The 66,320-nt window shown below is 43.1% G+C and overlaps 1 protein-coding gene across 3 annotated transcripts; it reads right to left on the reverse strand.

The window, feature by feature from the left end:
• Positions 1-33,766: 33,766 nt before the first annotated feature.
• On the reverse strand, positions 33,767-60,520 carry SOCS5 (suppressor of cytokine signaling 5). 3 transcript variants are annotated; one of them, XM_032184938.1, is made up of 4 exons: positions 60,460-60,520; positions 55,021-55,121; positions 39,186-39,278; positions 33,767-36,783 (listed from the first exon to the last, which is right to left on the reverse strand). In XM_032184938.1, the coding sequence occupies exon 4, from the start codon at positions 36,769-36,771 to the stop codon at positions 35,161-35,163; it is 1,611 nt and encodes a 536-aa protein (XP_032040829.1). In that variant the 5' UTR covers positions 36,772-36,783; positions 39,186-39,278; positions 55,021-55,121; positions 60,460-60,520; the 3' UTR covers positions 33,767-35,160. The 3 variants fall into 3 exon arrangements, with proteins under 3 accessions (XP_032040829.1, XP_032040830.1, XP_032040831.1); XM_032184939.1 differs by lacking the exon at positions 60,460-60,520 and adding an exon at positions 56,276-56,361; XM_032184940.1 differs by lacking the exon at positions 55,021-55,121.
• Between the last annotated feature and the right edge of the window lie 5,800 nt (positions 60,521-66,320).

The raw sequence follows: 66,320 nt of genomic DNA on the forward strand, positions 1-66,320 counted from the left end.
GAAGAAAATTAAAAGGGAGAGCATGTACAAAATGAAGAGAAACTTGACACATTAAATTAGAAGCATGAGAGAAATGAGATTTAAAGGAAATAATAGGATTCAGAAATTAACATCATTTTTTCCTTAAGTCCAGGGGGGAAAAAAAAATCCTTCCTTATCTTCCTCAGAGATTAATCCCAGTTCTGACAAACTTCACATATAGAAGATAGGCATCTGTGTGTGTATACATATATAAATATGTCGTGAATATGTGCTTCTAAAACATGATCCAAAGCCACTGAATTAGATGGAACAATTCCCATTTGGCTTTAGTGGATTTTGGACCAGGTCCTCAAAATGTTCAGTTTTGAAAAAAGAAAGGGACAATCAAATGCCAGATTAATTCTTGTTCTGAAAAATCAAAGTTGAGTTACCAACAACAACAAAAAGCAACAAACAGCTTTTAATCTTCCAACCATGTAAATGCCTTCAATTAGCTAACATTGATTTCCCTTTGCCTGTACTGAGAATTTTTATGTCCCAAAATGAAGCAGTAAAAACACTTCCATGATAACCATAAAAATCACTGGAGGGAAAATAAAGTTTTCTGTTTCATTACCTTTTCTGTGTGGTAATCAATTACAAAGGAAGAGCAGTGCAGGTTCAATTAAGTAACTAAATAAAAAGGAATTAAAAGCCACAGGGGATCTTTATTTTACTTATGTTAAAGTGGGGTCCGACTCCAGGCCTCATTGACTTGGTTGTAGTATATAATGGGGTTTAATTTCTGTGAACCGGTCTGTCAGCATTAGCTGATCATAATTAGGAAAATGGGGTTAGAGAAAACAGAGCTACTGAAAATAGCTTTTCCCAAGTGTAGCTTTCCCTCCAAATGGGATTATCCTGAGCACTCAGCACATTGCAATATATAAATGAACCTTTTGGCAAAACAAAGGTGCCTCCTTTGAAACATGGGACACAATTCAGGAAAACACTGGGTGCTCTGTCCCAGTTCAGCAAGTGTGTGAGCGCATGCTTACCTTTAAATGCTTGTTTAGGTCTTCCATTGACTCAAGGATTAGCATGTGCTGAAAAAAGCCCTCGGTGTCTTGCAGAACAGCAAGTTCCTATTAAGTGGCGAGAGATTCATTTAAAAAGGAAATATGATTATTTTTTTTAGAACTCAAAAAAATAGCTGTGGATTTGGTTTTGGGTTTCTTATTTTGAAATCTTGGCTCTTACTTTAGTCAAACAATTATCATGACTTTATTATAGGCAGTTAGCTTCACGTGGGCAAAAATAAGACTCCTGGAGACATACACAATATAAGACCTGTTCAGATAGATGAATGGAAAATTTAAGAGGGACTGGCACGTAGGGGATGCTTTGCCAATGAATAGTGTGGCTCTCGGATTCATGTTTACACAGATGCCAGTGCATACACACCTGCAGAAATAATCACAGGAAAAATGGGGATTCCACTGACACCCACAGCAAAAGCCTGAGAGCCTGCAATGAAGCCATGGTTTCATCCATGACCTGTACATACATTGGCTGGGACTTACCACCTCTAACTCCAGCCACTGGTTCCAGGCTACACCAGCCATGTGTGTGTGTGTTTATGGGGAGTACCTGGAGAAGGAGCCACTCCACCAACCATGGTGGGGTGGGCTGTCCCTCTGGCAGCACGTGCCAAACCAAAGGCACCAAAATGCCTCTTGGTTTCCCCTCGGATCTCAAACATCTCTATCCCTCTGCAGTTCATCACCAATCCCTTCAGCGGGGCTCCGTGCTCCGGCAGCCAGGCCTTGCTCCCTGCACATCCACCAGCTGAGGAAGGCCCGAGGGCAGGAAAGCACCAGCATCCCTCTTAGGCAGCTGGCAGTCCACCAAGCATTCCACCTAGCCATTTAAAGCCAGAGGGAGGCACGTCCCATCATGTTTCAGAAGGAGCAGGCACACCTTACGTCTCACCAAGAGCTGCCCCTCCAAAGGGCACGGATTTAAAAGCACTCTCACAAATCTGCTTGCAGAAAGATAACTCAGTGTTTCTCATAAATCAGGCCACTTGATTTAACTGCCAAGATATTCAACAAAATTCTTTTTTAGGCTGCTCATTTTTCATTGCTTCAGGCTACGTTTAACCAAATAATCTTACCATAAATCTGGGCTCCCACTGCCATTCATTATGAAGTGAGCCTTGTTTAGAAGTTCTTAGAATCGGTACATTCCTCCTGAATGACAATCCTCAAACGTCTTTCATTTCAAAAGGAGCAAAATGGAAATCGGTTCTTCTCCAAGTTTACCAGAAGGGCAGCCAAGCGCTGATGTTATACAGTAAGATCTCAAACTGGGAACTAGGCAGCTATTTTAATCAGTGGACTTATTTCACGTCTGTCAAGGACAGTATATTTAGAACTGGACAAGCTGTTTCTTCACTGCACCCATAATCTTAAAAAAATGACCCAAGCACAACATTTCTCAGATGGGTTCTTTTGCACTTTGGCAAACCCCCATGAAAGAGCATTTAGATAACACTCCAGCTATCAGCAGGGCCAGGATTTAAAAAGTGCAAAGAAGCATCCCCAAAGCGTAGAGCCGGAGCCGTTGTTGCTGTTTAACCAATCATAGCTATTTAATCAAGTCTTCTGGGCACCGTCAGATCATTTGAGTGAATCACTCAGGTCAAGGCACGAAAATAAAACAAGTTCCTTTATCACCTCTTATCTGCCCAGAGTAGAGCGTATGTGAAAGTGATGTAAGTGATGACCTCTGTGAAACTGAAACAGCAAACGGCGGAGGAAAGATCTCCTGCTGCACTGAAGCAGAGCTTTTCTAAGGTACCACTTCCCAGCCAACCCATGCAGCAGTGCAGTCAACTGCCGGTGTTTCCAGGAGAGCCTAGCACCCTGTTTGGGCATCAAAACCAGCAGCAGGATTGTGGAAAGAAGTTGGCTCCAAGCTAGCCGCCCTTACCGCAGCACAAAGATGAGATTTGAAAACAGGAGCCTCAGTGAAGGCCTGCAGTTCTAGCAGTGACAATAAGGAAAGCCCTCCCATAGCTCACTGCTTGGCCAGAAACACTAAACAACTGGAGTTAGCCACCAGAAACAAACTGCTGGTATAGCACTTGATTGCAAGAAGTTTTCTTTTTAATCATTTTTTTTGGTATAATAAGGCAGTTCAAAGATGAAGGCATCACTGGGGCACATGTTCCAACCATGTCAACCTGTGTAAGCCCCCGATCACCCTCACCCAGCCTGTCATACACCTTGCATCACCAGCAGGAGCAGTGGGCTACAGAAAAAGAAGTTGCCTTAGCTATGGTCACCACAGGTCACCATGGCCCATGCACTGCATTCAGCTCACCTGCTGCAGCTTGGACCACAATGCAGGCTTCGAAAGTCAAGGTAAAAAGGCGGGTACTTACCACTGTATCTTCTTTGTCCCCTCAGCAGTAGGTGGGGAGCTTGGATTTGGGACCTCCTGCAGTCAAAATGCAGTCTCAGAGCCCTTTGGACTTGCATCCTGTTGATGGCAAGGCAGTGAGATGCAAGGGCCATGCTCTGCATCCATGTCAGCAGACTGTCTGTCCTTTAGGGGACTTCTCAGCATGCCTTTACAAGTATATGAGTAACAAGAAAACACTGGAAGAAAAAAAACACTAAGTTGTGAGTTTGGGTCTCTGATATGCTAGTGAACGAAGCACTTAGCAAGGCTGAAATGAAATTACCTGTTGCCCACACAGCACCACAGACTGGGGACTGCTCCAGACTCTCTCCCCACAGCCCTTCAGGGTGCCCCACACCAGCCATAGCACAGGGACCACCATGGAGGGACCCCCAAATAGACAGAAAATTCAGGAGAACTCAAAAGAAAAACCAACCAACTGTGCCTCCTGCTCTCATCACAAGCTACCATATGCTCTTTTCAGAATCTTGTGAGAGATTTTTCTTTATCACCAGTGCCATACCCCACAGTGCTTTTTGCCCTCCTTGCCTGCATGAGTCACAGCTCTGTAATAACAGGCACTGCTCACCAGGGCCAGACCCTCTCTGTACAAAAGCCCAGCAGAGTGACGCCACATTTTACTGCTGTTGTAAACTGCAGCTTCAAGGTCAAGAGCCGAGGTCCAAACCCATTCCTCCTACACCCACCAAACCTGAAGTTGTTTTAAAAACAGTATTTCACTGGGAAAAAAAAAAAAAAAAAAAAAAAAAAAAAAAAAAAAAAAAAAAAAAAGCTATAACACTGATAAGACTTGCAAGCTAGCAGAATACCATTTCCTCCATTAATGCCTGTAGAGTTCTAGCATTCTTGCCATAATTTGCATGCAGATGTACCGTAGGTACTGAGAAAGAGATCGGAGACTCAGAAGAAGCAGGAAATGACCACTTTCTAGGGTACAGAGTCAGCTTGTTTTGTACAAACCGTCTGGCTTACTAAAACAGACTTGTCTTAGACTTGCCAGCCAAGCGATATGAGCTACTGATGTACGTCTGGAAAATATTTATGATAAAAATTATGGTTGCAGGAAGAATAGCAAGTAAGTAGCTGATCCAGCTGGCATGCAAATTGGGCACAATGTTTATCAGCACAAATATGTTCATCAGCACTACCACCTAGTCCTTCTGGAGAGCAGCAGGTACTCGGAGATCTTCATGACCCTTGAGTTTCCTACAGCCCCCGATCATAAATATTATTCTCATCTTATGTAACACAGGAGAAGGTGTTTGACCATCTGTTGTACAGCTTGACACAGCAGCATCAGGGCTCTTGCCCTGACCCACGCTGAGGTGGAAAATGGGGCACTTGAAGCCTTTGACTTCAACTGGTAGGTATCAGACAGACTCACTGTGCAACCAGACCAACTCATGTGTCCTTAGGAAACCAGGCTAGTAGCAGCCTGGTAAGGATCCATAGTCTTGCCTGGCTATTAAATAAGATAATCTAGGAATCACTATATTGGAGCACACCTTAATGCTGCTAAAGGAGGAGAAACCAGCTCCCAGCCATCCAGCCCATATTACTGGGTAAAAGTTGAAGACAACACCTGGTGAGATCTAAAAAAAACAGGATCTGCTTCAACATTTGACCTCTCCAGGAGTGTCCTGAGACCCACTCTGCCAGTGAAACCCAGCAGAGCACAGTGCACTTCCAGGGCATCTGTGCTCTCTTGCTAGCCTAGGAGACCCCAGCCACACTAGTTTTTCATTGTAGGTTTTCCAGCTCCACGGTGATCCTACATTACACTGTTTTAAAAGGGCCAGATCACCATGTATCATATCACCAAAAACTACAAATTGTCTCTAAATCCATAAATGCCGTGCTCAATTTCTTGATGGGCAAGGTCTGTCATTGTGACCTGGTTCCTTGCAACCCCCCAACCCCATTTCTGTAATATAAGAGAAAGAAACACTCCCTATCTGATTTCATACAAACCTTATTTCTTTGTTTCAGCACAGCTTGGACAGCTTCGGGATCCAAGACCGGCTTTGTGCCCATCCTGCTCAGGCTTTCTAGAAATGACTTTGTTCCAACATGGGTCATTCAGACTGTGGGATAACTGGAAATTTCAGTGTTTATTAGTTTTCATTTTCAGCACTGAGTGCATTTTCAATGTTGACTCACAGAAGTGATTTTTAAAGGAATAATTGCTTCCAGATGTCATGCATATTTTGCTCTGAAGGAATACTGCAATCTTTGTTAAGGTTACAGAGCTAGAAAGACTGTTTTCCCCTATCTGAGTGGCTCTTTTGAGAGGAATTGGGAACCCTCCTTGCTCCATGTAGAACCTACAAATGTAGGTAGGAGTTAGGACTAAGACCTCTGACATAGACACTTATTTGGTATGACACACTCTGTAAAGAAGAAACATGGAGCATGCACCCACAATACAACTTTTGGTTTGCTCTATAGTGAGAATATTGTGTTGGGGTGTTTTAGTACAGCCCATGAAAGGCATCGAAAATAGGTCTTCCTAGAAGACCTAGATCTCTGATTTTAAAGGAACACCCTCATACTAGATGCAAACACACTTCTGCTAATGCCAAGTCCTCCTCAACTTCAGTGTGAAAAGAATGGGAAAGGATAGAAATCCTCAAAAAGGAGGCAAAGGGAAAAAAATCTGCCACTGGAGACATGCTCAGTTTTCATTGGTTTCAATTCCACTTTTTCTTTAGAGAGCTTATTTCTGGTCTCTTTCTCTCTCACTATTAAAGCATATGCACACATACCAGGGTAAGGGAAAGAATGCACATAAAATAATTCAAAGATAAGGTCAGAGCACAGAAATACAGTTTTATCCCTGCTGGGAATCTGTAGTTAAATTATCCAAACACTGAGAGCATGCTCTAAGTTATCCCTGAGCACTTTCATAGCAGCATTTGGGGGTGATGTGCTTACAAGAACAGTGCTGCTGTACTATGCATTACTTAATGAAGGCTCCTGATTCCGTTATCCTAAATTTCCAGTTCCAGAAGGCATTATGTCTATAAACATAACTGCTTGTTGAAAGACAGATGTGTTCTACCCACCTGGCACAAAATAAGCGTGAGGAGGATTTCATGCAAGGCCCATTAAGCTGGAGGAAGGACGGAAGGAGATCACCTGCTCCAGAACACGTTGAAAAGGCCTCATTTGGACACAGGCACAGAGCAGCTGAAACACTCATACAGAGAGGAAAATGACAGATGAAGACAGAATATTTGCAGTTTCTTGTTTGTGAGGTCCTGCAGGTTTGTTTCAAAAGAAAATTGTAGGGTAACCAACTAAAGTTGTTGCAAATTACTGGAAAATGCTAATCAGCAGTAGGTAAGTGACACCTTTGAGGAAAAAAACATTTTATAACTTGATAGCAGAGAATTTTAATAAGATTTAAATGCTCCATTTCAACCTTTCTGCAATGGAACAATCCTTTTTCTATCTTGAGAACATTTAAAAAACATTCTGTGAAATACAGTAAAATCCACTACGTATCGTTAGATCAGCAAGATTTATGAAGCTTTTTGTTTTTTTCCATCCTGTATCAAGAAAAAAAATGAAATTGCAAACCTTCCCACAAAACGAAAAATTAAATGATCTCACTGCTTTACAACTAAGAGTGGGCGGTGTTGAAAACTACTGTCCTAATAACACAGGACAAGACTGACGGCACTAAAAAAAGGGCTAGAAAAAATACAGCTAGAAATAAACTGTCCTCTGCATCAGAACGCTCCATAATAGGTAGGAAAATATGTCTCTTTTCCTACAGAAATAGATTATATGGAACACGATCATTTTGTATACAACACCTACTTCAGAAAGGCCCAAGAAGCTGTAATACTCAAAATTAGAATACAAAACCAAACTTGTGTCCATGTTCAGCTAAACTCTGAATTTCATTCTACTACTACTAGTAAGTACACGTTAAAATGTTTTGAAGAATAGAATGGAACACAGGTTTAATATAAACGGTTAACTGGTAAGCCCTGAAAACATCCACGAAAATTTAAGTCTGTGTGTAAAGATCTCTTGAGCAGGGCTGATTTTCTGAACCAAATTAATTGTAGTCAAAGCCGTAACACATACAAAAAACTGAAGTCCCCCCAAAACTTAGCATATCGTTGTGAGCAGGCAGCAACCACGAGATCTGCACCCCTAAGCACACTTGGTATTTTGCCCTCTGAGCTCTAAATAACTAAATTATTAATGTGAGAGAGATTATAAGTTAAGCTTTCAACCAGTTGATTATATCAAAGAATTACTACAGATGGTGATGGAGCCATCTATCATCACAAACTGCCTGATGGGTCTCATGACATTCTCCTATGTTCAGCTCTTCATATCTTCACCAAGACACAGATAACTTTCTTAAACCACATCTGAAGCCCTTAGGTATCTCTTTACAATCTGCTGAGACCTCAGCAATCACCAAAATGAGGTTCCAAAACGTAATGTTTTGCCCAGGTTGAAGGAGTCCCCTGTCTCACCTGTTTTGTTGAAAAGTTCTATTGCCTCCAAAGCACTAAGTCTCAGCACTGTAACCTGGTAGAGGCTACCACAGTGAGGAATGTACTTTCTGGCGTCCCCACAAACTCTCCCAAACTTGATCAGGCCATGAATCTGACAAAAAATAATTACACTTCACACATATCCAACAGGCCCTTAGGTCAAAGTGCAGGGCTAGAGCCTCTGAAGTCCAGCTACACCAACATGCTGCACAGCTCCTCTCTCTGTAGGGCACAGCCACAGACTACCCTGTAATGCACTGAGTTTATGCAGGACATAATTTAATCTGATTCTTTTCATCCCTATATTCCCTAACACTTGAGTGCTCAACTTCATGATCTTCAAGTTCATTAAATTTGACTTGGACATCGTATGAAGTACATCAAGCCACCCACCGAGCCTTCACACAAAAGTATTAGAAAAAAATCACCAGGCTACCAAAGCACTCCTTTAAATATCTTCATTTTAACTGAAAGCAGCATAAATAGCCTCAAAGAGAACTTTGAAGAAATAGGAGTTTCCAAAGGAGCTAGACATTAGGACAGCCTGTGTTGACCATAGCTCATCTCGTGTAAGAGGTACTTGCTCCACGCTGGAGATGTGCATAGGTCCTGCAAACACAAGCGGTGCCGGGAGAGCCTGGGCTGTGGCTCAGTACTGGGGAAACGTGCTGCTTTTGCACTTTCTAAATACTACTCTTTACTCGTTATTTGAAGCTGCACTAACAGGCATTTCTGCAGCAGCTGGCAGAGGTACTGCGTAAAGACCCAATTCAAACTAATGGTTAGGTTCATTTTAGAAATGTGTCTTCACTTTAAAATAGGACCAAGTCTTGACAGCGCCAAAGTCTTGCAACATGACTAATTTCAAATGGCAGAAATCCTATGAGATCTGATATTTTGCAAGATTTCCCATCTACATGCCTTCCAGCTTGAGAAGCAATTCAGAACCACAGCTATAGGCACGCATCCAGCTACAAAGATATGACATGGACTAATCTCTATTTTAAACCCTTCTTCTCCTCCATTTGGTAGCTCCATTATGAAACGTACTTTTTTGGCTTTGAAGCTTCTGACTCTACCACTGTGTGTTTGGAGTTGGTTTCTCTTGGTTCAGCTGGGAATTAAATACTTTATGACCTTACCTGGCAATTAGCTTTCCTTGCTCATCTAGTTTCCCTGAAGAGCAAGGGATTAGCAGGGCTGGCAGCTGGTAGAGAGGAGAGGTCACTCCCGCTGGTGGAAAAATCCCTCTGGGGCCTCCCTCTCTCCAGCTGTGACCTTCAGAGTCCTATTCTTACTGTACCAGATCTCAGAAATGCTCTAAACTTGCACTTGCTAAGACTTCTGTGGTTTGAGCACTGCAAGACGACCAGATTGAACCATTAACGTCGCCAGCACTCAAACACCTTTTAAAATGAACAACATATTCCAGATCAAGACTGATGAATATCTTAAAATATCCTTTGATACAGTATAATAGCAGCTTGTTTAAACAGAGTTAGTTTGGTGTGGAGATTAGATCTTTTTTTATACGATGCTGGACACAACAGGACTTCAAAATCCGTGTAAACCTCTAAGCTCTTCTGCATCCAGTAGATTAAATTGCAGATGATTGTAACAGTCCCAAGGATGTGTCAATGATTCAGTGCACCATGCTCTGAGCAAACAAGCCTGGGGCATGATACATTCCAGTGGTCTGACAACATCCCCAAGCCGTGCAGTGAGCAGCCACACCGTTCATTTCCTGAGGACATGGTCTCTGACCGCTGCAAGATCCTTCACAGATTCCTCTCCATGTAGGGACCACTCCTCCCAGCACCTCTCATGACAGATGGTTGAGAGACCAAGAGGGAGCCCTGGTTTTTGTGCAACGTGATCTTTTGTACACTGAACTACCAGCACTGCCTAGTAAGTTTGGCTTCCCTGAGCTATTTGGCAGCCCCTCCAAAACCTGCATCAGGGAGAAAAGCTCCCAACACTGTGCAGCTGCCAAAATCAGTGTCCAACCAGTGGTGGTCCCACAGCCTTGACCCCCAAGCAGCACCTGTCACAATGAGAGGCAGTGGGTGGGAAGCAGGTCTATGACCCCACGAGAGAAGGCTTCATCACCAGATCAGACAACAGGATAAGCATCAGCCTTATTTCTGATATTTCCTTGGATTTTGTGTCTTGGAACTTGCCACTGAACCTACTCAATGTGCTAGTCTGCACATGCAATTTGTAAGACTATTTGCAGTTTCTTGCTGCTGGAGAACGAACACGATGTATTTGTGTCCTGGTGCACATACATAATTAAAGACAGCAGAAGCACTTTTGACCAACGGCTGCTGCAGCCTGTCCTAGGGCTGATTTCCAACCCTTCCCAGGACAGTTGCACAAGCTGTTAACATAAAAAAAAAAAAAATACCTCTGCTGATTTGTGTTTCGTAAGATGCCAGCTGCCACTGGGGCAGCACACATGTGGTCCAACACAGGGGGCAGAGACCCAGTGCCAACCTGTCTGGAGGACCAGGTCTGCTGGGTGCCAGCGCCCACACCAGTGGCTCAGGAAGGCAGAATGATGTGGACACTCACTGCTCTGTCCCCAGGGAGGAAGCAGGAGGCACAACGGAGAGGATCCCAAGCTGCAAGCCGCAGGGGCGATGAGGAAGGCCCAGCAAGGCCAGGCTGGAGGTGACCCCGCAAGGCCAATGGCCTTGGCCACCTCCGCCTGCAGAGGACATGGATGGGCTGGCTGCTGCTGTCCTCCCCAAACCACCTTTGTTAGTGAGCGCTCTGCACCTTCCCCTCCCAGTATCGCAGCATGTGACAGCAGGAGCATTGATTGGCACCTGAGGGAAACACTTGGCCCTGCTCCAAGGGGTGAGTCTCAGTGAGATGGTTGTTAGAGAGAGCCAGCGGTGGCAGCCCAGCATCAAACAGTCCTGTCCCCCCCCCCCCCCCCAGCCAACATTGCACTTTTCCTCCTCTTGTTTTCCTGTCCTCTATATCAATCCATTACTTCCATCTGCTTCAAACCAAATGTGCCAAATAAAAATGGAGATTTTCTTCTTCTTCTTTTTTTTTTTTTTTTCTAGAGCAAATTAGGCAGCTGGAGGTTACATCTCTTTTGAAAATTGACAACCCATTACCAGGCATAATGCAAAGCAGTTGGCTGCACACACAGTCATGCAATGTTTTGCTAGGCTGATGCAGCAAAATCAAGGAACTTGTGCCTTGTGCCCAGCTGCAAATGCCGGCAAGGCTCCAGAACGCCACCAATTTTACAACGGCTGTCACACCAGAGGAGCTTATCCTCCCAGACAGTGGAAGTGCACAATTAGGTCACATTAAGCACTGAGAAAATACCACAGCGGTTCCACACGACAACTGAAAGCGAGCAACAATGGGAAACAGCTCCTGGCTGGCAGGAGCACTCTGGGCATCGGTACATATTTTCTGTTAAGCACTTGCACGTGAAGGATGTGGGTGCAGGATGGGAGCAATCACCCAGGCAGAGGGAGGCATGATGCTTTCCCACCAGGCAGTGAAGCAAGACAGCCAAGCACAGCGCCTGGGTAGCTTCATCCCCAGCGAGTCGCTGCTACCCTGGCATGCACAGAAGTAGAGGAGCCAGATCCCTGCCCCTCACTGCTCATTTTGATACATCCCCTGGTTCCTCCAGGAGGGCTTACTTCAGGGTCAGAATGAACACACCGAGGAGCAATGCTCACAGCTGGGGCTTCAGTCTTAGGTAGGGTTCTTCTGTCCATACAGCACCAAGCACAGTAACTGGAGCTCCCAGTCCTACCACAGGAGGAAGAGCATTTGAAGTCTCTTTATCGTTGCACCTACTTTCTACAAAGCCTGTCTTTGGCCAGAGGTGGAATAGCAAGGAGAACACAGCCCATTCTGCTCACAGAAAGCCTCTTGTGTCCTATCAGCATCACCTAATTATGCTTGGTTGATTTCAGCTTTGGAAAGCTGAAATGAAAGGTGGTCATTGTGTTGGCTCTTAGTGTAGTCACAGGTAACAGGCAGCCTCTTGCACAATGTTTGGTGCTCACCACAAAGCTATCATGCTGAAAAGTTTCTACTCCACTGCCACACCAGTGCTAGTTATTAGAAACATAAATAGAAGGGTTTTGTGCAGGACCTCAAAAACAGGGCAACTCTGTGTGGAGGGAGAGCGCAAGGAAAAACTACAGACACCTTCAACACTGTGGAAAATGCTGGCCTGTGTATTTAACTCCTGCGCACCAAAAAAGTTACTTGTGGGGGTTGCAGATTAGAAAAGCATGTTTAATTTTGCCTGGGATCAAACACATCACCATTCTGCAGCAGCAAGCAACACACCTCTGAGATGTCAACACGAGCAGCGCAGCTCTCTCCGCACCTGAACTAACGACACGATTCTTGAAGAAACGGGAAAACGGAAACTTTTCACCACGTTATTTCCAGTGGAAATACTAGTTGTTGTGATCAACGCTCCTGTTGCAACATCGCCTGTATGGGTGTGTCTTCACAGAGCATCTCGTGTGTCTTCACGGAGCATCTCAGCTCCGCTCGCACACCTCCGGGCCAGCAGATGAAAAGCCTGCAGCGCACCCCAAGAGAAGGCAGCGGACATGCGGTCGCGGAGCGGAGCCGGCGAAGGGGTGGCGGCGGGGCCGGGCAGCCGCGGGAGGCGCCGCGGGGCCGGGCTGGCAGCGCCGCCGCGCTCCCTCTGGCGGCCGCGCCGCGCTTATTCCGGCAGGGAGCCCGAGACCCACCCATCCCTCCCAACCTTGGGCTGGGAGAGGCTGGAGACAATGAAGAGCGAGTATCTGACACCTGCTAGCATCAGAGGAAGAGCGCTGAGTGTTGTTGCACGGCTACATTCACTTCTCCTTACCGTGACTCATTCCTAACTCACCATGCCGTCGTTTAGCCTCAGCCTGCTTTGGGTTTCCTGCAGTAATTTGATTTGCATGCTCTGGGTTTCTGATCAGATCCCATCCGCTGCAAGCGCTGTGTTGTCTTAGCACCACACCGTAAGTAAAGACTGGAAAGCCTCCAGCCAACAGACACCCAAGAAAAAAAAATAAAGGTTTCTTTGTTGTTCATGCAGTTTTCTCGAGCTGCTTGAACAAAAGTTATTGGTGGCTATTTTTTAAATGAAAGAAGTAGTGAGAAAATAACTTTGTGGCATATTGGGCTAGCAGATTGTTCAGACATTGTACAGTGACAATAAAGCCTTTAGGATTCGTTGACTGACATATATAATGAATGTAGCTGTCAAACTTTTGTGCAGCAATTTTATTTTGCATTGACGAGCTATTTCACTGGGCAGGGTTTTGCATAAGAAGAATAATTCACGTTGTTGTGTTGCTACTATTTACAGAGCACAGAGGACAGTGGAATCATTACAATATAAATATTAATATTCAAATTTCTTTTGGAATACATAATTTTGTATGCAACGTATACTACGCATACATCTTGGTACAGGGAAAGAGGCATTGTTCTGCAGAGAGAAGGGGGGCCTGGAGCTGCTGGGGTTTGTTGTTCATTCACTGATTCATTATGTGGCCTTTGAAAAGGCACTTAGTCATTCTGCAGTTTAATTTTTCTCTCTGTAGAAAGGGGAACAATGCATCAACACAAACTGTTCCATGGTTTTTGCACTCACTGTTATCTGTTGGAGTTGTTGAAGTCACAGAGACAGCTCAGGGTCAAGGGGCTTGTCTGAGCAGTCCTCATGCACAGGAAGCCCAGAGGCAGGGAACAGCTCTGCTCTTCTGAAATGTCCTCTTTTTCCTACCAAGGCAGCGGCAGGGTAAATTTGGACTACCTAGCACAGCAGTTGCTTGTGCCTGTTACCTTACTTTTGTTATGAACAATGACTTGCCATGGGCAGAATATACACTGAAATCACTAGCCTTGAAGAGAACAGAAAACAACCAAGCAGGCAAAGCAGAACATAAAGGAGAAAAAAGAAAAAAAAAAAAAAAAAAAAAAAAAAAAAAGAGTATAAGCAAGGATGAATCTCACAGTGCATTCACTATGCAGTCAAGCCTATAAGCAGGTTGTATATCTACGGGTAGGAAATCACAAAGACATCTCCTGTTCCCTGGAGGAAGGTAAGCAACTTCTGAAATTGCCTTCATAGACTATTATTAGAACCACACCGAGGCTGAAGTAGCCTTTGCCCAAAGCCACATCATGCAAACACTGTGTACATAAAAAGAAACACTCACAGGTCTGCAGTTAATAAAAATGTTGGGCCCATGCTCTGGTACCAGTGTCGTTTGAGAAAGCTGCTGAACAAGTGACGTTCTGGAAAGGACTTGCAAAGAACAAGCTTGGAAAAGGCACAATAATCCAGCTTGAGGGCTGAGGTCAGTAAGCACACATTATTATATGTATTTATTTATTTGTTTTTAAGAGTGTAACTGTTTTTGTTTCTTACTTTACTTATTTATTCATTTCCCTTTTAAAGGGAAATATCAAGAAATTCTAGAGATGGGAACTTCATCTCTGCTCCCAAAATAACAGTACTTTTCTTTTGACCAGAAAAGCCAATTTGGCAAAGGGTGTCAGAGCAGTTCACAGTCTGTTTATGTACCAAAGCTCTGTATACAACTAAGAAGGAAAACAGGCACTGTATGAAACTGTACCTCCAGTCCTCAAAATGAAGAAAGGAGCCAGAGCATAGAGGAGAGAAGTGGGAAGGAGCCTTCTTACCCACCCCACAGCCCTGTAAGACTTTAACAGAAAGATAAAGGGTAGATTTGAGCAATTCAAGGCAGCTGGAAGAGAACTGATGCTCGTGGGTTGCCATCTTCATTATTTAAGATGAAGTTAACAACTGCACAGTGCACAAGGTGCACACATACAGGGATGTTCCTGCTTGCTATGAGCTGACAGTTTCTTAAAAGTGACATTTGTGGTTGGAGTTGGTTTTCTGACAGGCAGTGCTGCCTCCCCCCCCCCGACTGTTATGGTGCTCAGCTTTTCCCGGTGTCTACAACAGAGAATGGCACATTCCTGGGCTTTGCCAAATCTTTAGCACTAAGAATTGGATTCCAAACAGTTCAGCATCTGCTTTAGCCAAAACAGCTCAGCCATTTCCAGGAATATTATTATGGGAAAATATATTGCTTGGCACACGTTAAATAAATCCAGACAACCTTTTATATGAGGATCTCTAGCTTCAGAAGGGAAATTTTGAAATCTGGCAGAGAGGAGGCCTTTGTGGCAGAAATGTGTCTATCCATGTTAAAATCTACCCACATTTGGCCAGATTACGGAACAAGTTAAAACTGCAGGCAAGGGCTCAGTAAAGGCATTTGAAAACAGCAGTTGTCTGTTACGTCTGCTGTGGGCAAAAAGACCCTTACTTCCTGCACAGCTGCAGGAACATGGCTTGATCTGAGCTGTGGAGGAGGAAGAAGGACGCAGCCCTATCGCATCAAGAGGGACAATTAAAGACCAAGGAGCTTGGGAGCAAGAAAGAGACACAGCCCGATGCCTTGTCAAGAGGAACAGCTGGCAGAGAAGACACCAAAAGAGAGAGGTTTCTTCGTTACACAGCCCAGGTTCAACCTCAGCATAATGAGCAGCAAACAGGCAAGGGGCCGCTGCAGGAAACAAGCTGTGACCACATAAGTCAAGACACTTGTAATACTTATGTACACAGCTGGGAGAATTAATGTCAGGCAGAAAATTTAATTGGTGGCACCTCCGAATTTTGAAGGCTTGAATGTGCAACCTCAGTAAAACTCTGGAAATGGAGATTGCATGCAGTATAGCAAGACTTTCTGGAGGAAACACAAACATAGTCCATAATTCTGCAAAATTTCATTCACTGAAAGCCTTGCACTCAGCATCTCACTGACATTGCTACAAAACCAAGGCCAACCTCTTTAAAAGCACAGACAACAGCATCTGTTCAAAGTGATGTAGTTGTGACTGCAGTAGTTCATTATTCAGACACTTCTTCCTGTATCATGGAAATACAATTTGAGGAGTGGCAGATAAATGCTCTTGCGTGTAGAAGGAAAATATCAGTATTTAAACTGTATCTATAGTCTGAACTGACTGCTGGTCTATGAGAAGGTATGCTTGCAAGGCCCCCATTCATCTCATACAAACGGGTTAAGAGGATTTGAGGATTTACAATGAAAGTACTCGACCATTTGGTAACATTGCAGCATTTCATTAATTCTTCAGTCTTGGCTCCTGGAAAAAGGACAAAGACAATCCACCTCCATCTGAATAGGCGTGTTAAATAGAGTTTATCTAGACCATGCTGTTCCTTCATCACCGCCCCCAGGGAACTGCAGCCCCAGGCAATGGTTTCAAGACAAACAAAAAGATACGTGCAAGAAACATGAAGCAGCCACGGGATGAAACAATCGCACCTTTCACAAAAGGGTGTCTTTTCCATAGTCTTCAGCAGACCATAGGGTCCTTCCTGTGGGACCTTAGAAGTTGTTCTTCTTGTACAGAGAGCTGGCACATTAGTGTCATGCTAGAGGACAGGTTCAGTTCCTTAACTGCTGCTGGGAAAAAATTACCATCCCTTTAACCAAAAAAAAAAAGGTCAGGAGTAGCTACGAAGGAGGAATCAAAGGAAAAGTTAACATACCTCAAGCCCTTTCTCCAGGATACATCCACTGTTCCCTTTTCTCATCCCCAAAGCGTCAGCAACTTCAGTCCCCTGATGCATAAACACACTGGAGGTGCAGCACCTGGTGAAAGCCAGGCACGGAGCAGGCAGGCTCAGCAGTGCTGCTGTTCCTGTGGGAGAGCAGAGCCATTCCTCCTGCAGAAGGCCAGGACTCCACGCTGTCTGCAAAAGACACTCAACAAACATTTTTGCTTTGCAATATTCCTACTTGGTTAATGATTTACCCTAAGCAACCAAGCAGAGAATAAAGGCAAGGAATAGGAAAGTTCTCTTTCCAGATATTTGTTGCATTAAGGAGAAAGGGCTAAATGAGGAGCCAATGAGAGGAAGAAACTTCACACCCTAAAGTGCTGCAGTGAAGCCTTCCCAGGAGCACGAACCAAGTTTGTGTGTCACAAAGCAGGAGAGGCCGGAACTAAGGAGTCAACCCAGCAATATGTGGACCTTGCATTATGTTTTTCATTAGCAGAACCCAGATGCTTTACACTGTCATTCTTACAAATGCAGAGGAAGACTGAGGCATAGAAAGCACTGTTGATAGATTTCCAATGGTCAACTGAAGAGCTATGATCACAGCTAAGACCTGTCCTAGCCCCAGGCTTGGGGAGACTGCAAAATCCTTCTTTCGTTTTCTACCTCTGAAAACTGTCTACATGGTTAAGGCAATGTGGCTAGACATTTCTCAGCAGATTTTAAGAAAGTAACATGTTTGTTATTTACATGTTTTTGCCCATGAGACAACTTTGATATGCTTTGTGAAACATGTGCTCTTACAGAAATCTGAGGAGGAAAACCACATAGCCAAGCATTCGGTGAAACATCTTTCTGTTTGCAGCAGGCAACTTTAACAAGCTGGTTTTAATGGGATGAGGATTTAGTAGATATTTTTACATGCTGGCAGCAGTTTTTGCTAGACAGAATTTTATTATATCATTCATTGTATAGATTGCTAATCTACTAGAATAAATCATTTGAGACTCAGCAAAGACTGTTCTGATGGTACAGAAGTCCTGTGGTTTCCCAGATGCAATTTGGGGAGACAATGGCATGAGGTCAAGCCAGTCCTGAGCAAAAGGTCTCCCCAGAGTTTAATTCTTCTGGGTCACATACACCTCCCCATTTGGCTGTTTGAAGAACAGCTTTAGCTTTCCTGTGCCTCCACAGAGGATTGCACAGAATGACCGTGCTCTCATTCCCTTTTGATTTAAGAGTTGCATAAGCACATAAGTGATTCCACGTTCAATAACTAAAATTAAAATTCCCTCTGCCCGTCGTCTCCTGCAGGAATGTGACTATTCTGCTTGAGAAACCACATCCTGTTCTGCATGATATTCAGATGGCTTTCTGTCAAAAGACAGAACCCAAGTTCAACAACCTTCCAGGACTGCTGCTGATCTCTTGGAGTCCACAGCAAACATTTCTGTGCAGTCTCGACAGCTGGGTCAGATCTGACGAGCTATAGAATTTCACATCAACCAGGACTGACTTTTTAACCAGAGCAGATGCAAGGGTGTGTTTATGGGCCAGATAGACTCAGGATCCCCTAGGAAAAAGATTTTCTTTTTCATACTCAGAACTTCTGTCCAGATGTACAAGGATTGTCCATGTATGCTTCTGTATGTACAGCAGGGGTTGGAACCATCATGCAGTAAATCCACTCAGGCTTATGAGCCAGCTGGGAATCCAATGCACACACCATAGTGCATATATTCTGCTTCTACAGAGGATATTGTAACTCTTCTGGAAAGTCTTACTCCACACACAGTTCAAGGCTGCATGGCAACTTTGCGTAAGTCTGATCCTCAGGGAAAGTGAGGCTTACTGAGCAGGTAACAATTCCCACACAAGTAATCAAGAACCTCCCAAAGCATCAGATAATCCACGGAGCACCTGGACCATACTCCTAAATCAGGCAAGAGAGATTTGGCATTTCTTGGACGAGGTCCTGTACTTGCAAACTCAAACAGGTATTAGTACAAATAGTAGCAAACTGGAGTACATTAGCTGACTTGACAGCTTGAAATACTTTCAAAAGTTTTCCCTCCTACTCCCATGCCTTAGCATGTAAGAAAATCAGGGTGAAGTGCCTGACTTCTGCCTTTGGCCAGCTGGTTTGCACAGACCTAAAGCTTTGCAGCTGAGCACCTCCACAAGTGCAATCAGTTGGCAGGGACAGGCAGGCAGGGTGGGCAGTCATGTTGGCACCACAACGATGGATCCCTGGGCCCCACCACACTTCACTTAGAGGGCGTATCATGGATATTTTGACTTGAAGGTGATCTTCATCCCACCTGATGAGGCCAGCAACAGACTGAGGGTCAGGCTCACTTTCCAAGAGTGTGTAAACATCTGCCAGGAATGAGGCAAACGGGGTTTTGCTGTAGAAAAGGAGTCTGACTTTGAGGTCTGCCCTAGCTATCAGTAGGAGACAGAGCTTTCGATGCACAGGCTGCGGCATCACTTCACAAGCAGCTTCAGTCAAACATGTCTATTTATGGTGGCAAGTTAAAGGTGCTATGACTCAGGTGCCAGAAGAGGGATCTCTAATAATACCTTCCAACTATATGTAATATGTAAATATAATCTGTGGGCAGGAAATGAATGAAATAATAAGGCGTTTATTATAATTATTTTAAAGGAACTTTTAAAATATTTAAGTACTTAAAATTTATTTACAGGATGGCAAAAGCTACTGGGAAGAGAGCTGGCGCTGGGTAACATTTTTCCCTAGGTTTCTTACTGGCCACCTGGCAACATGAGATAAACTCTATTTTTCTGCCTCAGTTTCTTTATTTTTACAGCTACACCAGGCAATACTTGGCTGCTAAATAAACTGACTTGACTTGATGGAAAGGAATTTACAAAACCTGCTGTAACTTATAACAATATAATACAGGGATGTTTAAACTGTGGTTTCTCCTGACAAAGCAGACAAATTTCTAGTTTGGTGTTTATAGCACATTAACCTGCATGGAAAAATGCTGGAGTGACAGCAGAGAAGTGCAACTCTGCACCAGCACACATGGCTCCAGACATGAGCAGGGCTGAGCAGAGAGCCAGGAGCACCGTGGGCACTCCCTGACCCCTGCATGCCCTCAGGAGAAGGTCCGGGGTGACAACAGCCATTGCATGGCTTGGGTATCTGCTCGGCTGAGATCGATGCCTATGCCCATCACTGGCCAAGCCAAAGCTCCTTGGGGACATCCCGCTCTCCTCTCCCCTGCTCTTGCCTGTGAGCAAGCAACATAGGACAGCAAACACCAGAAAATCCATCCAAAACAGCCGCAGCATGGCTGCTTAACAGAAGGGGAATTCCCAATAATGGAGCAGAGGACATTCAGGGGTGTTGGAGGGTGGTCTCTTTTAAGAAGGGTTTGAAACTAAGGGATGTTTTTGGACAGTGACTCATGGTGCCCAGTGCACAGCTGGAGTAGGACTGCACATACGATTACAGTTATTAAATTCAGTCATCTATAAACAACTGCCACTTCAAAGTGGGATCTCAGAAACCACACTTATTTCCCGTTCAAACTGTAGAAGAAAAATGTGGTATTTTTTTGATGCCAGCATGCAGCAGTGTTTGCAACAGCTGTACATGTTCAGCTGAAAGGGAAATGATGTTTTCTGAAAAATTTCACCTCCGATACTAAAAATATGATCAGCACAAGAAGATCCATCAGACACGAGATATATGCATTACAGAGACAACTTTCAGGCCCTTGCTCTCAGGGCAAGCTTTGGACCACTGATGTAGTCATACACCAGCGCACCATCTAGCAAAACCCAGAGTCACCTGCCCCCTCCTTTCTCAGTTAAGGAGAGAACAAAACTCACTGATAGAACTATAACTTTCTAAAGAACAAAATAGCTGGGGAAAGTAAAGCATGTGAGCAAAACATCTGTTGAGGTAAATTCTCAAATGGAACCAAGAGAACCTTTGACAGCAGCTGTGGCTTCAAATTCCTAAAACAAAGAGAAGCAAAGTGAAGCAGTCTCATACCTGGCTCCTTTCCAGACATGCATCTGGATAACTCCTTGGAGGGGGCTGGCATGAAAGCTTCAGTGCAGGTTTTCCACTCAGAGGCCTTCCAGCAGGCACACTGCTGAGAAAAATGTCCTGTACCTACCTTGTGGACTGGACAGAGTCATCAACCAAGAAGAGGCATCAAGTGAGAGGCTTAAGAAACAATCCGACACAATGTGCTTGGGCCTGCTAAGCTTAGGTGTTTCTTGTCCAGTTGGCAACTGCACCTACACTTTGGGTTTTAGCATTTCTAAATAGCTGGTCAAACTGAGATAGGGCAAGGAGGAATAGTTTGAAATAACAGTTGTGCCTGTATCATGCTCTCCAGGTTGCTCTGTGTAAAAATGATCCCTTTTGGAAGGCTTACTACTATTTCTACTGGCCTAAAAACCTGGCTAGGTACAACAGCTACTGAGCTGGACCTTTTACCCCATTAAATTATTTCAGGATCTGATTTTGTTTTGTAGGAGTAACACAAAACAGGTAAACAAAATTTGAAACTTTGAGAAATGTTATTCCAAGGTACTCACAGGAGGTTTTACAGCGAGTCTCTGAACATTTTGGCAACAGATTGATTTTGATGGAGCAATACACTCTGCACTCATTTAGCAGTCCCCTGTTTCTGTTTGGATTTCTCAAAGTCGTTTGGGCTTGTGGGGATTTGAATTCTCTCTGGGTTCTGAGGGGAGGGAAAAAAAGAAAAAAAAAGCACTTTTCTCAGCATTGAGCTCATAGCTCATTTAGCCACCATAACAGGGACAACAGCATTCCTACAACAGCATTACATCTCTGCTTATCTCCACACTTAGTAGAAAACTTTCTCCTCTGCATCAAATCATTCAGCGTATCTTAAAGTATAAAGTATATTTTAGCTAAACCACCCAGGTTCTGCCCTTCAAGTTATCAAGACTGAAGATAAATGTAATTTTTATGTGATGAATTCAGTATTTTCAGGTCTTGCTGGCTTCAGAAGAGACTTTAAAATTTGAAAATAATGCAAATTGCTGTAAAAATAAAAATAAAACTGTGAAGTCTGAAAAAAAACACAGTTGTGGGGGTTTGTGTATGTAGAAGCAATCAAGGTTAGATCAGTCTGACTTCGTTCATTATCGCAGATCTCAAAATTTCAACATAAAGACGGCAAATATTTAGACTGTTATCTCTAGTAGCTGTGATAATAAAAATGATTTGGTTAATTCATTTTTTTCCCTTTGTATTTTACTATACAAGCCACTATGATACATTAGTTTTAATATGTTTCTTTACAGATTAGACTTTTCAAGTGTTGCCATTAAGAGATATTATTGTTTCACATGATAAATAGGATTTAGAAACAGTAAATTTCATCACAAATGAGAAGTCTTGTTACAAATGGAAATGTGGGTATGTCGCAATTTACAGTGCAAAGCACTAATGTAACAGCTGCTAATTTATAGTTTAAAAACACAGTATCGGAAAGTTTTCTCTTATGTATCCATTTAACGTTTTTAGGCAAAGTAAATTCTATGTAGAGCTTAACTAAACAGATGTAAAACAAATCCCAGCAAGCATCACCACCAGAACAGCAAGTCTAGCCAGTTTAAATTTCAGCAGATCACGATATGAAAAAAAAAAAAAAAAAAAGAGTGAATTACTTACACTGTCTGTCTCCACAGCATCTTCAAAAAAGTTCATTTTTAAATACATCTACATTTTTAGTCATAACTATACACATAAAGCACAGACAAGAGACATGCAAGGCCTCGTTCACAGGATAGCATGTGGGCGAGCTGCCATGGTGAATGTCTTCGTGACCTGTGGTAATCATCTTCATGAGGCCAGCAAGCCTTTCTGTCACACAAGCAATGGCTGGGATCACGATCAAAACTCCTTGGGGCATGTTCTGAGGGAGGCATTTACACATATCACAAGTACCTAAAACATCAGGCACGGCATTACTAGCTGGGCAAGGGAAGGGATTGTCCTGCTCTGCTCTGCACTGGCGCGGCCTCACCTTGAGTACTGTGTGCAGTTCAGGGCTCCACAGTATCAAAGGACATAGAACTATTAGAAAGTGTCCAGAAGAGGGCTACAAAGATGGCAAAGGGTCTGGAGGGGAAAATGTGTGAGGAGCAGCTGAGGCCCTTCGGTTTGCTCAGCCCTGAGCAGAGCAGGCTGAGGGGAGGCCTCATGGCGGCCTGCAGCTCCCTCAGGAGGGGAGCGGAGGGGCAGGCGCTGAGCTCTGCTCTCTGGGGACAGCGACAGGACCCAAGGGGACAGCATGGAGCTGGGACAGGGGAGGGTCAGGCTGGGGGTTAGGGAAAGGGTCTGCACCCAGGGGGTGCTCGGGCACTGGGACAGGCTCCCCAGGGAAGTGGTCACACACCGAGCCTGCTGGAGCTCAAGAAGGGTTTGGATAACACTCTCAGACATAGGGTTTAATTTTTGGGTGGTTCTGTGTGGAGCCAGGAGTTGAACTTGATGACCTTTGTGGGTCCCTCCCAACTCAGGATGTCCTATGATTCCCCACCCTCCATTTGCTGGAAGACAACAGACCGAACCTTTGGCCATCTCAATACAATAACAGTATCAGTTGAGCATGAGGTTTTTGTTGTGGCCAGGTACAACTCTTATTGATTAACATGCTCCAGTATGACTGCCATGTATCATTTGTTCAACTATAAAAGCCTATGAAAGACCTGAGAGAAATGGGTAACACCTGCACCCAATCCTGATTGATTTGCTGAAGGCAAAGAGGTAGCTGACTCAGTCAGCAATGTGATAATATTACAGAGGATGAACACAAGGCAATGTGACAGGCCATCAAATATTCCTGGGTTCCAAGCCAAATGTGGTGAGCAAAGAATAATGGAGGCTCAGGCTTTCCTCCAGCAAATGCAAAACAATAAATTTCTTATTTGGATAAGAAATAATATATAAAATATAAAATAACTTAATGTTAACAGGAGACAAAGCACGACTGTGTTCCAGTGAGACTGTGTGACCACACAGGGGGGGCTGGGAACAGTACTTCTGTTCTGTGGGACATTTTGAGGAAGGAGGTGAGCATGCACCATCTGTAGTCACGTTGCCCACATCATGACATCTATGCAAACAATGTACAAATTCACAGGTTGAAAGGTGCAATAATTTTACAGGCTAGATGATTAGGGAACAGGGGCTGCTGGGTGCACCCCAGGACGTAACCAGTGAACACTCTACAGCCTCAGACAGGCAGTGCTGCATAAGGCAGACCACTGTTTCTGAGTCTAGCTACTCAAATTCCCAGAATAAACCAGAACACCCTCTCAAAGATCCTTCCTAGTTTCCCATTGTAAACTCATACTAGTTTCTTACCTCAAACAACAGCATTTAATTACTGTAGAAAGAACCAATTAAGTTGTTACAATACACAGAAATAATTAAAACCTACAGCTGCAAATTCCATATTTCTAGAGCTAGAAGATACTGTACAGATAGCTGCAGGTGACATGCAGACCCAGTTGTGATTGGCACTTCCAGAATATCACACTGTTTACAAGAAGCTCCCACCTTGCCATTTATACCCACCGCTGAACCATCACACAGATGCCTTCACTATTCCTGTGACCATTTACATGCCCAGCAGCATGCACTTCGCTCACCATGCATCTGGAGCAGGTGCAGTGCATGTATTGCCTCCTCATTGAAGTCACTCTGATTGAATGTATTTTCAGAGCAGGTCACAGAAGCAAGGTTTTGCCAGGAGCAATGTCCAATTCTACTGACTATTCACATGGTAGACAGCCTCACTACCCCTTAGAGCTGCACAAATGATGTGTCTAATGTGTATTTTGCAGCCCTTAGAAGAGCAGTGAGAAGGGTACTGTTCTGCTGAAACCACATTGTACCCGGCAACCTCCACAATAGTACTCTTCTTGGTAAAGGTACAACCACAGTTCAGATACATGCCTTCCTCACTCAGTCACATCTGAGTTTTCCAGCTTTGGTGGTGGCATTTTAACCACATTTGGTATTTCCATCCTCTTATTTTCATTATAGATGGTGTCCCAACCAACTCTTTGTTACCGCAGCCTTTAGATAAAATTGCAGAGCCCTAGGCAGCTGCTGTCAAAGGATCTTCCAGACAGTGTCACAGTGATCAAACAGAAAACAAAAGGTTACTCAATATCCAAGATACAATGTGAGGATTCAGGTAAAAACAACTGCAGTTTTACTAACAAACAAGAAAGAACAGTAATTAGCACAAAGAAACTTACCTCCGCCCAGATAGAAAAGTAAAGGAAAAGCAAAAACTAATTTTGTCAAGATGGAGACAGTACAGGGTGGGTCAGCTGTAAGGGTGTATATTGCTCACTCTTTTCATTTATTTGACAGCCATCAGGAGGCCTGCCATGGCCTCAAAGATCTGATCTTCACAGATGTCTAAACCAGTTTAAATATCCCCTGAGGAAATAGATTTTAAAGTAACATACAGAGGGAAAGGAAAAGAGAACGAAAAGGAATGTTTCTAAATCCTGAAGGTTTCCAGTCATCACAGGATGAAGGTAAGAATCAGCATTTGAGAAGCAAACATGGCTATACACAAATTTTTATCACACTAAAACACTAGACAGCATGCCAAAACAAAATGGGAGGAATATGTCCCTGGGGAAAAGTGATGACTAAACTTCAAGTGGATAATCCAATTACTTGGTTTTGCACACTGTGGCATTCATTACTACTGTTAATTATGATATCTCACCACAGAAAAGCAAAGCCGTGAATTTACAATGAGAACTATACAACTCATAGACTGAGCACAACGAAGGGGGCTTTGAGTGGAGATGGTGGCTGAAGATCTGTGAGCAGATCTGAAATGCAATGTCAATCACTGCTTGATCAGTGTTACTGATTGGCAAATTGCTCAGTTAGACAAAACCTGTTGCAGCAAAACTAGGGTCTAGGGCAAGCTCTGGAGGGCACCAATGTCTACTAAGTATGTAGTCCAGTAAGTGATGACCTGCTGGAAAGTGACTTCCAAGGCATCTACCAAGAGCAGCAGCCAAGTGGTGTTTCAGGGCACTACTTAACTTTTCTGGGCAACTGTATCTCTGGAGCTGGTGCCAGTCTTAAATTCATGGGAGAGATACCAGACACTTGAGAAATTCAGGAGATCTTAAAGTGAAACAGATACCAGTCCTGGAAATGGTTCTTTCGAAGCTTGTGCTGGAATTATTTGCCAGTACCCTTTCCTTTTGCCTCCAAAGTAAAATAACCTAGCTAAGGTGACCAGGCGTAAGGATTGACACCGTAAAGCATGGAATCAAGATGAAACTAAAGTCTTCGGGAAGAAAAGGCAAAAAAGCTGAAACTGTGGATGCTTCTTAGAAGCTCTTGGCTTAAAAACCCCAGTCACAGAATGCTTCCCATATGCTTTTACTTGATTTTTAATTAATTTATTTTTTTTTATTAATTACAAACACCATTTACAAACACTGGCAAGATTCATTTGACGGTCAAAGATGGCTGTGATGTTAAGAATAGCTTAAACCACAGCCATAGTGCAAAGCCATGCCTGCAGGGATGAGAAAGCAAATTTTCAGCTAAAAGACAAGTTTGATAACACCAACTTGACTGGACAGTTAGAAGAACAAAGGATGAAGGCATCCTCCAACCAAGAGCACACAGCGCGTATGCCAGCCAGGGGAGCAGGGAAGGAGAGCACCTTTACAAATACTGCTAGGGCAGAAGGACTTGGCTTCGCGATCAGGCACAAGCATGTCCATAGTGTGGTTATACAAGCAATCGTTTGAAGGAGAAGTCTGGCTTTTTTCTTCTTGGCACATAATGAAACTGAAGACAAACGGTGTATAAATAAAACGGCGTGCTTCAGTAGTACAGAATGATAACAATCTCAGCAATTCATTGGCTCATGCCAGGAAATTCTCCTCGCACACAGCTTGCAGGTTATCAGCTTTATCAGATTGGATACAAAAAATAAAATGACAGAAGTGAGGAGTCAAATATAGTGTCTCAACAACAAAGCTTGCAAGGAGAAAACAACACTTCTCATGGGAAAAAAATCATTTGACAAAGGGCTAGGTTAAGAAATAAAGGGCATAAGGCACACAGAACCCTACATACCTGTGTATCACATACATCAAGTCCATAGCAGTCAGCTACCACTTGATCAGAAACATTCAATCAAATATTGAGTAGCCACACGTCAACCTCAGGTCTACCGCTCAGTGAAGGAAAGGTGTCAGAGACTCCCAAATTGCACAGATCAGTTCTATTATGCTGCTCATCACTGGAGCTCCAGGTCTTTCACAAATGGATCAAGTATCACTATCATTCTTCCTCTGTTAAAGGGAAACCTGAGACAGTGAGCAGCAACATGTCCCACTTACCCCACATCTAGGAAGTCTGACCCTTGGCAGCCCTTTGTGACCTTACAAAGATCTGTCTCCCACTCTTACAAATGAGATGAATTTACATATTCCATCTAACGTAAGAGATGAGAGCTACAAGTAAAACTATTCTGAAAATTAGAGAACCTATATATAGTACTTACTATCCACTTCAGTTAAGAAGAGACTACAGAAGTCCTACTACAGGTTTTTAACCTTGACTTCCCAGATTTCATGGGACATCTGGTGGGACAGCAAAGTGAGAACAATCACAAACAGGTCTTGTCAGCACTGTTTCGCCCACGCCTATCCCATTAACTTCTGGGAAGCTCAGATGTGGAGTCATTTTAACACTTTTCACATCGCCAGCTGCTTCAGACATGAAGCAATACCACAATCCCTTTTTTTTTTATGAACTCATTTGTCCCGGTCCTCTGGGTTCAGTGGCAGTAACGCTGCATCAGGAATCTCTACCGTGCAGATTTGGGTGTCCAAGTAAATGTGGACAACTGGAAGGCCCAGGAATATCCCATATAGGTACACGTTCTCTTCCACACAACTAATGCACATAGCCATGTTCATTCTAGGACCTTTCCAATATTTACTGTATGTCTCTATATCCTGTTCTACGTACTTACGGACCTCTTGTTCACTGCACAGCCACAACATGAACAGCTTTCTGAAGTGGACTCCCTCCTCTAGGGAAAATGATGCACAGAACTGATTACAGAAATCTTTCCTTCAGATTACCTGGTGTTTCAACCCCTTTTGAAATGTTTTCGTAAATTTCCAATACAGAACTTAAATATTTTGAGTGTTCAAATAATCATTAGTATTAAGAATAACAATCTCTGCAATAAGTCTAACAGAATCATAGCCTCATGTTTTAAACATGCCATTACAAGAGCTAAGTTAATCTCTCTAACTTTCATTTATTAATCAGCAGTGGATTTATTTCAGCAGAGGTTAAGACAATTAACCTTCCGCATGTTTCAGAGAAGCTAAAACCACAGACAACCTCTACTTAAAACAGCTGAAAACACAGTTTTGTTTTTGGGCTTTTGTTTTCTATGAGTTCATTAGTGATGATCAACTAACATAGGTAAAGGAGCCTAGAAAAGATGTATTTTCAGGAGCAATTGCTAGAAAAATACAATAAAAACTTGAGAAAGCTGAAAAAGTTGCACAGAAAAACTGATCATACTTTCAGGGAATGTCACATTGCCCATGTGCCCATTTACAACTCCTCACAAAGAGGATTTTGCTCGGTTTTCACCATCAGTCCCAAAGGCAAACCTCCCCCATTTTGCAGGAAAACAGCTTAGTTTGTGCTAGCTAGGGTTGTACGCACACATGTGCATCCCAAAATCATGTATACACCACCCATAACTGGGGGGGACACAACAATGACACAGACAGACACTGAGATCTGAGAGAAAGCTCACTAAATTAAGATCTTGCTGGGATAAAACTTCTAAAGAGGATAATTATTGGTCTCTCAATCTCTTCGCTCATTTATTTCAGAAGCTACAGAAACAGACTGATATAAACATGAGTTACTGATTATTTCAATCTAACAACTACTTATCCCTTTGACTGTACAGCAACTAAGTATTTGTAGAAATATCTATTCACAGCATAGATTTAAAAGGATTTCTTTAAAACCACAACTTCTTGCTCCCAAACAAACATAGAAGGAAACCAATACGGTAGTTTATACCCCGTTTATTAAGACAGAGCCATCTATTACTTCATACACTGGTTGGGTAGCCATAAATCACATTATTTTCTCACTATTAAGATGCAAGACAGTTCGGCAACCGGTTCACAAAGACAAGCTGGGCAGGATGGAGAAACATTTAAGTTGCAGTGGGATAAAAGCCACCAAAGCCAGCAGGGCCTAGAAGAGCGCCGTCACATGAGGCGCTGGCATGGGGCGAGTGGCACCGCTGGCGCAGGGCGGCTGGGCGATGCCTGGCATGCTCTCGAGCCAACTCCTCGAGTGCCCCGCAGGCCTGCCAGGGCCCCTGCAACTGGAATGTCGGAAAAAGGTCCAGGGACCGTCTGGGTGCCGCGTTTTTGGACGCCCACCAACGACTGCATCACCGAAGCTACAGATTTCTGTGCGGGGATCGCATAGTTTTGTAAGAATGAAGGCTTCTGGTAAGAAAGTTTATAGTGCAATCTGAATTAATTTGTGCCCACAGTGTCATTATTCATTCTCCCAAAACAGTTTAAATATAATCATGTAAGAATTTGCTATCTCCATAAAGATATTACAAAGTAGTGCTTAAACAGTTAGTGACTACACATACTCGTTCTTAATAAATCTCTCATCGTGCTTTTTTGCAAAACTACAATATGAAAGCAAGGAGTGATAAAGCAGCAAAGTACTCTTCTATCTTTCAAAAGCTATTAAAATTCTCAGGACTCTAAAAATATACCTTATCGCACAGGAAGCACACACAATGCTCAGTTTAACAGCTCCTCAAAGAACAAAACCTCATTCTGCTTCCTCTTTGCCAACGTGCCACCAAGTTAGAAATCCTGCTGAGAAATCAGAGCTTGCTTTTCTCCAGACAAGCAAGTTCAGATATGTTTCTGCTTGTCAGTGTAGCTGTGTGCTTTACAAGTATATCTGTAACCTGACCTACATCACACACGCACAATTATGCATTTTTTTCTTTCTGCTGAAGACAGGAAAAAGAATGGTCGAGCACCATAAGCTTCAGCTCATAAATACATTGTGTTGGCCCTAAGAAATCTGATAACAGCTGAAGTTTTAATGCGTATTTACAAAGTGCACATCGAACCAGCTTAAAGAGCAGATACACAATAGTTACCTGGATAACGATGAATTTAGAGAGACCTCATCAGGTTAATGTCCCACTTATATACAGGATTTGTAAATGGAATAGTGTACAGAAACAAGAAAAATGGCAATGCTTCATTGAAATAACAGATTTAAATTTTGCTTCTTAAAACAGATACTATCGAATCAGTATGGCAACGTGCAAGCAAATTAAGTGAAAGAACAGATTTATTTTCATTCCCTAAATATAAGGTTAAAGTCATCAAGAAGCTTTTCTGGGGAAAAAAAAAAAAAAAAAAAAAAAAAAAAAAAGAATGTTGGTTTAATTCATAGCAAGAGGGGAATCTTAAAAAAGAATCTTCCAGAGATCATTACCTCATAGCAAAACATTTGCTTTAAGTATCTTACTGTGAAGATATCAAGCTATTTTCTTTTTCTAAGTTCTTGCTAGTAGCATTTTTAATGAAAAAGGAAAAAAAAAAAAAACACACATAAAATTCAGATATCTGAAGTCAACTGCATTTGGTAGATGCAACCAACGGCCGAGTTACGTGATTCTTTGTACATCACTTGTGAAAGGGAGAGCACTTGGTGTCATAACATGCTTTGTAAGAATTAACACTTTAAAAGCCAACTGATCTCATTTCTGCCTAAGAATATTTTTCAAAAAAGCAATTAAGAACAAAAAAATCTCCTTTGGTCACAGGCAGGAGACAACTGCTTATGGAAGGGTGGCAACAGCAGCAAAATACACCAAGCTTGTAGGTTATAATATATAATTACAAGTGAAAGTGCAAAGAAAGTAGTCCTTTCATTTACAACATATGCAAGTTAGGCACAAAGTAAGAGAGACTTACTTAACAAACAAACAAACAAACAAAACAAAAAAAACCAACATATTAATGCTCAGGATATTGGTGTGCTTCAGGTAGCTTCTAAAAAGACCCTCACTGCACACATACCTATCCAGGGGCTATGCAGGTTTATGAAGACCAAGATTTGGCACGTATCATTCCACAGCCATACTTCAGAAGAATGGGAATCAAAAGTATTTTCATCATTTTAAATATGATTTGTTTTAAAAAAAGAGATAAATAGCTATTTTAGAAATAATCACAGAAAATTCGGTTGAGAAAAAGCAGCATGCTCCCTGCAGAATCACTCTGTATGGCACTCAGCACCTTCTGACTTTACACCTCCAGCCCTGCAAGCAATTTTACAGCAGGTACAGGCTTTAAAGCACTCTGCAAGTATTTCGTAGAAGCCTGGCTTGCACGTGGAGACTAAAGCAAACTGGGTTTGTATCAAAGAAAAGCAGAACGTTTGCTTGCTTCCAAATCGTGCAGAACCTTGAATGCAGACTTGGCGATGTGAGCGACTGACTGTCAGGATGAAGTCTAGCACAGGAGGGGGTTACGCAGATACACACACGGGTCTTTCACAGACCGTATGCATCTTACTTACAAAGTGACAGTCTAACTTAGAAGTCTTCAAATACACACAAAAATTTAAGTACATAAACGCAAAAGATGTCTTTATTGCTTAAGATAAGTTTAATTCTGACAAGCAAATTATTTGGACCTGTCCTTATCCTTAAGAGTACTTCCAGAAGAGTTGTCTGCAAAACTGATTCAAAAACTATAACAAAAGACCCTCAGATACAGTCAATGGACTACATTTGTCCAATTCCATGGGTACATGAAAAGAATCCTAAAAAGATTTAGATTTAATGCCCTATTTTTTAAAAAATATATATTATAATGGTCTTCTACAATGATCTAGTTAGAGTAAAACCCTCCACACACATTGTCATTGCCATAGCGATACTATTCTATTTACACAATTTTCCAGTGTAGGGTAACATTATATGGAAATTACAATTATTACAACTTCCTTCTCTTGGTAAAGTAGAACTGCTGCGGAGTTCCTGAAGTATTATGATGGGCGCATTTACACGTAACAAAACCACCAAGTTGTGCTAGTATTCAAAGATCCAAACTCCCACATAGCAGCACCACCACCTTGTTCTTTTTAAAGATGGTAAGCCCACCGAGTAAGCTCTACCCTTATAGCTCTTTCTACAGCAAAAAGAACCACCTCCAAGAACACTTTATGTCATTGAGTACCAAACACTTATCTGTCACGTAAGCAGATCAGATTGGAATCATTACATTGAATCTCTCTGTAAGGAAACTGGCTGCTTGTGCCCATCTTTTTAAAAGGACTTTGTAAGATTTTCTACCCAAAACCAGAACATTAGAGCAGAGTCCTTGAGCAGAGGTGCCAAGTATTTGCATTCTCAACATACCAACGTTTCACTGACTTTAGATCTGAAAATAAATGAAATAGTTGATTAGAAAAATAATCTGCAACTTAAGTCAGTTATATTTGTTAAAGTCTGCTTATGTAATTTTTAGCATAAGCACACTATCAAGTTATTCTGTATATTTCAGTGAAGCAAAGCTTTAAAACTGTTGTAGAGATATATATCATTGTTCTCATTTGTGTGCGTCTGCGTGTCTGTCTCGAGGGAGCAATAAATCCTCTCTGTGAAGACCATTTACACAAATGAAAGCCAACTTTGAGATTAGTTTTTATTACCAGTATTTTTCTAAAGATTCACTACATGATTAAAAAAAACTGAATGAATGTGTATTCCTGACCACGTTGATAATGTTGTAACTAGAAACGCATCAGCTAGTTTATGACAAGCAACTGCAACAGGTGTAAACAGAAACCAGGCCCCCACACTGGGACAGAACTTGGTTGCAGGTTGACTGAATGGTACTAATATTAAAAGCAAGATTTTTAAAGTAAACTCGTCTGGAATTCCGATCCGATCAAGGGAACAGTGAGAATGACACGGTGAAGGTACACTTGGGTGCAATTTCATGCTGGTGACTGTTTTCCTCTTTCTACGCAGGTTTTAAACCAGGAGTTGCATATCCAATGACACACACAATTCCAAAAACTGAAGTGACCATCAGCACATTTGTACACATACGTACATAAACTCAGTATTTATATACTTTAAACAAAGCTTCATTTTAACAGTTGAAGTTTTAACACAGGAAAGATCATCTACTACAAAGAATGCATAACGGGATCACAGATTTTCCACAAGCATATAAACACATCTTAAAGTGCTTCCTGGGTGCTTCAGACGAACCCCTTTCAGTATAAGCTTCTATGTAGTGCTGTTCCAGTCATTACAAAATTATTTAAGTCATTCTTCTTTAGGTGCATTGTGTATTCAGGAAAAAAATGACGACACGGTTGACGTAAAAGTTTTAAGCTCCACCAACATAAATGTATACACTACATAAGTTCCGATGAAGTTGTCAAATACTTTGGTTTATCATAGTGTTTATCATAGTTTAGGATAAATATTTGATAGAACAGAAATTGCACCTCTCCACTCTGATTTCCACTACAAAATACCCCAACGTAAATTGACAGTATTCTTTGGTAAAAACAGGACATTTGGCCAGTTTGTGTGTACATCTATTTATTACAATAGTCTAAAAGTGAACAAATGCCACTGCTGTACTGTCAATTTAGAGGAATAACCATTCCTTGCTCAGTGGGGAGTATCAAAATATTAAGCTTAGCAGTTAGCTATATAACAAGCTAAAACACATTCAGCAACTATTACAGGGGATCAATAATGTTTTAGAATATTTTTTTTTGCTTAACATTTATCCTTTACAAAAAACTTTAAAATGCTCTATGCCTGCGGACAAGTTCATTATTTCGCCGTGACTACAGAAACATTCAATGGTGTACACCGTCGGGTTTCTGATAAGCAACGTAACAAAACCCAGGCAGGAGCATGGCGTGCTGGCCAATATTACCTACACTAAGGACTAAGAAAAGCCTATTAAAAACTCAGTTAACTGCTACAGGTTACGTGAATATATAAAAACAGAGCAGATATACAAGTATAACACTGAACATACTGTACTTTATTAGCACAAAAAGCCAGAACAAGGCACAGCAAGCAGAAAAATACATCAATAGAAGGGTTAGTGTAGCATACAAGAATAACGTTTATTGTACTTGCAGCCAAGATGTTCCCTACCTCGCACAGGTCACTGCCATAGAGAAGTAAGTAATAACGTACTGTAGCAGCTGGTAAAGAAACTAGGGAGCACTCGTAATTGGTACAAAACATGAAACGGGACAGGGCATTCCAACAAAATTTTAGTGCAAAAATGTCTAAGACGGAACTATTTTAAGTTCCATCTCCAATTAAATAAGCAAACAGAACTTAGAATTTTGTTTCCAAGTAATCTGTTGAAACTATTATCAGTGCATATTACTTTAAAACATTTAAAAAAGCGCAAATGGAAAGATATTTACAAATAAAGTGTAACAGTACCTTTGAAACCTGACATTTATTTCAGATATGTCAGATTTTGTATTCTGATTATAATAATTCAACCACTCGTAATTTTCTCCATAAAAATATCAGACACTTTAAATAAAAAACATTGCTTCTCTTCACTATTACCTTCCATTGTAAATGACGAGTGGTCAGGCCACCAAATTCTGCTTTAGAAAAACACACAAACTGTTGTTTCATGGCAGTAATCTAACTCTGTGCCCTGCCACCGAATCAATAATTCACGCTGGAAGGTATTTAACTGTCCAAGACAGCATTACTTTTGCTAACAATGCCACTTAAATCTCCAAGTGTTTAAAATAGAATTACAGTACTGAGCAGGCATATTCAAGTCTTAACGATTAGGAAACCCTATACACTGAGAAAAGCATGATTCATCTGCTAGCATCAAAAGGCCGTTAACTCTTAATGGACTGCAGGCCATCCCTGCTTCTAGTGAACTGCTCTTGATTAAAAGAAAATACTCTTATTCACTACTATCTGCAAAATTATCCGCGAGCTAAATTAGTACTTTGAGAAGTGAAAAGTTTTCAAGAAGGTATTTTAAAAAAATACTTCAAATATTAGCAAAAATGCTCCTCCAATAAAGTCTTTCTTTATTAGCATCACATGAATGCCCCACGGAAAATGCCTCATAGTTTCTTCATCCAATTACTACAGCTATAAAAACAAAATATTCAGGAATTAGCAAAAATATTTTCATTAGGCCTTAATGAAAAACGTGCAGAATTGTGTCTGCTTATTGTTTCCAAGAGGCATCACAACTTAGTTTGATTAACAGCAGGCAGCATCTGACAGGATACTAACACTCAGCTTAAATAGGATATTGCAAAAAAGCTAGACGTTGTTGGTGCGTTCGCTGCAGTTAAACTGTAACACACAAGAAAGCATATTCTGTAAGCTTATTGGGGATTCTGATTTCTGTTTACTTTGCTTTTATAGGTTCCCGCTCCAGCCATCGCACCCTGACTTTTTGCTTATAGTGATACTCCTTTAGAAAGTCCTGCAACATTGAAGGTAGAGGAAGGTCATCGATTCCATCGTACGTAGTGCACCTGCAGATTACTGCCCGGCAGATATACTGCAGACTAAAGGGGAAGGTCCTGTTCAGGGACACGGTAAGCAACGGTTCAAAGAACATGCAAGAGCTAGGGTCTTTGTAGTGTTCCAGAAGCCCTGTGACAGTTGAGGAGTGAAACACACAGGGGTCGTGGGCATCAAAACTGAAGTTGTGATTCCACTGCTCAATGCGTGCGTGTAGCGATCGGTTATAGCGACGGAAGCTCACAGAGAAGAGGTAGTCCTCTTGCGCAGAATCCCTGAGCAAAAAAGTGCCTTCGGGTTTACCCTCCAGAAGTGCTTCTGCCTCGTAGCGGTCCATCACGCCCCAGTAGCAGGGGTTACCTGTGATCTGCAGCAAGTCTGGCACAAGGCAATGGATGTAGTCGATCTGAGTGTGCACCTTCCAAGCCCCCTGCCTGCTGATGTGGCCGTGGCTCTCTCCGGACATCTGACGCTGCTTCTGCCTGCGTGACTGCAGGCAGAGCGTTGTCGTGTCCTCCTCAGAGTCGCAGTTTCCTGGAGGGGTTAGATTTTTGTCCCCGGTCAGCTCAGTCATACCAGGGGCTAGCTTTGGTCCCAGTTTATACAATGGATTAACCTGTGCTGTAGCTTCAAAAGTGTGTATTTGGGCATTGGGAGGGGGATCCACCCCTTCTTCGATACTGAGCCTGCGTCTCTCCCGCAGCCGGTCTTCTTCGTCTTCCGTGGAGACCAAGGAAGGATCAAACGTATCAAAAAAGGTTGAGTGTGGACTCACCGGAGCTGTGTGCTGTTTGATCAGGTGCCACTTCTGAGCCAGATCGGAGCCTGCAGGAAAAGGGCATTTCTCAAGCATCAGTTCAGAGAGGTGGATCTTTCTTTTGTTAGAGAAGAGAGGTTTGGACTGCTTGCTGTAAGTTCTCATGGGAAAGCACAGCCCAACAGTATCCTGGAGACGCTGTCGCAGGGAACGGCTGCCTACTGTCCTGTTCGATACTGCATCCATATCATGGACAGAACTCACCCCATACCTTCTCTCCCGCCTCTGCAAACCACTTCGCGTTCTACCAAATCTCTTTTCCGTATCCAAGGAGCTCTGGGTTTTGGTAGAGCAGGAATGTTTCTTCTTCCCACCCCAAGGAGCATGCCGAGAGTAAGAGTCCCTGCGAGCAAGCCTCGCTCCCGTGGTGATACATGAGTCGTTCTCTTTCTCAATGCTTATTTCAACAATCTGAGGAATTTCTGTGACACAGTTTTGGTTCCGCCTTGCCGAATTCTTGGAAGGACTTAAACCTAGTTGCAAAGCAATGTTTTCTCTCAAAGGGCTGCTGGGTTGCTGTTGGGCCACACCAGTTATCTGGATAGCTTTGTCTTTAGCAGATGAGCAACTACTGGCATTCACAACCACATTTTCACTTTGGCTTCCACCTTCATGACTGAAGAGATTCTGGCACCTGTATTTGAAATTGTTCCACATCTTTCCCACTTTATCCATGGATTATGTTATCTAAATTCAAAAGAAGAAAAAATATTGTAATAGAACTGTTTGAAAAATGAGAGCACACCTTCAGTTATCAATTAAGTTACAGACTGAACACACTACAGCTGAAGTGCCCTCACACTTGCACAAATATGTAGCACTGGCAGGCATCACACCGTTCTGAGACTCAGAAAAATTACCTAGAAGAAAATGTTTTGGAAATTACAAACATTTGATTTACAGCCCCCTCTGTACTTTCATCAGATGATTAAAAATTTAGGTGGAGCTGCATAATTGCACTTGACAGACAGGAAATACGATCTCAAATTCTTCATTTTAGGTGTCACATTTAACATATGACTGCCTGATAAGCTTCAAGTAGGTAGTAATAAAACAAATCCTGACAAAGAACAATTTTGGTGACTCCTAGCTATGAGAACAGTTACAAAAGACAAGATGAAATTGCACAAAAATTGAAATTTGGAGTGTTCAGCATTCACACAAAAAAAAAGTAAGCAATAAAGTATCAGCAAAACTTTAGAATTATAAAGCCTCTAATACATTAGTAACAGCCAGACAGACATCTATGCGTACATACATCTAAAAAACATCTGGCTTTATTACTCAAGTCATGAAAGAGCACAAGAAACTCTTCAATCTTTAGTAAGAGCACTTAAAAAGAAAGCAGCTCTGCAGCAAAAACAGTGATAGTGAATCATGGAGATACAGCAAAGAGAGAAACACATTAGCAGTGTGTGTTCTGCAACTGCTTCTTCAGAAACATAGTCTGATAACTGGAACAGGACTGCCAAAATCACAGGACTGCCCTAGGACACAGAAACAGGTTAATTCTGTACTGAGAAGTCAGGCGATGCCAAACTAAATTAGATCTAATTAAGTTCTGAGAGAAGTGCTGAACTTAAAAGAAACTAAAACATGTCATCATATTTAACTCTTAATGGAAACTGCTCACTTGTATGGATATATACATGTATTATTTTGAAGTAACATTCCTCTGTTGCTGCTGTTTTTTGTTTTTTGTTTGTTTGTTTGTTTTTTACCTCCCCACCCCCCCCCAGCTAGACAAGAATCTAAAACAGAGATCAAACCCACTGGGTCTTGTGAAATAACATGGATGACAGACGAGGAAGCAATAGTCTAGCAATCCAGTCTAGAAGCCCCTTAAGATAGAAGCACAGCTGTAAGCCTATGACTGTAGCAGAATCCACTGGCACTGAGGATAAGTCAGAGGTATGGCTTACATGAGAATTACGAACAGATGACTTGAAATTCTTCCTAACTGCTATGGGAATAGAAAAGATTTTTCCCCCATTCCTTCCTCAAATACTTCAGCAAAACCAGTAAGCTAGGTATCTACATCTAATTACATAAAATAAAACCTTCAAAACTTAGTGTGGACTCAGGGAGGTGGACGGAAGGAGAAAAAAAAAAAAAAAACAGATGTTAACAGCCTCTGTAGATTGCTGGTGCAAGTTACCTAGAACACAGTGCTGATGACAATCTGAATAAAACCCAAGCGGCTGTTAAGAAGGAAGACACTTTTTCAAGTAACTTTTAGATAGAGAAAAACTAGCTAAGACAGGAAGTCTTACATGTAGCAGACCCTACAGAGTTCTGTGCATATGTTAAAAGTGAAAGTGTGTAAGCACGAGTGAGGAACATCCTCCTAATTTAACAAACTGCTACATTATTTTTTTCTGGAGTGGTCTGGACCAAGCTGGAAGACTGGAGGAGTTTTAAGAGCAGCAGAACTAATTACACCAGACCATGTACAGATTTGTAGGAACTACACAAGCACCTATCATGCCATCACAATAATCAGAGCTGCTTGTGGAGTCTCTCAGATTATCCACACTTACGCAGAAGCAGCATACGTTTGATGTGTCTGCCTGTCAACACCGTATATATAAGGTTAAGTTCTACCCACTTTTCTCTCACATTCTCCATTTCTTCTTCTTTCAAGCCACCAAGATATATAAATTTATCTTTGTGACACCTACTAACCCGTTGTCATAATTCAGCTGAAGCCAGCCAACAAATTTTGAAGTTTTGGGAAGCGAAAATGAAGAGACAATATATAATCTCCCTTCCCTTGGGAAAGAAGGCTAGGAACTATACATATGTTTGTGACAATGACTCAGAATTGCTCTTCTGACCAGTCATACATTATTCACTATTGCTCACTATTGCTCTTCCTTCGCACTATTAGTCTAAAATGCCTTCAGGCTATTGGATGGGTTCGAAGTCCTTTATACGTGCCCACAACTTCCCAAAACAAACAAAAACTCAAAAAAATAAAATAAAATCCATCCATCCACAAAATCCCCACCATATTGGCTTAACAAACTATTTTTTGAAAGTTAAATTTAAAAGGTCAATTACTTTGTCATAGTCAAGAGCATTCTTACCCAGAAAAGCATGAGCCACTGCTGTGTCTTGACTTGAGAAAATACCTCAACATGAACTTGCTAGATGCCTTCTCTCAGTTGTGGACATGATTACTACAAAAAGAAAAAACGGTATTTTTGTTAGTTGTTTGAGTAACTTTTCAATTTGATACTTACAATCTGTCGATGTATTAAAGGGACATTTCACTAATTATGCTTTCCATGTGTGCACGAACTGCCTGCTTACAATAAAGCATAAATAAGTATACAAGTGCCAATAAAAGGCTTCACAGAACTTTTTTCATCCATTAACCACGTTTGTCAGATAGAAGCCTGGGGAGGACCCTCAAACAAAGCTTAAGAAATAAAAGCAAAGTCACAACACCTGGATCACTGCAGTGCCAGACGCAGTGGGCACACTCCAGCCTGTAAAAATGGTTTCCCCACATTTTGGTTTCAAGTCCAAAGCAGTGGTTCCCATGTTGTGGCTGGCAGTGCTGTCAGATCCCCACATACTGCCTCCCCTCCTTGTTTCCAGCTGCTACATCACATCAAAAGGCAGCTAAAAATATACTTTTCTAATATTACTTTTCCAGGTAAGCAACTGCTATACTTGCCACAAGGATGTTACGTGATTGTGAAGCAAGAGGAATACGAACCGTGATTCTAAAAAGGGGAAAGTACGTGGAATGCAAGGCAAGTTCTTTAGTAAAAGAGTAGGTCAGCGCTTCCCTAAAATAATGATCGTATTGTTTTTCAGAAATCCAAGAGGCATTAGGGGATTTTAGCACAGTATGCTCATGCCACTGTCAAGTCTAGCAGGAACAGGACAGAGAAAATAGTTTGCTTCTGCACACCAGAACCAAGCCTAGGACAGCAGGAAGAGTTAACACACTGATGAGTTATTCTTCTCTCCATTCTGCATTTAAGTATTAGCATACTTGAACATGACATATTTACTGAAATAAAAACTACAGGCTTGATCGTTACTACATGGATACAGAAGTTAATGCTCCTCAGCAGAAACTTCAGAGTAATGTCAGAACAGTACCGCACATTATTAGCTTCCATTCACCTATGGAAGCACTAAGATTGATTAAACGCTTTTGAAATGAGGCTGGTGAATACTGTCAAAAAAAAAAATAAAAAATCCATAAAAATAAGCTTTCCAGAGAGCAGAGTTACAAGTACAAAACTAAGATTAAGCCAAAGGTGAAGTTCTTTTCGCAACAATGAAGTTCATACACATTCCCCTCCCACCCCCTGTATTTTTCCAGCAAGTCTGCAATAGCTCAGCCACTACAAACTAGTAGAGCTGATTCAGAGCAAGGCCTTGAAAGAGCAAACAGAAGTAAAGCCCTACAATACGGGCCGTACAGTTCTCAGCAAAGCCTTAGCTAAACCGTGGCATCAGCCAGGCCTAGCAGGACATACCCACATTCCAAGCAAAGCCATTTCACTGAGCACCCGTGGCACGGGGGGACGCACACTGACCTCTTAGCTCGTTAAAAACCTTAAAAGTACAGGGAGGCTGATCTTGAAGTTTCATGCTGTACATACGGTTCCTAGTTTAAGCCCTTGTGCCGCTGCCATCGCTCGGTGCCAGCCGGAGCGGCCTGCTCCAGGCGCTGCCTGCGCGAGGCACTGGTTGCTTCAGGAGCCATCCTTTGCTAATGGAAAACAGCTTCCTGAATTTGGGTGACTGTCTCGGTTAAACCTCTCAATCATGTGTTAGAATGCAACTTGAGTCATTCTTAAGGTATTTGGTATTCCATCTAGTAATTTCAAACTGGTTTAAATCAACACGCAACAGACTCGCGGTTTCACGGGTTTCTTGTGGCAGCGCTGAGGTCGACAAAATACAAATTATTTCTGAACTGGCCCTAAAGCCATCCTGGTCTTCCAAAGGAGCACTGCCTGAGAAAGTTATCTTTGGAAAAGGTTATTTTAGCCTGAACAAAAAATAAACTTAATCCCATCAAAATCCACAAAGTGAATTCATCACTTGGTAAATTTTCTCAGAAAAAGTTATACTAACATTTCCAAAACAATCCCCTTCCAACTAAAAATAAATTGTCTCCCTTAAACTGGCATAAGTTATCTTAAAAATAACAGGTAGTAAGCACTCAGAAGGGATTACAGATGCAGTGACACTATATCCCCTCTTGCAACCAGTTCAGAGACTCATCGAAAGCCAGGAAGTTTGTAGGAGCACCATATCCAACTATTTTGGGTGGATAAATGATGAAACTAAAAAAAAGGTAGGCAAGCCATTAGTTTAATAGCACTTAAGCACTTCATACCAACAGGTTACAGTGAAAACTCGGGCTGTTCTTCCCAGAAGTGTCACAGCATCCAGCTAGAGCTGGGGCCACTCTGCGTGCCAGCTGGGCTGTGTCCTAGAGGCAATGTGCTTGTCTCAATCTCACAGCGTTACTTCATTTGAAAAATAGATGATACAGTAAGTTACATTCAAAATAACTCCTAAAAATGTACCATCTTCACAGAAGTCATAACACAATGTGATGTAGGACACCTTAAAAAGGTGCTTATTTCAAAAACAAGAGCCTACCAAATTCTCTGGTTTGCTATTTTCACCTTATAACAGTTTCAACACATTGAAAGACAACAAGAACATAAAACATTGGAAGAGAACGGAGACAGACAACTCCTACGAGTCAAAATTCACCCCACAAGGATGAGAGACCCCATTAAAGAAGACGTTGCCCTCCTGCACCATGGCACGCTTGCTGAGGTGGTTAGTGCCCTATTCTCATACTGCCCAGCACCTGCTATGGGCTGTGCTCCCCCAGCCGCAGGGACAGGGCTGCTCACAGCAGCATTCCCCAGCCTTCCTCGGCCAAAAAATGAGGAGGGCTGGCCAGCTCCTACCAGCTGAAGGAACCCACGTGAGTAAGGGAGAAAAGGCAATGCTAAGGATCACGAAGCCATTTCCTCCCTTCCAATGCACATTTCAGAAATAATGAATTGCTGCTGAAATCCTAGAAATGTTTCTTAAAAAAAAAGGAGTAAGTTAGCTGCAGGCTCTGGTTAGTTCAAAGCGCAGTGGTGTAGGGAGAATGATCTGAAGGTCCAAATTCCCCGACCAGAGACAGCCACTACGCCCAAAAAGGTAAAGGATATCAAGCTACAATTCCAACACCACACCAAGGCAGCACTGCAACCAGAAGAAATGGCAGCAGCCCCCCCCTGGCCACACGTGCCGGTACAGGACATGGTCTGTACACCGTGCAGCTGCTCAGCCAGCCAGCTCAAGGAACTGATCCAGACTAAAACTAATTATCAGAAAAAGTCTCAATCATTGATGCCATTTTTTATTTTTTTTTTTTTTTGACTTCTTTATAAACATTCGTGTTAATGCAAGGGAGGTGCGGATGAGGAGAGGGGAAGTAACAGCCAGGGCAAGTCTGCTTCCTTCCACAGCTGCTCTGGTCCATTCTGCCCCCGCTATTAACAGATGAGATGGGTACTTTGAAAAGAGGTTTCACCTGACGTCTGTATCTTCATCAGACATGGGGCTCTGGTTGCAAAGATGAGGACTGTATTTGAGCGACTTCTCTGAACACTCAGGTTGAAAGTTCAGCCACTGACCAGGTTTATTTGGAACACAAAACACTCTGCAGCCCGCTAAAGCACACTGAAAGCTACAAGTTTCAAGGACTTAACTTGGCAGTGTCAAGTGAAAGAAAAATTATGGTATTTGCCATTGTTTCAACCTGAAAGTAAGCAGTAATATCCTCCCCCTCCTTGGTGCAGGTTCACAATGAGCAAAAAGCACTCTCAGCTTGCATAGCTGATGTTCTGCCACTTTCTTTCCAAGCAGCTACACACGTGGTAACTTCAGTTCAGAAATCCTGCTTTGAGATTTTTTCAATGGTGGGAGGGATAAGTCCTTGTATCCCCTTGTTAGGCTTTGGGGTTCAGAAAGACAGTGTCAGGACTGCATGTGTTCACGTGTTAGATTATAAAACACTGTACAGCTGCCATCCACTTCCCTTCTCTTCATGAGATCCAAAATTCCTAAAAGAGAAAAGCATGAATGGAAGAACAGCATGTGAACAACACTGCACCAAAATAGACAGAGGCTTGTTTCCGAAGTACTTTTTCCTGTACTTATACAAGCCTAGCAGATAATAATACAACTCTGATGAGCAAAGTAATTACACGAGGATCACAGAACTAGGCACTGCAAGCAGAAGCTTCAGGTGTTAAGGAAGAAGTAATGCTGCACTCATCTACTGAGAATACCCACGGCTCCAAGTACAGACACCCTCACATCACTTAGGCAGTAACCTGATGGCCACTCACCATAACAAAAATCCAAACGAGCAACATTAAAAGGAAACAGTTTTCTTTAAATGACCTCCACACACCGTAAGTAGGAAACAGCATAATGTCACCTTATCAGTTGTAAAAGAAATGGAAAAAGCATTAAGTTGGTAAAGGAAGGTATCTGCTAGAGAAGGGAACTCCAGGTGACTCACTGAAATAATGCTTTCTCTACTGCTACGTTAAAGTATTCCTGAACACACACACACGTATGTATAATTGGTGGTTTGTTTTCAAAACGTGGGCAGAATTGTTCCAGGCAGTGTTCAAGCTAAGCACGGCAGCCCTCTGATGACCCCTGCAAAAGCCATTAGGAGCTTTCTTAGAAAAGGTTACGGACCTCTTCCCCAGCAGGGCAAAATTTGTTCCCACTTTTATAAATGCTAACAAAGCATGCTCTCCTCTGTCAAGTTCTAAAACACAAACAGGTCTCAAACTGATATCAATCATCATCTGATGCTTATTTGTATGTAATTCCAGGGCATTACGAGTTGCGGAAAAGCCTATCTTAATAGCTGTGCCTCTCTAAAGCCAAGGAAATGGGAAGCGAAGTTGAAAAGATGGGTCAGTCTCATAGCACACATCCCTGACTAGCTCAGTAGAAACTGCCAAGTTAAGGTATTTTGTAAATAGAGCATTTTCATTGCAAATCAGCCATCTTGCAGATAGCTCCTCTGTTCTGGGGTCCATTTATACTCTTTCAGTCTTATTTCTTATTCCTCTCAATGTCCTACATTTTTCAAGACCCCAGCAGCCTGCGTAATGTCTCTCGTCACAGTACCTTTACCACCCCCCCAATAACCATCTCCTTTACGCAGCTCTTCATGCACCCAGCTGCTTCCCATGTTCCCTTTCTAGCTGACCCTGTAAAAGACCATACTGCCTAATAGTAACTAGCCGGCTGCTGCATCACAAATTGATTTAAAAGTTTGATTTGTCTTTCTCTAGTGATGCACCTACAACGGTGACTACGTAGGAAAAACAGTATTGATATTCGTGTAATTTGGAAGGCTTATTAGGAACACTGCCCTCTTTTCAAATTTGAGTGAAATGGACCAAAAAGTTCAAAGGTTTCTGCAAACATAAGTGAAGAGAGTGATGGCTTTGCAATTCTTGAGAAATCAGGGCCTATTTCCTAAAACAAAAGTCAGTGTTATACCGAAAACTGAATGCTGCTACATGCACTTAAAAAACAAAACACCTCTCTCACGATGAGATGTTCAGTTCATAAGTTTGCCATTTGTGCTGCAAGAAGCCCATACCCACCGAGGCTTTACGGGTAGCATCTGTATTTTTTGTTCACTGCCAACATTAATGGAACAAAGCACTAGATAGTAGCAAGGTCACATGCACGTGTAAAAGACAACAAGAAAACTCAGGAGAGATCTATGACTAAAAATGAGCTGCAAAGGCAGCAGCATGAATGGCTTGATGGGTTTAAGAAATATGAAAATTTAGCTGCAATTTATGGTACAGCTGTATTAACATAGAGCCACTAAGTCGGTCCATTGTGCCACTGTGATACTGAAGAAATTAAATTTCCAGCAAGGAGGAGGGAAGCACTGGACCAGGCCGGTCTCTTATCTAGCCACAGCCGCGCCGTGCGTCAAGCGGAAAGGTGGCCAAGGATGGGCAGCTCTGATAGCATCCACAATCTGCAAAGTGACCTTCAAAATGATCCAGCTCCCACCCTGCCTTCTCCTGGGGGAGAAGTTCAGGAGTAAATCCTTGCGTCACCAGTTCTCTCCCATCAGTTCCCATATAAAGCATGCTTTCATAACATAGAAGCGTGTCTGGGTAAGCGCAGAAGGAAACCTGTGGCTTTAACCTGCAGACACGTGGCAAGCTAGGAGTTAAAATCCTGCTCAGGACTACCCCACAGCTGCTGTCAGCAGTCAGGCTTGTCAGGAGAAGCTCTGGGCTGTCTTGACAAGACTAATTGGCAGCAAGCACCTGGCTCCCCAGGCCGGGCAGGGGAAGGTAAAAGAATACAAACCCTGCAAAGGAAGAGCAGCGGCTGGAAGGCTGCCAGCAGCTCTAGCCTGTTTCATGCGTTCACTTTGATCCCCAGGCAACTTCATCCTAGGCCACAGCCAGCCAGAGCTATCAGAACCACGCTCCCTGCAAGCTGCCGGCTGAACGGAGCCGAAAGGAGCCCCTGCTTTGCGGCTGGGTACGGGGAACTGTGCCCACCCCACCTCGCCACGGCACAGCAACTGCAACACCAACACTAGCACGACATTGGCACGGAGCTGAAATTTAGGTTTTCAATCGCCAACGAGAGCCAGCTGAAGTGTATTATGACAACTTTGAAATTACAGGCTCAGACGCCAGAAGAATGGACATAAGAAGCATGTGCGATGGCAGTTCTCAGCACAAAGCAAATTGTAGTGCATCTTTAAGGAGGAAAAAAGTTTAAAAACCAAGCATTCTGGATGCTAGCTGAAAGCAGACTGCATGAACAACTTCAAGCGGGACCTCCAGACGTGCGGAAAGACACTTTGAACGCGCTTTGATTTTCATCACGTATGATATTGTGATTTGCAAAAAGCTTCTAATTCACTGAATGCTGCCCTTAATATTTTCATGTTTTTATAGTTTAAGCATAAAAAAAAAAAAAAAAAAAGTTGAAGCATTATCCTTACAGGTCCAGCCCCTGAGTTTAAGAGATTTTTCTTACAAATAAGGGAAAAAATGTATCAGTTAGCTTTACCAGAGTTTTACATTACTGACCCAACAAGTATCTAATTATATATACACATACATAAGTGCATGTATACATGACCTATACATACGTTGCATGAACACCAAAGATTTTCATTATTTGCTCAAGATATTTTAAGTGTAAATATTTGAAGTCAGAACTAATTTAAGTGCTTTGGTTTCACATTTGAATAGTTTTACTTTAGCTAGTCACGAATTCCAACCATGTACAGTAGGGTGAATATTTCCATAACCTAACTAACTAGAGATTTGGAAGTGCCAGTAATTGGACATAGTCTTTGTATGAAAGATGTTTCAGTCCAAAAGTGTTACTGCAGAATTCTGCAGTTGGTGAAAACAAGAGGTTGTAGTGGAACCTCTTGATGGCCATGAAACACGGGTGCCACTAGGACAAACTCACCCTAACAGCCAGGGAGCAAGCCCCTTTGTTTTTAATTGACCTATAAAAGCATTATTCCTTTAACTGATAGTGATGTGAAAGAGTGGTAATTAAAAGATCCTTTAGCAATCTTTAAAAGAAAAAGGCTCAATGCAAGGAGATCACAAACCACTAAGTTTCAAGCTACTGCTCTAACAACAACAAAACGTTTCTCAGTGACAGCAAAGCAAAGAATGCAGCTCTTTGCAGCGCTTGCTCTCCTTTTGTGATCTGGGCCTTTACACAAAGACAACTTTAATGAGTTTGCACTCAAGAGTAAGACGACTTCTGTGTCATTAAATTAAAAAAAAAAAAAAAAAAGAGAATGTTACTCTCTTCTTGTGCCATGCAGAACAGGCACTGGATGCTCACAATTCAAAGCACGAGTATGGCCAAATATCAGGGTGCACCATAAAAGCTTCAAGCAGAAAACCTAATTCCTGCTGTTGCCAAAACATAAGGCTATCACTATGCACAGAGTATGCATCAGAGGCTGAGCAGTCACTGGTAAAAAAACGAGGTCTCTCTTAAAAGCATCAATCCATTGGAACTGCAGCATTAACTTAAATATTATGTTACTAGGTTATCTTTAAGCAGCTGGATTTGTCATAACAAGATGACAAAGAGGTGATAACTCTTGTCAAGGTGTGGCTATGCCTTTCTCCTTGGCCTTACATAACACAATCAGTTACATCAGAACGATGTGAATAAAGCATGTATTCTGGCAAAGAAGCACGGGCGCATGTTAACTGAGCATGCCATCTCTTCCCGCACGGTGAGAGCTTTCTAAGAAAGAGGTATGTGTGTGTTTGATTAGCTCCTACCTTCTTCTGAAGATAAGATGGAAGTGCTCTACTTTTTGATGTCATCTATCTAATCCTAAAGTTGCCTGGAGTTTTCACTGAGGATCGCTCATGCTGTTGCTCCAAGACCTAGTCATAGGCCAGGAACCCACTGGCTCACTGCTGTGCCCTTCCATTAATCCATAAGAGATGCTCAGCTGCAAAAGGCCAACTCGCTAACCTGCAATGCCAGTCCAATCCCCACCACATTTAACAGCTCATTCAGTATTGGGAGGTGAACAAGTATCTATGGTCTCAGGGCTGATAAGGGTAAGTGTTAAGTTAGAGGCTGCAGGAACTCCAAGATGCAAAGGAACAGACTAGGAAAGTGAATCTTTGCAACAGCCCTACCAACTGCACAAGAATAGTAAAACTTAACCTTTTTTCCCCTTAATCAGGCTTATAAAAGCAGAGATTCACTTGTATGAATGATTTAAGAGCAAGCATTTCATGCAGAAAGCTTGCAGCACCGCATAAAACCGAGCAAACCTAAACCAAACAGTGATTCCCAGATGATGAACTTGACAGAGCAAGCATTGCCAAAAGACAAACAACAAAAAACCACAACGTGAGTGAGTGACGCTATTTCACCACACCGAGTTGAGAAGATAAACTACTGCCCCGCATGTCAAAAGCTACAATCAAAGCTACAATCAAAAGCTATATGTCAAAAGCTACAATCAAAGCTACAACTGTGTAACAAAAAGATAACATGAAGCCTTAAAAACTAAGACTTCCCTAACAAAATACTGTACGTTTTACAGGATCCAAGAGCCATGCAACTCTTACCATTAAATACAAAACTATTTCTCCTCTTTGTTTTTGCAAAAGGGCAGCTCAATGTTACTTAAAACACCAAACACCCTGCATAAGCTTTTCCAAGAAAACAAGCAAAACCTGTTCAATAAATTATTTCAGGAAGCTACGCTCCTTAAGCGTCCTCCATGATGAGAGGAATTTGGTTCTTGAATTAGAAAACACAAATCTCCCAACGATACAGTGAGAAAACATGTGACAGTTTCTACATTTAGCCACCATCACAGAGGGGCCAGGAAATCCTGGTGGAAAGCAAGCAGGGTGATCACAAGAATGACAACTGCCAAATTATCCCTCCTCATTAGCGGAGGAAAAGGAAGAAGTTTTCCTGGAAGGCCTGTGATTAGCCACAGCTTGAACTCCTCCCAGGCCATTAAAGTTCAAGGGTCTGAAGAACTGAAAAAAAAAAAAAAAAAAGAAAAAAAAAAAGCTACTTTATCCTATACGTTATCCACAAGCAATGCCATCTTAAAGGATGAACCAGCCACCTCAAAAGCACCGGAGGAATTCAGCCTCCTCAGTGGGCTTACAGCCTTGTTTTCAACAAGAGGGATACGTCTTCGAAATTCGGCCTTCTTTATTTTTAAACCACTGTCACCTACTGCTTCCTATTATCAGGCCATGTTCACAGGCTTACCACAGCTTACCCATTTGGTCTGAATTTTTCAGCGTGGGCAGCTACCAAAAATAGCCTTTCAAAGCTGAAGCTATTCCAGGAAAAAAATGTCCCAAAAAGTTACATTTCACCCATTTAAAAACAAAAACAGAAAAACCCACCTCCTCACGTTTTAAACTTAGTAAGCATGGACTCTGTGAGGAGTATCTTCTGACATCCTTGCAGAAGTACAGCCAAACGTGGTCCAATTTGAAATCCCTGAAGGAAAAAACCTTTAGGTTCATCGTCTCAGTAGCCTTCCCAGATTTTATCCGGGATCTGTAAGATCTGTAATGAATCAGGACGGAGCTTTTTCGGATGACTGTCAGCAACCAGTACCGACCAAATGTGTTCACCCCAGTCTTAGGAAGTGATTGAGCGCACTCGCTACGAGCCCCAGATGCTCATCAGCAAGGGGAGCAACATCCTTGCCGTGCTCAGCTGCACCACATGCTGGGATCCGTGCCCCACGCTGGATGAAACCATCGCTGTAGGGCACCAGCTGGGGTCTGCAGGTCCTGGGCAGCTGACGAGAGAAAAAAGGAGGAGATACAAGGCCTGATTCCGGACCTGCTGCATGCCAGGTCTGTCCCAAGGAGATTTTCCTCCCTGCTTTGTGGCATTACCGCATCCCCACCCCTCACTGAACTTGGGGGACCCGCTCCTTCCTTACAGCTCTGGCTCCCAGGCTCCGCACAGCTCGCTGAGGTCCAGAGGGGCACTTGAAAGGCAAATCCTGCTGAGCACGCAGACTGCAGGCAGCCTCCGAGGAATTCCGCAGAGAAACGCTGGCATGTCCAGAGCAAAAATTTTCAAAAGGAGAATTGGCTCAGTTTTGGCAGATCTTCATATAAAATTAAAACATTACCTCTCTGCCAGAGGTTACCCGCTGACAAATTTCAAGTACATGTTCCAGTTCAGAGGTGCGCTACGATATTTCAAAGAGATCGCCATAAAAAAGGCACAATTATTCTCCTTCGGTTTCTGAAAACAGACGAAGAATTTTGGCTGAACGCTTTAAACAAACTTAAACCCAAGGCAAAGAAAAGGCATCAGGCGTTTCAGTCCAAAAGATTACGGCTCAGCAATGTTACAAACAACCGAACGCAGCACCTCTTAAAAAAAAAAAACAACTGTCCAAGGCTTCCTATTATCTATGGAAACGGGAGCTGGAGGAAGCACACCGGTGGGACCGATGACTCACGTAGGAGCTCCCGTTCTCGCTCACCTAGCAACACGCTGTGCTGCGGGAGATCACAGCTGTGCCACGAAACCAAGCATGTCAGCCATGCAGAGCCACGGCTGCCCCAGCCGGCGTTACCTTCCTTTACCTGTAACCACCAGCGTCGGGCTCGGTCAGACACAACGGGACGATCCAGCAGACACACAGAAAGCAGTCATCTTCCCCTCTGAACACTCCACTGGTTGTCTGCTTACAGGGACAAACGATCCGGTGACACTAACCCCCGATGCAGCAGCAAGAAAAGGCAATGCCCAAAGAGGTTCTTCACTCTCCTTCTTCTTCACTCTCCTGCCCCTCTGCCAGGCAGTGCTGGGCATCCCGCTGAACTTCACACCGAAATGAAGACAGGACCAGCCGCGGCCCCTGCCTGCTTACCTCACATACCACTGCTCGACCTTCCACTTTGGGACAATTTCAGCCAGCTGAAATATGATGGAAAGAGAGAAGAGCACTACTTGCAGCCAGCCTAAACTGGGATACTGCTGAATATAGCTACATCTGGTCCACGGTCAGACCCTCCTCCAAATATCGGCGGGCTGGTTTGCTGGTTTTGCTGTTTTTTGCAAACCCATTTGATGAGCAGTCTTCTGTATGCATTTATTTGACCCCCAGGGCTGGCTCCTGCATAGAGGCAGCAAGAGATTACATTTAACTACCCACGCCCAGCTACTCGTCCCAGGATTCGGGTATGAGCCCTCTGAGCCAGGGATTTATCCCTAAGTACCTCCTGGGAGAGGTTCGTAAGCCATTCACAACACACCTTAGCCTGGAAAACCGTTCCTGGGGATACAGGCTTGGTTGTTTGGGATCAGAGCCTTCTTTTAACAGATTTATCTGTTAGCAATAACCTCTAAGGGATCACACCAAAGTTTCCCCAAGCCTCAGACTCTGAGGTACAATCACTTCCATTAAACATCTGTAACCCCCCTATAATCCCTGCTGTAAGGGACCCGTGAGGGTCCCTCCACATCATTCCTTACACCAGTACCAAGTGTTTTGTAACGAGCGAGCACTGAGCACTAGGAAATCTCACCGAGATTAACAAAACTGCATGAAATAAGGATCCTCCAGGCCAGGCACCAGCTGGGTATTTTTGTGCACTGCTCAGCAGTCAGGATGCTGCCTGCTCAGCCCCTCCGCGATGCTCAGCCCCGTGTGTGAATTACCACGGCAGAACAGGAGGAATCCTGTTCGGTGAGTGACCTGTGTCGGCAGCATATTCTGACACCAACAATCCCCAACCTACCGTCCTCTCCCAGTTCAGAAGAGCTTGAAAAAAGACAGAGTCCCATGCTTTCCAGATGACAGCCTCGCTCTTGGCAGGAAGCACGGAGGCAGCAAGCTCTGAAAGTGCTTCAACAGCGATCGGTCTCAAAGAGTTTAAAAACTTCCACAAAATTGCTGTGAGTTTTGTTTTAAAAAACAGAGCTGTACCCTAATAACTTTCTCACTAAATTAAATCAGTTTTACACTTCCTGGAGCACCAGCTCACCGTAGATCTGCAAATTAACTAGGTAACAGTTTTGAAAGCCTTACTAGCACCTACTCTTATGTTCAACTTTGGCAGAAAAAAACAGGTTTTGACTCAATTTTTTGTTCCATTAATCCACAGCCACATTCTTCATAGAAAGACTGCTGGAAAAACTCAACTTGCTGGAAGCAGTAACTATAATTACTGACCCTCATCAAGTCAGCCAAAATTAAATTGCAAAGTAGATTTTTTGGCATTAAAGCTATAACTTCACAGCACCAAGAAAAGCAAGTCTGTGAGTAACAGAACGAACTAAGCCCAACATTTGTGAGATCTCACAAAATGAGATAGGAGCAGGGAGTTTACAGGAAAAAACTGAACGTGTACCCTGACCACAAGTAACCTCTTTCTGGGTTCGTACTGCACAGCAAGGGCAAAACTACTTCGTTTTAGATCTTTGCTGCATCAAACATTTGTCAGATAGAGCACAACATGGAATATAATTTTCTGAAATTTCGTAGAAGTGAACAAATTGTGAGATACAGCTGAACAGCATGTTAACTCCTTACGTCATAACCATCTTTTCTCCACAATTTTCGGGTTCACTTACTTGCTGTTATCTGGGATTCTGAGAAAAAAAAATAAAAATTTTAGTGCCTGTATTTCCTGGGAAAACAGAAAATGTCATCGCAGATGTCCCATTAAGAAACTCGTGTGAAATTATACCTGCCTCTGTCAATTATGAAACTGGCAAATCGAGATTCTTTCCACTTATTACAGGCTTTAAAGCAAACACAGGGGTGACATAGTCCTGAACTATGCACAGATATACTGTTGGTATGCCACGTTAACTTCGCGAGCATTAAGACAATTAGCTGAGCCTGGTGCAAAATTGATTCATCTCCCCTGTTTGACTGAAGTTTTAAAAACATCCTAGAATTAATTCACAGGCTACGTGGATCTTTTGCTTCTTTGTTTCTACTGCTACCCCGACAAACAAGGCAATTATTTGCATAAGTGAAACAAAATGTGATCCCATACCATAACTTTGGAGCCTATAAGCAAGAACTTCCAGGACTAAGACCAAAGGCATTTATTTCTTACAAACCATACACAGAAGAGGTACAACAGCAAATCGTCAGCTTATCTGGTGTCATCTGTGACACTCAGCAAGAATATATTTTCTCCCCAAATAAGCCAGCTGAATTGTTGAAAACAGGGCTGTAAAGTTCCTCTGGAGCTCACTACCAGCGAAGATTTCCCAATATCAGTTAAATGCAGAGAGTCAAGAAGAAATTTTTCCATTCTTAGAGCCACGATTAAAACTAGTCACAATAAAATAAAAAACAGCTCTCACCAGAAAAGAAAAAAGTACAACAGTGATCAACAGATCTGGGGATGGACGAACCAAACAAAGCACAAAACCAGGGAGACTTCAGGCTTTTGGGCTACACACGTAGCCTCTAGAAACTAGCTTCCAGACCTAGCCCCAGAGACAAAATTTAACCAACAGAAAGACAGTTTTGCTTGAATTCCTTACCTTTTCACAGCTGACAGTAGAAAAAAAAATGCTTTCTCCAAAACTACATGCCATACCATGTCCAAACATTCATTTAAAATACAAGGTGACAACTTTTTCAGACAAACTATTGTACCAGCGTGGACCTCAAGGCCCCTAACCTCTTGCTTATTCTGCTCGTGGCTCCAAGCAGTCCGTATCTGTTCTGCCAAAGCAGCAAGGCCCAAAGAAAAAACTTGCTCTCATTGCAGTGCTCATCGTTCATCTGCATAACCAACTTTGAGCAGCAGGTGAGTGCAATTACTTGGTTGTTTTGAATTTTAGTCACACTCCTGACCAAAATACTAAAAATTCTTTAACCGTTGCTTCACACCCAAAGGGATTTGAGGGAACAAAACCACCTCATCACATGCATGTAGGCCTGACAGCCCTACTGACCACAACGCTCAAATCCTCTAAGCAGATGCTCCAGACCCCACGAAATTCGAGAGCCCAACAGACCCAAACCATCTGCAGAGGAGAACTGACACTGGTCAATCCAGACTCACAAGGCAAAGCAGTCTTCTCCCTGCTGACAGCACAGCCATGTCAGCACTTTTACAATGCTGAGATTCCCAGATCCTCCTTTTACTTTCAGAAAAGAGAAACAGTAGATCAGGCCAAGCCCAAAGAATCCTTGTGCTTATTCAAACAAATAGAGTTGCTAGAGTACAATTCAATGGACATAAAAATACCTGTGGGATATACACCGCCTTGTAGATGTAAGTAAGGAACTTTAGAAAGTGTTAATTGAATCATGAGAACACCACAGAAGACCAAAAGACATGAATTATTTTGAAATTGTCATACTGGAAGACTAAGTGCCAGATTATATTTATTATAAAGAACAATATGATATATGTCTCTAACAATATATATACACACGCACACAAATTTATTTTCCATCCCCAAGCCAGACTGAATCAGAAAGTCTACTTCTACCCAATTTTAGCAATGCACACTACATTAGATTTCCAAAGTAAATTCAGATTTTCTCCAAAAGCCTACTTCAAACATTCTCGAGATGGCTAAAACATCAACAGAAACCAACAAGCACAACGTTATAACCCCAGACGGTTTCTAGAGACGTAAGGCAGCTTTTACTCAAGACAGGGGTTTGTTGACAGCCAAGCCATGCCATGAACTAACAACAGCAGCAAGCACTAACAAGCAGACTTACCAGGCCAACACGTGCCCAGCAAGAAACACAAGAGCTGGTAAAATGTTTCTGTCACATCCCTGACATCACAGAATCACGGAATTTCTAGGTTGGAAGAGACCTCAAGATCATTGAGTCCAGTCTCTGACCTAACACTAACAAGTCCTCCACTAAACCATATCACTAAGCTCTACATCCTTTCAAACCATGAGGTATTACCTTAAAATTCTCCAAGACAATATTAACAGTATTTTTAATCTAATCATCAGTCTAAATTATGATATGTAATTTGTCTCACATCCGTAAGAACCAGAGGTCCTGCTGTCAAACTCCTTGCCTTGCTAAACGTAGCATCCAGACCGTAAGGACAGTAATTAGGAGGAGCTTCAGCAGATACGCCATGTACACTTTTAAAGACAGTGCTGACCTGATCCTTTAGTTTAAAATCCATTTTATATCCAAATCTACCCAGAACTATTGCAATCAGTATTAAGGCCTTGGCTTGCAATTAAAATAAATAAATAAAAATAGAGCAAAAATTAGAGGAGCTCATGCTTGCTGCTGAAGCTTTAAGGAGCATCAGGTGGCCCAATGGGTAGAAGTGACTGGTGAGAACTCACAGGGACAGCCTGGCGGCGGGAAGAGGGTGGCGGCAGCAGCATCACTCTCCTGATCACAGCTTCCTCCCAGCCATCCTGCCTACACAGGGTAAATGGACCAGCTGAATAAAAAAAATGGAGAAACTGTTTGGTGGCTTTAAAATACATGAACACCTTCCCCTTCTGAGCAGTAAAACCAATGAAACAGAAGTGAGGACTACTGTAAGGCACAATAGATTTTGACTTCCTGAGCACATTTTAAATGAAAAATATGTCTTGACAAAATTGCCTTTTTTTCACTACTTATGCAGCACATCTGAAGTAATTAAACTGCACACCAATTTTAGATGCTATTTGTGTATTTAATTGAATTCCTCTCCCATCCAAGGGAGGCTTAACATGTTAAAAAGATGTATGTAATTCACCATTCCCCGTCAGAGCGGTGAAAATTAAGGAACTAAGCTAACAGGACAGTGACCAGGCAGCATTAAGAGCTCACCCGAAGCTACCGGCCAAAGCCTCAGCTCCAGCCTGCAGCCTCCTGCTCGGCCGCTTCATCCACGAGAGCCCTCTGACTGCACGACTGGAACAATTAAAATACTTCCTTCTCCACAGAGGCCAGTCAAATTTAAAAGCTCTCCAAAAACAAAGCTCAGCAGCAGGGTACTTTTTCCATGAGCAAGTCAGTCCATAAATCAAACTGCCTCGCAGGCCCCGCGGCAAAACCAAGGCCCCAGGGGAGGCGGGGAGGGTGCGCAGATAGAAAAGCAGATAGGGTTCGACACGCCAAAAGCTGGAGGAGTCTTGGCGAGGGAGGTCTGGTGCTGAAGCTCTTTGCAAGAAGCAGGGGACTCGCAGGTCTGCCCTAATGAACACTGTCATCCCTAGCTGGCCAAGTTTCACAACAAAAATCACCTCAAACCAGCACAGGCGGCCTCTGCGCCCTACATCTCTGCTGCTGAAGGACAAATGTTGTAGGAGATGATCCCCAGCAGTTTTACTGTAGTCTCCACAGAGACTAATTCTTTCAGCCACAGCCCTTGTGGGGTTCCTTTGGCTGAGAGAAGCTTAAAAGGTGCCATGTGCCCGGCCCCGGCGTCCCTCACATGCAGGGCTAACAGGACAGGCCGGCCTCCAGTGCTGAGGCCCGAAGGATTTCAGCGGGTACCACACTGACCGATGAATTACTACCAGAACCCTGCTGAGCAGGAACAAAAATCGTCATCTGATTTAGCACTGCAGGAAACCTATTCTATATCGCTCCCAAGGTACTTACATTTTTTACGCGACCTTTTAAATTCCACCTCTGTAGGTACGCTTTTCGTTTTCATCACGCGCTTTTCAGAAACAAACTTGTGAAGCACTTCCCAGCACAGCAAGAGCTTCCTCCCGTGTGAAATCAGGGCTTGCAACGCCTGGTCCTGCACTACAACAACACGCTAAGAGTGTTTCAGGCATCTTGGACAGATGAGAGCGTGCGTTAGTAAAACTACCAAAGAAACCTGAGGCAGCACAAATTTACCTTTCCTCTTGGTGCAGCAGAGGAAGGAAGCAGCTCGCTGAAGCGCTCGATTCCTCAGCGCCTCCTGCGGAGACCCAAGCTTTCGTGTGAGAAGGCTGTCGGTTTGAGCACCTCGGGGGGGGTAACACATCAGGGTGTTACCTGACTACGTGCTAACCATATGCTATAGTTACCTGACTACGTGCTAACCATATAGTCCATATGACTATATGAACGCACCTCATCTGGCTGTGCGCAGAAGATGCTCCAGCGCCCTCGAGAAGCGCTACCTCTCCGGGCAGCCTCCGTCTGCCCTCCTTGCCCCAGCCTTTCAGACAGGCTTTGAGCCTCTTGCAGCTGTCCAACGCGAAGGCTGAAGAATTCACCAACCACAGCTGTGCCAAAGTGCAACAAGGTTTCACGAGCTACCACGTTATCCAGGACTAGGTACAGATCCAGGAGAAGTTCCTCACTGCGAATCTCTAACAAAACCTGGCTAAGGCCCCACGAGCAGATAAACCTGTAAGATTACCCTTTTTTCCTTCCAGATAATTCTTCAAAGGGCTTTCTACCATCTAAACTAGTGCAGACGATGCAGAACTACACTGAGTTTTAGCCAACCTCGCTCACAGCCAAAAATATCAGCCGCCACCACCACTGCACACATTTTCTTACTGAGATTTTCAGAAGGTCTGCATAATCTTGTAACCGTGAAGTTAGTGAGCCATTACATATTTCCTGAAACTAAACTGCACATTAGATGATTCACCAATTAGTGTATTCATGAAGCTTTAAAAAGCAATCAAAATTTCATTTTTGTTGAAAAATTTAAGAGAGATGTCCAGCTGTATGCATGGAGAGAGCATGTGGGCTTTTCTCCTTTATTTAACTTAACTAACAGCTACGTTAGCTGGTGAAAAATATTCAGTGTGTCAGAGTTAATTTATAGAGCTGACAAAGTATAAGGGCTCCAGAAGGTATAGCATACATTTGCTAAACTTTAAATACAATTTTTAAACTAGATATAGCTCAAAGATTAAAATAAGCTGCCCAGCAGCTAAACCACAGAAAAACACACCGTTTTGGGGCACTTTGAATAGCATGGAGCGACTGCATCTTGGTGCCAAGCACAGGTTAGCATCATCAGGGAAGCTGATAAATCCCTGGGATCCCAACACCATCGATGGGAGCCTTTTTCTGACCGAGGCAGGCACTGCCACACGGCGCAGGGCACAGCTGCACGGAGAAGAGGCACAGCGCACCCAGATAGCGCCCAGCCCGACCCGGCACCGTGGCCTTGGTGAAGCCTCGGGGCACAAATACCACAGCATAAATGCTAAGTGCTAACTTCCCCTTCAGGCTGAAGGCACTAGGGAGCTCCTGGGGAAACAGAGGCAAGTACAGGAGCTATTTTGACAGCTACTCAAGGAGTAGCTCACTATCCAGCCTGATCCAGGAATCAGTATTTTAGGAGTTCATGATGAAACCCTAGCATCTGAAGGTCTTTCCCTCGTTTCACCAGGTCAGACATGCATAGTTTAGCAAAGAAAGAGGTACCCCTTTGAGTTTTTAGGTTTGTTTTTGCTATCTGTAGCAATAAATAAAGCCACCACTTTAACCTTAAGAATTATATACCTCCTGCATGGAAGTTGCACAGAGTTGTCTGAATCTTGTCTCTACTGAAAACCAAGCTATTTAGCAACATGCTGTCACAGGACGAGGTGGTTTACAACTAGTAACAAAAATCATCACTGTCCTTTGATGAGACTAAAATACATCCCTTGCTTAGCTTCAAACACCGTGAATGAGGCCAGAAAAATGCACATCATACCACCTGGGATTATTTGTCCACCAGGGAAACGTGACCTGCCACATCTAACACGATGAACAGCCATCTATCAAGAACCTTGTCACAGAGTGACAGGTTTCACATGTTGCAAAGATTTTTTTTTTTTAATTTGTAATTGAACACAGTTGATTCCTAATCCCTTCCATCTGCTCTCTTTCTTCGATGTACCTGCCACCATTACCAGGGTAAGAGAAGAGAAATTCTAGCTATTCCCCCAAGGACTAAAGCAGCCATTTTTCCAGGGCTGTCATACAGATGAAGTCATGTCAAGCTACTGCATGCTCCCAGCTGTCCGAATTTACTAGTTCACTGTACTAATTGCTAACGCAATTCTGAAACTGGGGTAGACACGAGACATTTAGGCAAACTGGAAAATCAGCACAGATCTCAGCAGCTCAGTCCACCAGGTCTCAAACTCATCCTGTTTACTCTTTTTTTACAGTTTGCTTCAGACTGACTCAGAACACATCCTAAAAGGATATTTAATTCATTCTGTCATAGTTATTCATGTACAAAAAGAGCAGAGAGAATCTGTCCTTACACAGACCCCACTGCTAAGGCTCTTGCTTTAACATCAAGTCCACCTGAGCATCCTAGCTTGCAGGTTAATAACCAAACGAATTAGCAGCTATTAACTTGGAGACCTGCCTCCTTTCAGCAGTTCACTGTGGCTACTTACCTCCTGCCAGTATCTCACGACCGCAACCTCCAAAGTCTGCGTCTGATAAGGTAACAGGGTTATACCCAGGCCAAGCACAGCCCAACAGCTTCAGCAGGAGGCCTCTAACAGCACAAACCTGGGCGATGCAAGACGTGAGCCAGCCTCCAGATTCCTCTGGATGCTGCCTCGGCCATGCACAAACACACTTTGTGGGGAGGAAAGGGACTAAAAAGGTTCTTTGGTAAGAGTGATCTTGGAGCAGCATCCCTCGCTGAAGGGTTTACGTGAAAGGAAGGTAGGAATCACACCCTCAGTCTGTAATTCCTTAACAAAAACAAAAGCATTTCTAGGAAGCCACATTACGACACCGATTCTCTAAACAAGTCCACGCTAAAGGGTCCACCAACTGGGCCCTACCTAATACGATATTAATAAGATTATAAAGAAAGCACCCTGAAATGCAATCGCTCGCCTCTAAGAGACTGAAGTTTAAGCAAAATAACCACACAAAAGATTTTATGATTAAGAACTCTTATCTGAAACAGAACACCCAGATGTACCCGACGCATGTGAATATTCGGATGGCCGTGATAACGCAGCCTGCAGCCTCCTGCACAACAGTTTAAAGCCACAAGGAAACTCTCGGGATTTTCCCTCTCAACTTGACATCCAACGCACATGCTTAGCTCGCTGCCTTCTGGAGGAGACAGGTCAATTACTACGAGAGCCAGCCTTTTTCTGTGCAAATTCAGTTTTAAGTAAGGTTGCAACAACGCAACCTCAGGTAGCCCTTTCCATTCATGTCACCCCCATGCAAACAGCTCCCTTGGACTACGTTTACCCTAAAAAAACACTTTCTTGTAGGAATTCCCACTTCTTGTAGGAATATACCACAGCACCACCAACAAGAATAACCCTGGAGTTGTTGTAATTTATGAGGGGAAAGCTGTGCGTTTACCAAAGCAAAGGGAGCCACACAGACCATAATAAGGGGGTGAGCTCTGGTGGAGAAGCACTGCATTTTTCACCACAGGGCTGACACGGCAGGGCCAGGGCGAGGGGTGCCCCGTGGGACGATTTGGCCGTGCACACACCGCCTAAAACCCCGGGTTACAACCGCAGGGACAACCTCATCAAACTCCAGCGAGCTTTAGAAGAGCAGAAAAAAAAAAAAAAAAAGACAAGAGAAACATCCTGGACGTCTTCAGGGGAGAGGGAGCGTAACTCCTGCGTGCTGCCCACCCGCATGCATGCCCTGACCGGGCGGCTGCGATTCCCTGCAAGCACCGAGACACAGCACCAGCACCAGCACCACCAGCACCACGGGGCCGTTCCCCGCAGCACCGCCCCGCGCTGCGCCCCCCGCCGGCTCCCAGCAGCGGCAGCTCCCCGGGGCGGCCACCCCGTCCCCCGATCCCCGTCCCCGACCCCCGCCCCGTCCCCACGTACCGCGGTGCTGAGCCCCGCGCCGTGCCCCCGCCATGTCCCGCAGCCGCTGGGCGCGCGCCGTGCGCTCCGCCGGGCCGGGCCCCCTCCTCTCCTCTCCTCTCCTCTCCTCCCTTCCCCTCCCCTCCCCCGCCACCGCCGCCGCCGCCTGGAAAATAGCTCCGCAGCGGGCAGAGCGGGAGCGACGCCTCGGCGGCCAATCAGAGGGGGGCTGGCTGGCGGCGCGGCCAATGGGAGCGGCGGGCAGCAAGGGGCGGGGCGTGGCGCGGCCTATCCGGGAGCGGCGCCCGGGCTGAGCCGCTAGGGTGGCTGCGACGGGGCCTCCGCCGCCCACCATCTTGGAGTCGGGCGCGATGCCCAGGCTGGGAAGGGGGGGCCTCGCCGGCGGCCATTTTGGGTTCGGGCGAGGGGCGCGGGGCGGGGCGGGGCGGGGCGGGAGGCGGAAGCGGCGCGCGAGGGGCCTCGGCCGGGCTCGGGCGGCTTCGGGCGCGCTCGGGCCGGCCGTGAGGGCGCTGTGGCGATGGCTGAGGCGCACCGAGGGCTGTTGGAGCCGCACTGTCGATGTTTTGTGTCGTTTTGAGCCGTTTTGAGCCGTTTTGTCCCTCCTTTCCCTCACGTCTGCCCTGTGACGAGGAGCGAGCTCACTGCTGGCTGTGGGCTTCTCAGGACTATTAAGTGTGGTTGAGCATAGATCTCAAAGCCCCAAATGTGCTGCATCTCTTCTTATTCATAGACCCAAACCTCTTGGTGTTACTGGTTTTGTCAGGATTAAGCCACGGTTTCAGCTAGAACAAGAGCAGTTAGTCCTATGTCCACAAAGATGCTACATCCCTGTAACCAGATTTTCATCAAAATATCGTTTACACCTCAATACTATTAAATATATTCAAGTTTTAGTGCATGTGTAAAGTTTTACGTTCTGAGACAGAAATAATAAAACGGAGGAAAAGCTTGAAACTTCCCACAGAGGGGAGCAATGCCTGGCACCTTACAAACCATTGCTGCTCTTCAGATGTTCCACATGACCTGGAAGGAACCCCATTTAATATGAACCCTATCCACACAGCATCAGACCTCTTCAGTTTGTCAAGAGGAATTAAGGTCTTCAATCCAGTAATTACTACTTTTTCTTAAAATCCAGCATCTCTCAGCTCTACTTGCGCAAACATGCTTGTCCAAACAACCTCCTTCCTAATTCCTTCCTTTTGTTTCCACAGCCAGGACATCTTTCAGGATGTTCCTTAACTTCTACCTGGATTAACCGCTCCAAGAAAGAAAAAAAAAAAAAAAAAAAAAAAACATAAGTACAGAGATTAACTACAAAACTCCATGCGATTGCAGTGAACTGATGGAGAACTAGCAGAACAGCAAATATTAACTGACAGCCTCTTTTCAGCTTTGGTAAATAAAGTTGTCTACATTTTGTACACCTATGTGTGGTACCCTTGAGGGCATTATATTTCTTCCCTTATATCCTGTTTTATCAAGATATCTGCATTGTTCATTACTCAGAATGGCTTAGGTGGCAGTCATTCAGAAAACTGGTGAAACCAAAGCTTGTAAAGTTTCAGAAGACTGGTATTTAGGCGACAACATCTGAAAGTGAGCTTCACTGCTGCCACTGACAATTTTTAAGTTGTTAGGATTTTCTTTGGTTACACTTTTTTAATAGACTCTTATGACCAAATAAATACATGTATATTGTGTTTTGTTTTGTTTTGTTTTGTTTTCTTAAATCTGATTCTGCAACAATTTATGTGGTCCAGGGGGGTTACAGAGTTACAGGACAGGGAATCAGGGATCCCTGACTTCCAGCACAACCCAAAAGAACTCATTTAACAGTACAGCAGGCAAGGATATACGCAATGTGTTTTCATACATTATATATCAACATTTGGGTAAATAGCAGAAAGGGAAAAGGGAAAAAAGAAAGGAAGGAAAGCTTATCTTATCCTCAGTAAGTAAAAAAGTGCAAGACTAGCATAATGACTTTAAATCTCCCTGTTAACTGACCATTGCCACACACAGCTGCTTTTTAGGTGGCAGACAGAAGAGGATAGGTATGAAGCTGCTCCTACACAATATGATTTGTCTAAAGAGCTTGCACCGCACAGTACAGTGTAAGTAGCATAGCTATAGCCTGTTTAGCCTGTCAAATAAATCCACCATTATAGGACAGGGTTGCACCAGATGACCTTCTGAGGACCTTTACAACTTTAATTGTTCTATGATTCTTTTCTCAATTTTAATACACTCAAAAACACAATCTCAGCTTTACAGATTGTCATTCGCACCTAGAATTGTAACCAAAATGGTACAAAATATGCAGGATTTTACCTACCCTCTCCACCAAACCTACTGACAGCAGAAGGCCTGCTCCAGCTTTTGAGGTCTGTGCCTAAACAGAAAGGAAAGTTAGCAGCTCATCTTACTTACCTTTCTCCCTTCCAAAAGTACAAAATAAAAAACAGTTATTGAGAGGAAATCCTGACGGACGAGGCAGTCTCTGCAGAGCATCCACACAGGGAAGCACTTTCCTTGCAGAAAGTTTGTTGGATTTTGTCTTGCTGAAAGCTTGTTGGATTTTTTTTTTTTCCTTCAGCTGTGTTACTTGGTTTAAGAGAATGTGCTACCTCTCTCTGTCAACCTTCCTCCCTCGCCTTGACTTTAAAAGCATTTTGGATCAGGCTCTCTGTTGCTTTCTGAGGACAGCACTGATGAAATAATTACCCGGAGTGAATTTGAGAGCAGAACATCACGGTCTCCTTTCCACAGGGACCGTCGCTCCCATTGTTATTTCCCATGGCCTGCACCACTGCTCCACCACAGAAACTGAAAAGAAAATACAGTGATTTGGCAACCTAAAATCAACAGCTTTCTTCATTTAATGAAAACACCTTCCATTATGCCTTGCTGCTCAGGCAAATAACCAGCAACTGAATAGAGAGAAATAATGCACTGCTTCGTTCTTATTACCCTATGTTTCATTTGGGGAATCTGATGGTGGGATGAAGGAAAAGAAAGAGAATGGGGTGCTGCTTTAAAAGAGAAGACAATTTCCTAATCCAAAGTCCCAAGTCTTGTTTTATGCTGCTTTGGTTATTTATATTGGAAATTCCAAAATATCTGCAGTATTCATAGAAATATATGTTAATTAAATTCTTTTTTTTTTTTTTTCCACGAAAGCATTGTTTAGCACTAAGCACTAACTGATCAAATTTGCAGATGAAAATTAAACTTAGACTTACACGTGTTTCAGAATTTAGAGAGTCAAGAGAATAAAGGATCAGGCCTTTTAATTTTTTGAATGTACTTGAATGAATTTTTTGTGTCTGTGTAAAGTCTCGTAAAGCGTTTATCATCAAGGGATTTCTGTTGCGACTAACTTAACTTCTTCTGTGATTTCTTACTTACCCGCACAGACATTTTACAATAAAAATCCTTCCTGTTATTGAGGATCAGTTATGGGTCTTTATTCTGTCTGAGAGTTTGTCCATCAAATTATGGCACTGGCTCCCACAGGGGATTCAAATGCAAAGATTTCTGTGCAATTACTCTCCCTTCAGTAATAACCATTTCTGTTAGTTCTCAAGCTAGACATCTCACATTACCTGTCAATGACAGCAGCAGGGAGAGTTCAATGTTCTCCCAAATATAAATTGTTCATCTACAAGTTAAAGCAGTCTCTCACTGCTGTGTTAGATTTGAGGAGAAAAAATAGTCAAAAGTAAACAGCAGCCTCGAAGTTCCTAAGGTATAATGACTGTGGGATCAAGCTTTTTAGAAAGTAAAAATTATCTCACACAAATCTACAAGAAATAAATGTGTTTGAGCCAGAGAGTTTTGGCATGGCCTTTGGCACTGCCAAGGGAAAGGCATTTTGCAGGACAGGTAGGCAAAAGACTCACCTGAGACACAGCATGCAAAATACAGGTATTGAGCTCTTTCTTTCTATAATGTCGGTCATACTACAAGTTGTTCATGTGATAACTTATTTTCATCTGACTGGGGAGTAATGAAAACACATCTCAAATAGCTCTAGACGATGAACAGAGTAAATTAACCAGCACAGATCTGGCGTGCCATGGCTAGGGCAGTCTAGCTCACTTTGAAGAGTAGATACACTGTAAGGTTTTGTAAGCATTTCCCCAGTTCTTATGCAGCTCGTTATTACACACCAGAAGGTTGTGCTTTTATTCTGAGTTCACAGATAAGCCGGTCACTGATTCACCCAGGAGGGCTGTAACTTCCCTGCCCCGTGCCAGTGCTGCTTGCCACACGCTGTGACGTGGGTGGTGCGGGTCTGGCCATGCAGCTGTGGAGCTGCCAGTAGCCAAATCATGGCTGTTTCCTTCCCTGCATGTTCTAGCAAGCTATGAGAAACAGTTCTTTTTGTCTGATCCACTGTTAATAAACTAGATTTTCTGTAAATGGGTGGAAATCAATTTCCTCTCTTTCAGAATAAGCTGGTGCTGCCAGCTTGGCTAGAAACAGGGAAACATGTTGACATCAATCATGTCTATATGCCTTTGTACACAGACTGTACACCATCACTGAGGCAAACACATATGTACATTCTCCTCATTCCTTTGAAAAAAGAAAAAAAAAAAAAAAAGATTGAAGTGAAAAAAGAGAACAAGTTAGTTCCAAAAAAAAAAAAACCTTTATGTTGTACTTTGAATAATTAGGAATACATGGCTTTGCAGGACCTATTGTATTCCTCCTGCTGCCTGGCAGTAGTATTGCATGGTTGCATCACCTACATGGCAGCCTCACTTTGTATTTTGCATGACTTATATTTGCCTCATCCTCTGTTTAAATCACTGCATCCAACGTGAACCTGAATCAATGAATTTTTCAAACAGGAGAGTAAAGAATAATCACTGGACTGAGGTAAGGACCAAGACACATTAGAGAGGACGCACAGAGATGAGTAGAGATTGGAACACATCCCTCGTACTGTGAGATACCAGGAGCTCAAGCAATTTGCTTAACCAAAGGAGAGGTCATGAGGTGGCTTGATTGCATTGTGCAGGTAAATATGCAAGGAGCAGGCTTTGGTAGTGAAGGGTTTTCAGTATCTATCACGTAAAGATGTAACGAGAATGATAATCTGGAAGTTTAACCACATTAAATTCAGACCAAAACCAAAGCTCTTTCTTTTCAACAGCTTGGGACAGCACACATAGCATTGGGTGATGATTCTCCACGACTAAAATCAGGACTGTTTTCCAAATGCTATGCTGTAGTATAAACAACAGTAAACTCTGGCACCCCTGTGGTCTGTATTACATATTATTGAGATTGTCCCTTCTGATCTTTCAAGCTAGGATGGCTGGCTGCCCTTCAGCTAGCTTTCACTGGCGCTCCCAGAAGCTTTAGCATTCTTCATCTCTTGCCAAGCAACAACTGGAGGAACAGGGAATTCCTTCCTGACTTTGCAGCTCTCAAATAAAATCAAGTACATTACTTCCTTCATGAGCCTTAAAGCAAAAAGCTTCTTTAATTGATGGGAGTATAAGGTCGTTCCCAGCAGCAGCAGCAAAAAGAGCAGAGAAAGTGTGCTTTCACAGACACAGTGTGACTTTGCACTGCCCAGCTTTTAGCTTCCCTGTACTTGGAGAAGCGGCTGTGGACAAGGGCTAGGGACAAAGAACAGGGAGTGGAGAGGCAGAAATCTAAGAATTACCTGTCGCTGGTAGAGAGGGTAGTGGTAATCATATAGTCCTGTGCCAAGAAGTGCAGGAAGGAGGCAGGTATATTGGTATTTATCTCTTTTTATATCTCTATACTGTCATTACGGCAAGGACCAAGGAGAAGCTTGAGTTTCTTAGACACCTCTATGATTTTTATATTAAAGAATC

Source organism: Aythya fuligula, chromosome 3 (genome assembly GCF_009819795.1).
Source record: "Aythya fuligula isolate bAytFul2 chromosome 3, bAytFul2.pri, whole genome shotgun sequence".
NCBI classification, from domain to species: Eukaryota; Metazoa; Chordata; class Aves; order Anseriformes; family Anatidae; genus Aythya; species Aythya fuligula.

What these genes read in the sequence shown, in the direction of transcription:
- SOCS5 (XM_032184940.1), bottom strand. Translation starts at nt 36,771, where the DNA reads ATGGATAAAGTGGGAAAGATGTGGAACAATTTCAAATACAGGTGCCAG.